This window comes from Oncorhynchus mykiss, chromosome 9, assembly GCF_057628025.1.
Source record: "Oncorhynchus mykiss isolate SJ-2025 chromosome 9, ASM5762802v1, whole genome shotgun sequence".
Taxonomy (NCBI): Eukaryota; Metazoa; Chordata; class Actinopteri; order Salmoniformes; family Salmonidae; genus Oncorhynchus; species Oncorhynchus mykiss.
Genome location: NC_143030.1, coordinates 16106054 through 16177608, shown reverse-complemented (window position 1 = coordinate 16177608; position 71555 = coordinate 16106054). Strand labels below are relative to the sequence as shown.

The 71555-nt window shown below is 42.0% G+C and overlaps 5 protein-coding genes across 7 annotated transcripts; 3 read left to right on the top strand and 2 right to left on the bottom strand.

Moving 5' to 3' along the window:
* Positions 1–16558: 16558 nt before the first annotated feature.
* On the top strand, positions 16559–20576 carry LOC149980783 (sterile alpha motif domain-containing protein 9-like). The gene has a single exon (XM_090183573.1). The coding sequence runs from the start codon at positions 16607–16609 to the stop codon at positions 19547–19549; it is 2943 nt and encodes a 980-aa protein (XP_090039699.1). The 5' UTR covers positions 16559–16606; the 3' UTR covers positions 19550–20576.
* A 1260-nt stretch (positions 20577–21836) lies between these two features.
* On the top strand, positions 21837–26138 carry LOC149980782 (NACHT, LRR and PYD domains-containing protein 1 homolog; the record flags this gene model as incomplete). Its single annotated transcript, XM_090183662.1, is given in 5 exon segments — positions 21837–21887; positions 24953–25014; positions 25331–25542; positions 25659–25852; positions 25855–26138. Coding segments are annotated over 5 exon segments (723 nt in total), but the record flags the coding sequence as incomplete, so codon positions are not given.
* A 9876-nt stretch (positions 26139–36014) lies between these two features.
* Positions 36015–44634, bottom strand: LOC110531503 (uncharacterized). 2 transcript variants are annotated; one of them, XM_036989196.2, is made up of 9 exons: positions 44466–44634; positions 42833–43148; positions 42092–42277; positions 41596–41814; positions 40615–40710; positions 38824–39057; positions 38544–38566; positions 38206–38351; positions 36015–38038 (listed from the first exon to the last, which is right to left on the bottom strand). In XM_036989196.2, exons 2-9 carry the CDS (start codon positions 43088–43090, stop codon positions 37809–37811), a joined length of 1392 nt encoding a protein of 463 aa, XP_036845091.2. In that variant the 5' UTR covers positions 43091–43148; positions 44466–44634; the 3' UTR covers positions 36015–37808. The 2 variants fall into 2 exon arrangements, with proteins under 2 accessions (XP_036845091.2, XP_036845090.2); XM_036989195.2 differs by having other exon boundaries at positions 42833–43113.
* A 32-nt stretch (positions 44635–44666) lies between these two features.
* LOC110531502 (uncharacterized) lies at positions 44667–62695 on the top strand. Of its 2 annotated transcripts, XM_036989186.2 has the most exons (5): positions 44676–44979; positions 46730–46824; positions 47074–47149; positions 49024–49854; positions 58797–62695. In XM_036989186.2, the coding sequence occupies exons 1-5, from the start codon at positions 44715–44717 to the stop codon at positions 59198–59200; spliced, it is 1671 nt and encodes a 556-aa protein (XP_036845081.2). In that variant the 5' UTR covers positions 44676–44714; the 3' UTR covers positions 59201–62695. The 2 variants fall into 2 exon arrangements, with proteins under 2 accessions (XP_036845082.2, XP_036845081.2); XM_036989187.2 differs by lacking the exon at positions 46730–46824 and having other exon boundaries at positions 44667–44979.
* Positions 60267–68822, bottom strand: LOC149980781 (sterile alpha motif domain-containing protein 9-like). The gene is made up of 2 exons (XM_090183591.1): positions 68769–68822; positions 60267–65931 (listed from the first exon to the last, which is right to left on the bottom strand). The coding sequence occupies exon 2, from the start codon at positions 65825–65827 to the stop codon at positions 63491–63493; it is 2337 nt and encodes a 778-aa protein (XP_090039717.1). The 5' UTR covers positions 65828–65931; positions 68769–68822; the 3' UTR covers positions 60267–63490.
* Between the last annotated feature and the right edge of the window lie 2733 nt (positions 68823–71555).

The window sequence follows — 71555 nt, the reverse complement described above, 5'->3', positions numbered from 1 at the left end:
TAATTGTTTCCTGATCTTTCTTATATCTCTCAGATATGGGATAGAAACTTCAGAACAAAATCCCTTTATATTTTTTCAATCTGCTATTTAATGTGTTTCTATTGGGTAAGAGGATTAATGCCAAATTCAATGTGTCATCAAATATATATTTTGATACCTTAAAGCGTCTTAAAATTAAAAATCAAATAGCTAAATGATCCTTGGTATGACCGTCTTAAAAACAATTCCATATGTTAGCTTAGTAGTCCCCCCCCCCCCCGCCCCCCCATTTAATATGAATAAATGAAATAACCTTAGAAATATCACAGTGTATCGTCTGCTCTTGGAATATACCTGCTGTATTACAATGGATATTCACTCATTCATTACTGTATTTCAACTGATATTCACTCATTCATAAGTGCCAGGGTAGACCATAACTACTCTATTTCAACTGATATTTAGTAATTCATTAAGGCATTTTTTTTATAGCGAGTCATACTGAGACCAAGGTCTCTTTTAGAGATGAGCCCTGAATTACATCAAGTATAGAAAATACACACATCAAAATGTAAATACAAAATGTAAGCAGTGTGACGACCCTCCCACTCTGTCTGCCGTATTCTGTCTTTGTTCTTGTTTCCTTATTAGGACGCCGGTGGGCGGAGTTGAGAGGGTCGTCAGCTTCATGGGAAACACCTGGGCCAGGTGTCTCCCAGGATAAATAGACCTCTTCCACATTCATGGAGGAGACTCTCTCCATGCAGACACCTTTGTAGATTGTGTTGTGGTTCTTGGTGGCCTTTTGTTTGTTTGTTTGTTTGTTTGTTTGTTTTGTTTGTTTTGTTTGTTTTGTTTGTTTTGTTTGTTTTGTTTGTTTTGTTTGTTTTGTTTGTTTTGTTTGTTTTGTTTGTTTTGTTTGTTTTGTTTGTTTGTTTGTTTGCTTTGGCACCTTTCAACACCCTGCATTATCACATTCATGCATGCAAAACACTCACTTACGCTACTGATTACTGATTACACACATCATTGTATATTTTTCTTAGTTGCTTTAGTTAATAAAATATGTATTTTGTTACTCCTTATCTCCACGTTGTCTCCCTTTTTTACAGGCTTTGAGCCGGTTTGTGACAAGTGGGGGCTCATCCGGGATCTTTGAACTATTGGTTTGGGAGACCGTGGAGGTACGTGTTTGGTTTGCATATTGTGTTTGAGTTTGATAGGCCCAGTATTGGTTGCCTTTGTTGTTTGGTTTGTGTGCTGCGTTGGAGGGATATAATGGTTAGTTTCCAGGCCCTGCCTAGCCTGGAAACTCTCTTGTTCTACTTTCTGTTGGGAAGACAGTCTGAGGAGGTGAGTAAATCGGCTGTGTACCTCGGTAGGAGATTTGTGTAGGGTAGTGGAACTTGCTACCCGGAGCTATAGCCTTTTTCCCCTGATAGGCTTAGTGACTTGTTTCAATTTTGGACATGTTGGGCATGGTTAAATGTTTGTTATTTTTTTGTGGTGTCTGTGGACTGAGCAGTTGTCTCGGGGCACATCCGTGGCTTGGTGGAATTTGCCAGCATGCTGGGGAATTCTATTTCCTTGCCAGCGGGCAACAGTGCGTAAATACCCACCGCAAATCTGCACGAAGACTAGGGTTGAGTCATTGTAGGTTTTGGGGAAGCTATGTATCATCTCTCTTCTGTGGTGCTCAGGGTGATTGCCATTTCTCTGGTTGTGGTCTGATGTGCTCAGCAGAGGGGTTGAGCAAGATTATTTACTTATGACTATGGTGTCTCATGTAGACAAGTTCATTTGCTTTCCATCAGAGGAACTGTTAGAATTATGTACTAAAGAACAGCTGTTGAAGAACGCTGAACACTACAAGGTTAAATGATTGAAATTCTGTTTCATTCGAAGTGACTATGAATCGTTCGAAGTGACTATGAATCGTTCGAAGTGACTATGAATCGTTGGGAGTTGTAAAAATTAAGGACCCTGATGTTCTTTTTGTTGGAGTTTTTTGCTGTTGGTCTTTTGTGCCATGTTCCTGAATGTTTACGTGACTGACCATTGTTTTGGGTTGTCATGTTCTATCTTTCCTGTCTGTTCCCTCCTGGTCTTGTGTTCTTTCCTCTTAAATATTGCTTCCTATGCGCAAAGGTTGCTGAGGTCTGGGGAGGAGGTTGGTTGGTGGAGGTGTGAACACATAGCCTCCGCGTCCCAAATTGATGAGGGGTTGTGTCGTTGTTCCGGGGTCCTTGTTGGTCCCCGGTTTTATGGGGGGGAATGTGACGACCCTCCCACTCTGTCTGCCGTATTCTGTCTTTGTTCTTGTTTCCTTATTAGGACGCCGGTGGGCGGAGTTGAGAGGGTCGTCAGCTTCATGGGAAACACCTGGGCCAGGTGTCTCCCAGGATAAAAATAACTCTTCCACGTTCATGGAGGAGACTCTCTCCATGCAGACACATTTGTAGATTGTGTTGTGGTTCTTGGTGGCCGTTTGTTTGCTTTTCTTTAATTGCTTTAGTTAATAAATATATATTTTGTTACTCCTTATCTCCACGTTGTCTCCTTTTGTTACGGGCTTTGAGCCGGTTCGTGACAGCAGAAAGAAAAACAGGGTCATAAAAAAAAAAAACACATTTGTGAGTAATAAGGTCCTCAATCAGCTTTCTGAATATCCCAGAGGCACCAAAACATCAAATGTAAGAACATTTCAAAGACTGTTCCACAAATATGGTTCAAGAAAACGAATAGCTGATTTACCTAGCTAACTCATTAGAGACCAAAGGAATTTCCAGAGTTAATCATCCCTGTGGTAACTCCTGTCTAAAGTTTAGCAAAGAGGTTAGTAGCCTACAGTGGGACTTTTTGTTAAAAGGCTTTATAAATGAAAACATAGCAATGTATCAACCTATATGACATCAAAGGCCAACAACTTTCTTGTAGAGAATACAATGATGACTAATACAATTCTTGCCCATAATGTTAAAATGTGCGCTTAACATTCCTATTACATCATAATGACTTTGATTTATAAGTTTCCACTATTGCGGAAGTGATGATTAAGAGAGGTGGGTTGGGAATGCGAACTTGGCACATACTGCAGTGTTCTGTCACACCAATTCCTGGAAAAGTAACATGTACATCTGCCACAAGATAAGTAGTCAAATTAGATGGCTAACCCACTGATCCTGCTTTGTTGTAAACCCCTCAGGTCTAAAATGTGTATGTATGTGTAGTTTATCCAACAGAATAATTTGTTTGCTTTGAATATGTCACAGTGGGGGATAAGTCCCCGGAAAAACATAAATACAGTATTATAACAAATTGATCAGGGAACCATATTTTCTACCCTTGATGTGGCTCCAGTAAGCTATACAGTCAGGAACTTTCATATTTTCGTTGGAAATACATGTATACCTTCATGCATCTCCTGTGATACTGCTGTACAGAAACAAAGCACCATTTACAACCATCCAACTCGGTTTCATTTACAGTGAAATGCAACTACAGTCATCAATGACATTTAATCCTCACTGGCATCTAATTTGTCCAGGTCATCCAGTTTACCTTGGAAACTTGGCACAGACTGATGCATAGAGACCAACTACACAGGGGGAAACATCAACCTGAACCGGTTTGAATGTGGGTGGCTCAACTCAAATTTGACTATAAAAGGACACATCATCCAGGGTCAGTCATCGCATTTCAAGAGCCAAGACAGGTAATAACTTAGCAACCTACGAGTATTAACCAGAAAATGCATGCAATACAAAGGTCGTACCTTTAGATTATCCTTATTTCAGAAAAAAAGTCATTGATTCTCTGAAGTTTTACAGATAATGTAACTGTGATATCATGCGTTCCTTTGCAGATTCGGCTGTGATTCCCACAAAAAGATAGAACCGTCTTCAAACAAACAAAGGTAACGACAATGCCAATATTTTCCATTTTGTATTGGTATACATTTGTATTGCTGAAGTTCAGCGCTATAGAGCACTTGAAATATAAAGGTAATTTGTGGTTGAGCCGACTCATGCAGCCTTTACAGTTAATGTAGTCTCCACGAACACGGGAACATTGCCTTTAAATTCAAATCATGCTGTAACACAGAACTTCAGCATTACGGATTGAATTGAGCCATTAGTCGACAACATGAAGAATTATAAAATGATTGAACTTTACACTTGAGGGAATTGGCCTATATGGACAGGGCCAAATTTCTAACAGAATCAATGTATTTATTTATTTGACATGGACAATGCAATTAACCCCTACAAGTCTAAGGGGGGTTCTGCTAAGCTTAACATATGGAATTGTTTTAAGATGGTCATTCCATGGATCATTTTGCAATTTGATTTAGAATTCTAGGACCCCTGTAGGGAAGGGGAAAAAAACAATATATAAACAACAATTATTTGATTAAATATTGAATTTGGCCTCAGTCCATAGAAACGCATTGAATAACATGTTCATAGATGACAAATTATACTAAACAAAAATTGAAACGCAATATGCAACAATTTCAACAATTTTACAGTTTGTATAACGAAATCAGTCAATTGAAAGGACTTTCAGAATGAGTTTTCCCCCACAAAAGGGCTTTATTTCTGTCTGTAAAGGGCTTTACAGACAGAAATACTCCTCAGTTTCATCAGTTGTCAGGCGGTCCTGCCGGTGAAGAAGCCGGATGTGGAGGTCCTGGGCTGTCCTGGTTACACATGCTCTGTGGTTGTGAGGCCTGTTGGACGTATTGCTAATTTCTCTAAATTGATGTTGGAGTCAGTCTGTGTTAGATAAATAAACATTAATTCTCTGCTGGACTTTCCTGCAGTCAGCATGCCAATTGCACACTCCCTCAAAACTTCAGACATCTGTGGCATTGTGTTGTGTGACAAAACAGCCAGCAGCATACCACCCTGCATACCACTGCTGGCTTGCTTCTGAAGCTAAGCAGGGCTGGTCCTGGTCAGTTCCTGGATTGGAGACCAGATGCTGCTGGAAGTGGTGTTGGAGGGCCAGTAGGAGGCACTCTTTCCTCTGGTCTAAAAAAATATCCCAATGCCCCAGGACACTGCCCTGTGTAGGGTGCCGTCTTTCGGGTGTGATGTTAAACGGGTGTCCTGAGTCTCTGAGGTCCTTAAAGATCCCATGGCACTTATCGTAAGAGTAGGGGTGTTAACCACGGTGTCCTGGCTAAATTCCCAATCTGGCCCTCATACCATCACGGTCACCTAATAAGCCCCAGTTTACAATTGTCTCATTCATCCCCCTCCTCTCCCCTGTAACTATTCCCCAGGTCATTGCTGCAAATGAGAACGTGTTCTCAGTCAACTTACCTGGTAAAATAACGGATAAATAAATAACTGCACATTTAGAGTGGTCTTTTCGTGTCCCCAGCACAAGGTGCACCTGTGTAATGATCGTGCTGTTTCATCCGCTTCTTGATATGCCACACCTGTCAGGTGGATGTAATATCTTGGCAAAGAAGAAATGCTCACTAACAAGGATGTAAACGAATTTGTTCACAAAATTTGAGAGCAATGCACTTTTTCTGCATATGGAACATTTTCTGGGATTTTGTATTTAATCTCATGAAACATGGGACAAACACTTTACATGTTGTGTTTATATATTTGTTCAGTGTATTTAGGCCTAATTACCATTAAAATTCCATGAAAACGATAGAATGACAAACGTGATATACTGTATATGTGGGCTTTGGCAGCCTAAAGGTAGGTAGCCTAAATCGTGGTTTCTTCCCTGTATTCTTTGTCTATGGCGCTGGTCTGAATGATTTACTGTAGGCGTGTGTGCAGAGGCCCCTCCATTGGAGGCGTGACCAGATAGTCAAAAAACAAACAGGAAATGTGTTTTGAAGTGTCTGAGTGATACAAGAAAGATCAGAAAACATTTTGTGACCCATATTTAATCATTTTTTGGGCACTAAACTACATACTACATATATAGAGCGCATTTGGAAAGTATTCAGACCCCTTGACTTTTTCCACATTTTGTTAGGTTGCAGCCTTGTTCTAAAATGGATTCAATTGTTTTTTCCCCTCCTCAATCTACACACATTACCCCATAATGGCAAAGCATAAATATTTTTGGGGGGACTGAGGAGTCCAATCTAGTTGTAGAAACATCTCAAGGATGATCAATGGAAACAGGATGCACCTGAGCTCATTTTCGTGTCTCATGGCAAAGGGTCTTAATACTTATGTAAATAAGGTATTTCAGTTTTATTTTTAATCAATTTGCAAATATTTCTTAAAACTGTTTTCACTTTGTCATTATGGGGTATTGTGTGTCGATTGATGAGGAACTTTATTTATTTAATCCATTTTAGAATAAGGCTGTAATGTAGCAAAGTGTGGAAAACGTTAAGTGGTCTGAATACTTTCCGAAGGCAATGTACTGGTACCGGGCTACTTTCAGACAAGTCTTATGAGGCTTTAGGGCATCCTAGAGGAAAACAACTGACGTACGTGTTCATGAGAGTCTCACCTTTCGATGGTGTGGTCATATTATTATCAAACTATTCGGACACTACAGATTATTTCGAAGAACGATTTTCAGATGTCTCCTGGTCTGACAAACACTGCTGTAGCTCTGTCACCTTCCACTGCTGGAACAATTAGCAAATAAATTCATAAAAAATCCTACAATGTGGTTTTCTGGATTTATTTTTCGCATTTTGTCTGTCATAGTTGAAGTGTACCTATGATGAAAATTACAGGCCTCTCTCATCTTTTTAAGTGGGAGAACTTGCACAATTGGTGGCTGACTAAATACTTTTTTGCCCCACTGTATATATCGTCTTTGTGTATATTTCATATAGACTTTTTATATTTTTAATTTCAATTTCCATCTACGGACTGAACATAGTCTCCTGCAACCCACCTCACCCAATGTGGCACGGATCTGCTATTTTTTTTTACACTTTAGAACCGGAACCCCCATCATGAGCTAGCCAGCTAACTAGCTACTAGCTAGTAGTCAGTTAGCCACTGCGAGCGGTCATCACGTTAACTCGGACATCAGCTAGCCTCAGCCCGGTCAATTCCTGACAGTTGCACAGCTCGATATCAACCCAGAGCATATTGGACTGCTTTTTCTCTACCACATCTCCGGATTCCTACCGCAAGCAATGAACCTTTACACCGGATTGTCGCAGCTGGCTAGCTGCTAATTCAAGTGGCTACTTCTGGCTAACGTCTCTGTCCAAAGCAAGTACTAGTTAGCCTGGAGCTAGCCTAGAGCTAGGCCCATCTCCAGCCAATTATTGGACTACAAAACCTATTTTGCCAATTGGCCTGGACCCTTTTACTGCCGACACGGATCCCTGCCGACCAATCACGACTGGTCTACCGACGTAACCGTCCGAGTGGGTCTCAACAGGCTATTCTGTTACGATGTCACCGAAGAACCACCTACTATCAGCGGCCCGCTAGCTTTTCTGAACGCTGTGTTCCCTGCTCGCCTAGCTTAGTAGTGACTACCAAACAGCACCCTGACTCACCTATTGCTACTTTTTCGACCCTATGATCACTCGGCTACACAGCTGATGCCCCCTGTTTCAATAACACAGCACCTCATTTTGTTTACCTGTCGGCCCCAGCCTTGAACTCAGGTCAAGTACGTACCTAACTAACCTGCTCTGCCCATTCATCGCCATTTACCCGTTGTTGTCTTAGCTCTCCTGATCCACACCTGTGTTTGCTTTATGCCTCTCTCTAATGTCAATATGCCTTGTCTAATAAAGTTCTAATTGTTTTATTTCACTGTAGAGCCCTCAGTCCCACTCAAAATGCCTTAGATAGCTCTTTTGTCCCACCCCACACACATGCGGAGACCTCACCTGGCTTAACTGGTGCCTCCAGAGACGAAACCTCTCTCATCGTCACTCAATGCCTAGGTTTACCTCCACTGTACTCACATCCTACCATACCATTGTCTGTACATTATGCCCTGAATCTACTCTACCATGCCCAGAAATCTCATATTTTTATTCTCTGATCTTTTTATAGCCTTTAGCCCTACCCTTATCCTACTCCTACTCTGTTCCTCTGGTGATGTAGAGGTTAACCCAGGCCATGTAGCCCCCAGTTCCACTCCTATTCCCCAGGTGCTATCTTTTGTTGACTTCTGTAACCGTAAAAGCCTTGGTTTCATGCATGTTAACATCAGAAGCCTCCTCCCTAAGTTTGTTTTATTCACTGCTTTAGCACACTCCGCAAACCCTGATGTCCTAGCCATGTCTGAATCCTGGCTTAGGAAGGCCACCAAATATTCTGAGATTTCCATCCCCAACTACAACATTTTCCACCAAGATAGAACTGCCAAATGGGGTGGAGTTGCAATCTACTGCAGAGAGAGCCTGTCATGTTATCCAGATCTGTGCCCAAACAGTTCAAGCTTCAACCTTTAAAAATCCACCTTTCCAGAAATAAATCTCTTGCTGTTGCCACTTGTTATAGACCCCCTCAGCCCCCAGCTGTGCCCTGGACACCATATGTGGATTAATTACCCCCCATTTATCTTCAGAGTTTATACTGTTAGGTAACCTAAACTAGGATATGCTTAACACCCCAGCTGTCCTACAATCTAAGCTAGATGCCCTCAATCTCACACAAATTATCAAGGAACCTACCAGGTACAACCCTAAATCCATAAACACATGCACCCTCACAGATATCATCCTGACCATCCTGCCCTCCAAATACACCTCTGCTGTTTTCAACCAAGATCTCAGCGATTACTGCATCATTGCATGTGTCCGTAATGGGTCCGCGGTCAAACAACCACCCCGTATCACTGTCAAATGCTTCCTAAAACACTTCAGCGAGCAGGCCTTTCTAATCGACCTGGCCGGGGTATCCTGGAAGGATATGGACCTCATCCCGTCAGTAGAGGATGCCTGGTTATTCTTTAAAAGTGTTTCCGTCACCATCTTAAATGAACATGCCTGTTAAAATTTTTTAGAACTAAGAACAGATACCTGTATAGCCCTTGGTTCACTCCAGACCTGACTGCCCTTGACCAGCACAAAAACATCCTGTGGCATACTGCATTAGCATCGAATAGCCCCCGCGATATGCAACTCTTTAGGGAAGTTAGGAACCAATATACACAGGCAGTTAGGAAAGTAAAGGCTAGCTTTTTCAAAAAGAAATTTGCATCCTGTAGCACAAACTCCAAAACACTCTTGGACACGGTAAAGTCCATGGAGAATAAGAGCAACTCCTCCCAGCTGCCTCACTGCACTGAGGCTAGGAAACACTGTCACCACGATAAATCTACGATAATCGAGAATTTCCTTAAGCATTTTTCCACGACTGGCCATGCTTTCCACCTTGCTACTCATACCCCAGTCAACAGCTCTGCACCCCCCACAGAAACTTGCCCAAGCCTCCCTCATTTCTCCTTCACCCCAATACAGCTGATGTTCTGAAAGAGTTGCAAAATCTGGACCCCTACAAATCAGCTGGGCTAGACAATCTGGACCCCTACAAATCAGCTGGGCTAGACAATCTGGATCCTCTATTTCTAAAATTATCCGCTGCAATTGTTCCAAACCCTATTACTAGCCTGTTCACCCTCTCAGAGATCCCCAAAGATTGGAAAGCTACTACCGTCCTCCCTCTCTTCAAAGGGGGAGACTTTCTAGACCCAAACTGTTACAGATCTATATATATCCTACCCTGCCTTTCTGAAGTCTTCGGAAGCCAAGATAACAAACAGATGACTGATCATTTCGAATCCCACCGTACCTTCTCCGCTATGAAATCTGGTTTCCGAGCGGGTCATGGGTCCACCTCGACCACGCTCAAGGTCCTAAACGATATCATAACTTCCATCGATAAAAGACAATACTGTGCAGCCGTCTTCATCGACCTGGCAAAGGCTTTTGACTCTGTCAATCACCGCATTCTCACCGGCAGACTCAACAGCCTTGGTTTCTCAAATGACTGCCTCGCCTGGTTCACCAACTACTTCTCAGATCGCGTTCAGTGTGTCAAATCGGAGGGCCTGTTTTCCAGATCTCTGGCTGTCTATGGGGTTGCCACAGGGTTCAATTCTCGGGCTGACTCTTTTCTCTGTATACATCAATGATGTCGCTCTTGCTGCTGGTGATTCCCTGATCCACCTCTACGCAGACAACACCATTCTGTATACTTCTGGCCTTTCATTGGACACCGTCTTAACTAACCTCCAGACGAGCTTCAATGCCATACAGCACTCCCGTGGCCTCCAACTGCTGTTAAATGCATACTCTTCAACTGCACCCGCTCGCCCGACTAGCATCACTACTCTGGACAGTTCTGACTTAGAATATGTGGACAACTACAAATACCTAGGTGTCTAGTTAGACTGTAAACTTTCCTTCCAGACTCACATTAAGCATCTCCAATCCAAATTTAAATCTAGAATCGGCTTCCTATTTCACAACAAAGCATCCTTCACTCACGCTGCCAGACATCCTACCGATCCTTGACTTCGGCAATATCATTTACAAAATAGCCTCCAATACCCTAATCAGCAAATTGGATGCAGTCTATCACAGTGCCACCAAAGCCCCATATAGTACCCACCACTGTGACCTGTGTGCTCTTGTTGGCTGGCCCTCGATTCATATTCGTTGCCAAACCCACTGGCTCCAGGTCATCTATAAGTCTTTGCTAGGTAAAGACCCGCCAAATCTCAGCTCACTAGTCAGCATAGCAGCACCCACCCATAGCACGCACTCCAGCAGGTATATTTCACTGGTCACCCCCAAAGCCAATTCCTCCTTTGGCTGCCTTCCCTTGTATTTCTCTGCTCAAAAACTGAAAAATTGGGCGTGCAAAATGATTCAGCCCCCTTAAGTTAATACTTTGTAGCGCCACCTTTTGCTGCGATTCCAGCTGTAAGTCGCTTGGGGTATGTCTCTATCAGTTTTGCACATCGAGAGACTGAAATTTTTTCCCATTCCTCCTTGCAAAACAGCTCGAGCTCAGTGAGGTTGGATGGAGAGCATTTGTGAACAGCAGTTTTCAGTTCTTTCCACAGATTCTCGATTGGATTCAGGTCTGGACTTTGACTTGGCCATTCTAACACCTGGATATGTTTAGGTCTTACCAGCGTGTTTTCCTGTCTCCTTGCTGTTCTGTTTCCTAGTTTCTCCGGTTCTGACCATTCTGCCTGCCCTGACCTCGAGCCTGCCTGCCGTACTGTACCTGCCTGACTCTGACCCGTTTATGAACCTCTGCCTGTCCTGTTTTTTAAATTAATGAGTAAAGAATAATACATTGCCAGATAAAATTAAAAGGGCCTATTTATATAATGAATATGAATTCGGGGGGGCAGAAATTATTAAAGCATTAGACCTCTCACTTAAGGCATCAGTCATACAAAAGTTATACTTAAATCCGAACTGCTTCTCTGGCAAATTAGTTACAATGTATCAAGATGCAAGGCGAGACCCAAATGCAGACACAGGAGGCAGATGGTTGGAGTCTTGCAATGTTTAATAATCCAAAGGAGTAGGCAAGAGAATGGTCATTGACAGGGCTAAAGGTCAAAACCAGATCAGAGTCCAGGAGGTACAGAGTGGCAGACAGGCTTGTGGTCATGGCAGGCAGAATGGTCAGGCAGACAGGTACAGAGTCCAGAAACAGGTAAGGGTCAAAACCGGGAGAACTAGAAAAAGGAGAATAGCAAAAGGAGTACGGGAAAACCACGCTGGTTGACTTGACTAAACATACAAGACGAACTGGCACAGAGAGACAGGAAACACAGGGATAAATTCACCAGGGATAATAAGCGACACCTGGAGGGGGTGGAGACAATCACAGGAACAGGTGAAACAGATCAGGGCGTTATTTTTTAAACACGCCATAGAAAGTTGTTTTCAATTTCAGTTTAATCCACCAGAAAAGACAGAACAAATAATACAACAAATATGGTGGTTAAACTCAAATATACTAATTGATTAAAAAAAACTTTATTTTTCGATAACATTTTTATTACAAAGTGTAATCTTTGTAAATTATATCATAAATAGAACTGGTGGAGTTATGTCACACATGCATCTAACACACATATATGGAAATGTCTGCTCTACCCGAAATTACAACGAACTAATTGCAGCATTACTGCAAAAATGGAAGAGGCAAGTGGAAGGAGGAAAAGTGAGGAACTTATCTGTCGGCCCTGAATTAACGACCAAAATTGGTTGTGATAAATATACCAGTTTCATTTAAGAACCAAAAAATGGACAGCTGTGCCAGATAGATTGCAAAATAGTTGGGAAGATATTTTCGATGTACCGATTACATGACACATGATTTATGAACTGACACGAAAAAGGATGCCGGATTCAAAACTTAGAATTGTTCAATTTAAATTATACAAAATTCTTGCAACCAAGACATTGTTATACACCTTTTTGCTAAAAGTATTATATCTTTATTAATTTACAATCTGTAGAAACTATGAGAATAGAAAGGTTCAGAACATTTGTGAAGTATCAGAGCAAGTTGAAAAAATATATGGCAAATATGGATGGTGTTAAGAGATAGATGGGAGGGGTTGAATTGAGCTGAAGGGTCGGACTAATAACAACAAGATAACAAATGTAAGATATACCGTGTCTGTAAAATGTATATAGGTTCAGAGCTTTTGTGAAATAGCAAATATATGGCAAATAGAAATCAAACTGGATGGACATTAGCAATAGATGGGAAAGGTGGAAGTTAGGAAGGACAGGACTAAAAACAAACAAAATATAACTATTGTAAAATACATTGTTCAAAAGTTTGGGGTCACTTAGAAATGTCCTTGTTTTTGAAAGAAAAGCACATTCTTGGTCCATAAAATAACATAAAATTGATCAGAAATATGTAAAGTAGTGAGTGTACAGCTTGTATAACAGTGTAAATTTGCTGTCCCCTCAAAATAACACACAGCCATTAATGTCTAAACCGCTGGCAACAGAAGTGAAAATGTCCAAATTGGGCCCAAAGTGTCAATATTTTGTGGCCACCATCATTTTCCAGCACTGCCTTAACCCTCTTGGGCATGGAGTTCACCAGAGCTTCACAGGATGCCACTTGAGTCCTCTTCCACTCCTCCATGACGACATCACGGAGCTGGTGGATGTTAGAGACCTTGCACTCCTCCACCTTCCGATTGAGGATGCCCCACAGATGCTCAATAGGTGTAGGTCTGGAGTCATGCTTGGCCAGTCCATCACCTTTACCCTCAGCTTCTTTAGCAAGGCAGTGGTCGTCTTGGAGGTGTGTTTGGGGTCGTTATCATGTTGGAATACTGCCCTGCGGCCCAGTCTCCGAAAGGAGGGCATCATGCTCTGCTTCAGTATGTCACAGTACATGTTGGCATTCATGGTTCCCTCAATGAACTGTAGCTCCCCAGTGCCGGCAGCACTCATGCAGCCCCAGACCATGACACTCCCACCATCATGCTTGACTGTAGGCAAGACACACTTGTCTTTGTACTCCTCACCTGGTTGCCGCCAAACACGCTTGACACCATCTGAACCAAATAAGTTTATCTTGGTCTCATCAGACCACAGGGCATGGTTCCAGTAATCCATGTCCTTAGTCTGCTTGTCTTCAGCAAACTGTTTGCGGGCTTTCTTGTGCATCATCTTTAGAAGAGGCTTCCTTCTGGGACGACAGCCATGCAGACCAATTTGATGCAGTGTACGGCGTATGGTCTGAGCACTGACAGGCTGACCCCCCACCCCTTCAACCTCTGCAGCAATGCTGGCAGCACTCATACATCTATTTCCCAAAGACAAACTCTGGATATGACGCTGAGCACGTGCACTCAACTTCTTTGGTCGACCATGGCGAGGCCTGTTCTGAGTGGAACCTGTCCAGTTAAACTGCTGTATGGTCTTGGCCACCGTGCTGCAGCTCAGTTTCAGGGTCTTGGCAATCTTCTTGTAGCCCAGGCCATCTTTATGTTGAGCAACAATTATTTTTTTCAGATCCTCAGAGAATTCTTTGCCATGAGGTGCCTGGTTGAACTTCCAGTGACCAGTCAGTATGAGGGTGTGTGAGAGCAATGACACCAAATGTAACACACCTGCTCCCCATTCACACCTGAGACCTTGTAACACTAACGAGTCACATGACACCGGGGAGGAAAAATGGCTAATTGGGCCCAATTTGGACATTTTTACTTAGGGGTGTACTCACTTTTGTTGCCAGCGGTTTAGACATTAATGGCTGTGTGTTGAGTTATTTTGAGGGGACAGCAAATTTACACTGTTATACAAGCTGTACACTCACTACTTTACATTGTAGCAAAGTGTCATTTCTTCAGTGTTGTCACATGAAAAGATATACTCAAATATTTACAAAAATGTGAGGGGAGGACTCACTTTTGTGATATACTGTATATATATTTACCAAAAAAAGATATAGGGGATTGGAAATGATGCAGACAATTACATTGATGGAATTTACAATCTATCTGCAATTTTAAAGCTGATCTACACCCTAGTTTTGATCTGACCATCTAAGTCACAACTATTGACGCACACAGTGTGCTAAAACTAATAACACACAAATGATTGTATTCCTCTTGTCTATTTTGAATACATCATTTAAAAGTTCACAGTGTAGGTTGGAAACCCCAAGGCTAATGACTTCTCCAAAACCTAATTGGAGTCAGGAGTCAGCTAACCTGGAGTCCAATCAATGGGATGAGATTGGAGATGTTGGTTAGAGTTGCCCTGCTCTTTACAAAACACTCACAAAATTTGAGTTTGCTTTTCACAAGAAGCATTGTCTGATGTGAACCATACCTCAAACAAAAACGATCGCAGAAGACCTAAGATTAAGAATTGTTGACTTGCATAAAGCTGGAATTGGTTACAAAAGTATCTCTAAAAGCCTTGATGTTCATCAGTCCACTGTAAAACAATTGTCTATAAATGGAGAGAGTTCCGCACTGTTGCTACTCTCCCTAGGACTGGCCGTCCTGCAAAGATGACTGCAAGTGCACAGCTCAGAATGCTCAATGAGGTAAAGAAGAATCCTAGAGTATCAGCTAAAGACTTACAGAAATCTCTGGAACATGCTAACATCTCTGTCGACGAGTCTACGATACGTAAAACACCAAACAAGAATGGTGTTCATGGGAGGACACCACGGAAGAAGCCACTGCTGTCCAAAAAAAACAATGCTACACGTCTGATGTTCGCAAAAGAGCACCTAGATGTTCCAAAATATTCTGTGGACAGATTAAACTAAAGTTGAGTTGTTTGGAAGGAAGGAACACATAACACTATGTGTGGAGAGAAAAAGGCACAGCACACCAACATCAAAACCTCATCCCAACTGTAAAGTATGGTGGGAGGGAGCATCATGATTTGGGTCTGCTTTGCTACAACAGGGCCTGAACAGTTTATGGGCCCAAGTTTATCAAGACTTTTGGCAGGAGAATGTAAGGCTACCTGTCTGCCAGTTGAAGGTCAACAGAAGTTGGGTGTTGCAACAGGACAACAACCCAAAACAAAAATACACCTTCTGGAGTGGCCCAGTCAGAGTCCTGACCTCAACAGGTTTTAAGATGGAGTGACATGACCTCAAGAGAGAGGTTCACACCAGACATCACAAGAATATTGCTGAACTGAAACAGTTTTGTAAAGTGTAATGGTCCAAATTTACTCCTGATCGTTGTGCAGGTCTGATCCACAACAACAGAAAATGTTTGGTTGAGGTTATTGCTTCCAAAGGAAGGTCAAACAGCTATTAAATCCAAAGGTTCGCATACTTTTTTCCACCCTGCACTGTGAATGTTTACATGTTGTGTTCTATAAAGACATGAAAACTTAAAATTGTTTGTGTGCTATTAGTTTAAGCAGACTGTGTGTGTCTATTGTTGTGACTTAGATGAAGGTCAGATCAAATTGTATGACCAATTTATGCAGAAATCCTGGTAATTCCAAATAGTTCACATACTTTTTCTTGCCACTGTATGACACGGAGCTCAAGGAGTGGAACTTCCGCACAAAACATGTCTGGATTTCCGGACAGTCGCATGATTGTCAACCCAGCCATCGTTAGATGTCGGTTTAAGTTCACAACACTTCCCCGTTCCTTGGGAGAGTGTGTCCCCATGCTTCCCTATACCACGTCCCTCATGTGTACACGCCCCTCCGATGGCCTCAGGTGCCATCCAACTTCTGACACCAATGCACCGAATTCAGGGGTAGCCCTGCCTGGGACATGACTCCGGGTCCCACGACTTTCAACCCAACACCTTAGCCATTACATGAGGAGATCCAAACCTCTTCACAAGGTCGCTAGGTGTTGGGTTGCTACAATAGATGCCTATTTATTAGAGGGTAGCAACAAGAAGCAAAACACAGTCTGTATTTGTCAGCTCCATGCAGTGTCAGTAGATAAATCAAACCAATGTCCAACTCATCAGCTATATAAATGAAACTCCAAAAAAGTCAAAAATATACTGTAATCAGCCTTTTGTTTATAACCATTAATGACCTTCAACATTCTTACTGAAGCATTATTGTCTCCTTTCTCAGAGTCCATACCACCACATGAAGTACAACTAATATTCAGAACACTGGTTAAGCTTGGGACCGGAGACAACAAAGATGGCACACAACAAGGGCTCATCCCTATCCAATGCCCGTGGTCGTGAAATTTATGTTGGAAGTCAAATCAGGGATTCCATTTCACTTCTGGATGTTTTGTACGCAAATGAATTTGAAGAAGAGGACATAGACTCCGCAGTAGCTAAGAAGACTGAGGTAGATTTTTACAGAGGAGCCCCACCTCAATGGCTTAACTTCTACTGGGCTGAAAGGGCAACGTCAGCTGATAAAATAACCCCCTTTATCAAAAGAGACGGGTTCACGGAGCTGATCGAAAATATTAAGAAACGGCGTAAGGGCGACCTGACACCTACCATGAATCTGCTGCATCAGCCAGGCAGCGGAGGAACCACTCTGGCCAAGCAGGTGCTCTGGGATATGAGGAAAACATTCAGATGTGCTGTTCTAACAGGTGCTACCTCAGACATCACAGCTATCGCCAAGCAGGTGATTCTCCTTTTCACTGCAGGCGGTCAAGGCCAGCAGAACACTGTGCTCTTACTGCTGGAAGATGAGCGTATTCTGGAGAATCTGCAGGATGCCATCATCAAAGAGATTACAGACCGAAACATTACAACCCACAGGCCTGTGGTCATCATTTTAAACTGTGTGCGTAAGGAAGTTATCAAACAAGAGGACCATAACAAATCAAGACATGTTATTCTCAGGATGGAACTTTCTGAAGCAGAGAAACAACAGTTTGAGGAGAAACAGATTGAGATCAGTCGAAGCTACAGTAATGAACACAAACAGTTTCATGGCTTTAACATAATGCGAGAAAATTTCAGTGGAGATTATGTTAAAGAAACGTGTGCCCTTTCAGGAGATGTCAGGAAAAATAGAAGACCTAAAAATGACCAGCTTCTTGCATTCTTATCACTGGTGAATGCCTACGTTCCTGGCTCCCACCTTCTGCAGTCTCAATGTCAGGCATTCCTGGGGCCTCCAGATCCCATTTATGGAGGTCCTTCCTTTGAGCAGCGAATGGAGCCTTTCACTCATCTGATAGTGACATTCCCTTCACAACAGGGACAAGACAAACACGTCCGCATGGCTCACCCACTGATTGCACAGCAGTGTGTTAAGGTATTGGCTATGGCAGGTGTGCCCAGGAGTGATACAGCAAGGAACTTTCTGACAGACTTTTGTAGAGAAGAGGTGCAGCAACATTTGATGCCTATCATCAAAGACATGCTAACTAAGAGGGAAATCACAGTGGACCATCAGCAGAAGACAGGACTTGTATGTGTTTTACAAAACAAGCCAACAAAAAGGGAAATGGGAGAAGAGAGGAAAGACACGTTTTCCAGGTTGATTCACGATATTGAAGCCAATGAATCCAAAAGCAATTGTGTATCTGTTTTGCGATTAGCTTCAGAGAAAATCACGCAAAACCCATTTTTTCCTCAAGCTCTTGCTCGTTTCTTTTACCTTAGGATGGGGGAATATGGTGAATCAGAGCAGTGGGCAAAAATAGCAAAAGACAGAGATCCTAAGAATTCTTTTGTTGCTGACACTCTGGGGCAAGTATACAAGAACCATTTAAATAGCAGGGTCCATGTTCCTTCCATCGCTGCACAAGACATCTTGCAACTGGCAGTAAAGGCCTTTGAGGCTTTCAAAGATGTGGAATGGGCTGCTGAAAATGAGCAAGGAGCAGACATGCAAGATGATGGTATGACAAAAGTCTCACACATCTTTAACAACAGAGGACTATTTGGATATCTAGAGGTTGCCAACATCGTTTTTGACTCACTTGTCTCTCTTGATAGAAACTGGCAAAAGGTCCTTACCATGGAAATATCTGCTGACTCCTTTTTCATATCAATCAGACAGAAAAAGCTCTTCAAGTACAAGCCACTCATCATCAGCCTCAGGGATGAGGTGGAGAGGAAATGTGAGTTTTTTGATGGTTACCTGACGTACTCCAAGCCCAGCATGAAAAGAAATGAACCACATTACTTTCAGACTGATGTCAAGAACTGTTACTGCAAATACGTGGGGACATGCACACCTATACACTCAGAGTCTGCAATAGATGTACCCCTCCAGAAGCTCAAAGAAGCAATGGCCACTGCCTTCCCTGGACTGCTTTGCTGTCTTGATAAGGGCTATGATGAATCTAACTTGAGCCGAATAACAAAATTGTGGGAGGAAATACAAGAATGTGAAAAAAATAAAGACGGTGGTGGTGAGAATCAAGCTTCCCAAAACTTCATCCTTGCCAACATCATCTTAAGCAAAGTTGAAGCAGCATCTCCAATGCTTACCCCTTTGCCAATCCTAAGAAGAACTCTGGAGAGACATCTATTGGCCAATTACGGTAACCAAACCCCAGAGTTTTACCTCTTAGTCCTTTTGCTGTTTTGGCCCGAGGAGCATAAGAAAATAGGATTCAATATTGACCTCAATAAACGTATTATTGAGATGCAAGACTCCTACAACGACACATACAAGAAGCATCTTCGCTCAAGGTACCTTCGCCCCCTTATTTTCCTGGGAAAGGGTGAGGGTTTGAGCAGATTGGTTCATAGATCAAAAATAGACAACCTATTCGTAGAGGAGAATCAAATGGCACGGCCAGAGGCAAGGACAGACACTATAGATCAAAAGTGGAGCAGTGGTGAGGTGTGGAGAGAACCCAGTGTCCAGGACCTTCTTCTTCCAGTCAATGGAGTGGTTAGACAGCACAGGGTGTTTGCGTGTGTTGATGGCAAGGAGATTGAAGTCTGTGCCGACCAACAAAGCAAAGTTTGGAAGTCTGGAGACGTCTGCTTCTACCTTGGCTTCACCATTAGAGGTCCTGTGGCCTATGGCATACAGTACCCATCCCATCACGGACATTTCTTCCATTCAGATAGGATGACAGGGGAGGTACCTCGTAAAATGTTGGAAGTACCTGACATCAAATCGATCAAAGACGGTAAGGCAGTTACTGTATAGTCATATATTTCTCATTTTCATTTACGTTTTTGACACGAGTGACACAAGAGACTTCCAAACCCACTGACGATTAGTAAAGCTCAAACCAAGTTTAATCACCCAAAGGATAAGACATCTTCACACAGTCACTGGTATTTAACCCTTCCTCCTATGCTCCTACCCTTACACCTCTGAACATCCAATACGCCTCTGTTGCTAGACAGAATTTTTGTGATATCTGTTCTTCCTCACTTCATCTGACCTAACCTTACCTCTGCTCAAATTCCTCACTTCTCCTCAAGTCACAACTGTCATGTTGACATGTACCAGACTGTGGCCATTCTTCTTCCCATAGGATCCCTCATGTCTAACAATAACATATTCTGACAGAATGTAAACGTTCTACATTCCCCTCTCTCCCTCAGTGAAATGAATACAGATACTTCATATTTTCAAGTTTAGAACTCAGAACCCATCACCACCAATCTACACGGGGGAAACAGTGACGCTGGGAGTATTTGTGACTCATCTCATGGAGATTATAGTTAGCACTAAATATAATTCTTATGATATTTGTCATATCATTGATTTTACATTGCTTTGAGTACCAGGAAATTAAGACTGTACAGTCGTTGCCAAAAGATTTGAGAATGACACAAATAGTCATTTACACAAAGTTTGCTGCTTCAGTGTCTTTAGATAGTTTTGTCAGATGTTACTATGGAATACTGAAGTATAATTACAAGCATTTCATAAGTGTCAAAGGCTTTTATTGACAATTACATGAAGTTGATGCAAAGAGTCAATATTTGCAGTGTTGACTCTTATTTTTCAAGACCTCTGCAATCCGCCCAAGCATGCTGTCAATTAACTTCTGGGCCACATCCTGACTGATGGCAGCCCATTCTTGCATAATCAATGCTTGGAGTTTGTCAGAAGTTGTGGGTTTTTGTTTGTCCACCCGCCTCTTGAGGATTGACCACAAGTTCTCAATGGGATTAAGGTCTGGGGAGTTTCCTGGCCATGGACCCAAAATATCGATGTTTTGTTCCCCGAGCCACTTAGTTATCACTTTTGCCTTATGGCAAGGTGCTCCATCATGTTGGGAAAGGCATTGTTCATCACCAAACGGTTCCTGGATGGTTAGGAGAAGTTTCTCTAGGGGGATGTGGTGGTACCGTTCTTTATTCATGGCTGTGTTCTCAGGCAAAATTGTGAGTGAGCCCACTCCCTTGGCTGAGAAGCATCCCCACACATGAATGGTCTCAGGATACTTTACTGTTGGCATGACACAGGACTAATGGTAGCGTTCACCTTGCCTTCTCCCGGATGCCCCAAACAATCGGAAAGGGGATTCATCAGAGAAAATGACTTTAACCCAGTCCTCAGCAGTCCAATCCCTGTACCTTTTGCAGAATATCAGTCTGTTCACCAGGCTCACTGTTCATTAACTCTTGGAAGTGCTTGCACAAAGGATAGTAACATCTCATCCTGTGTTCTTGGAATCTGTTCCTGATGTTTTTCCTGGAGAGAAGTGGCTTCTTTGCTGCCCTTCTTGACACCAGGCCATCCTCCAAAAGTCTTTGCCTCACTGTGTCGGCAGATATACTCACACCTGCCTGCTGCCATTCCTGAGCAAGCTCTGTACTGGTGATGCCCCGATCCCGCAGCTGAATCAACTTTAGGAGATGGTACTGGCGCTTGCTGGACTTTCTTGGGCGCCCTGAAGCCTTCTTCACAACATTTGAACCACTCTCCTTGACGTTCTTGATGGTCCGATAAATGGTTGATTTAGGTGCAATCTTACTGGCACCAATATCCTTGCCTGTGAAGCCCTTTTAGTGCAAAGCAATGATGACGGCACGTGTTTCCTTGCAGGTAACCATGGCTGACAGAGGAAGAACAATGATTCCAAGCACCACCCTCCTTTTGAAGCTTCCAGTCTGTTATTCGAACTCAATCAGCATGACAGAGTGATTTCCAGCCTTGTCATCATCAACACTCACACCTGTGTTAACGAGAGAATCACTGACGTGATGTCAGCTGGTCCTTTTGTGGCAGGGCTGAAATGCAGTGGAAATCTTTTTGGGGGATTCAGTTCATTTGCATGGCAAAGAGGGACTTTGCAATTAATTGCAATTCATCTCATCACTCTTCATAACATTCTGGAGTATATGTAAATTGCCATCATACAAACTGAGGCAGCAGACTTTGTGAAAATTTATATTTGTGTCATTCTCAAAACTTTTGGCCACGACTGTATTAACACCGTGGTTAGTACTTTGTGTACTTGATTTTCTGATTGATATGTCTGTCCCCAGAGCCCGTGAGAAGCTGCACAACATGTGCCAATGTCATGGTGAGTACAATAGTAGTAGATAAGTGTTTGACAAATCCAAATTCTTTACCACCACCTATGTTGACTGTGCTCGGAATTCATGAATGTAAATTGTTTTCAGGAAAAATAAGAAAATATCCAAAACATTTAGCTCCATTTTCAGATGGAATTACCCAATTGACAGCAGGATTATAAAAGAGTTATTTGTGGAGGGGTACGGTTCTACCAACAATCCTTGTCATCTGAAGAACCCTTTTTGGGAGACAATGGATATTTGTAAGGCAAAGGGTTCTACGTAAAACCATTAACATGCAAAGAACCATTTTTGGAAGAAAAGTATATTTAGATTTTTGTTAAGGCAAGAAGGTTTCTTTGGAAGGCAAGAAACCTTCTACACATAACTCCTTCTGAATCTGAATGAGTTTATTTATTGTACATTTTTATTTGTGTTTAAACTTTAACTTCAGGAGTTTAAAAAGATAGGTGTGAGTAAACCTATATGGGAATATTTGTGCATATATCTGGTATTCCCTTTTATCATTTGACATGTGACTGACATAGTGGTGTAAAATAACCCCAGTGTTGATATTAATAACCAGTTGAGTGGTTGTCATTTTTCCTCTATGTAGAGTATAACATTAAAAACCACACCCATCAATATCATACACTGCTCAAAAAAATAAAGGGAACATTTAAACAACACAATGTAACTCCAAGTCAATCACACTTCTGTGAAATCAAACTGTCCACTTAGGAAGCAACACTGATTGACAATAAATGTCACATGCTGTTGTGCAAATGGAATCGACAACAGGTGGAAATTATAGGCAATTAGCAAGACACCCCCAATAAAGGAGTGGTTCTGCAGGTGATAACCACAGACCACTTCTCAGTTTCTATGCTTCTTGGCTGATGTTTTGGTCACTTTTGAATGCTGGCGGTGCTTTCACTCTTGTGGTAGCATGAGACGGAGTCTACAACCCACACAAGTGGCTCAGGTAGTGCAGCTCATCCAGGATGGCACATCAATGCGAGCTGTGGCAAGAAGGTTTGCTGTGTCTGTCAGCGTAGTGTCCAGAGCATGGAGGCGCTACCAGGAGACAGGCCAGTACATCAAGAGACGTGGAGGAGGCCGTAGGAGGGCAACAACCCAGCAGCAGGACCGCTACCTCCGCCTTTGTGCAAGGAGGAGCACTGCCAGAGCCCTGCAAAATGACCTCCAGCAGGCCACAAATGTGCATGTGTCTGCTCAAACTGTCAGAAACAGACTCCATGAGGGTGGTATGAGGGCCCGGCGTACACAGGTGGGGGTTGTGCTTACAGCCCAACACCGTGCAGGACGTTTGGCATTTGCCAGAGAACACCAAGATTGGCAAATTCGCCACTGGCGCCCTGTGCTCTTCACAGATGAAATCAGGTTCACACTGAGCACATGTGACAGTCTGGAGACGCCGTGGAGAACGTTCTGCAACATCCTCCAGCATGACCGGTTTGGCGGTGGATCAGTCATGGTGTGGGGTGGCATTTCTGCCAGCCAGAGGTAGCCTGACTGCCATTAGGTACCGAGATGAGATCCTCAGACCCCTTGTGAGACCATATGCTGGTGTGGTTGGCCCTGGGTTCCTCCTAATGCAAGGCAATGCTAGACCTTATGTGGCTGGAGTGTGTCAGCAGTTCCTGCAAGAGGAAGGCATTGATGCTATGGACTGGTCTGGACATCTGGGACATCATGTCTCGCTCCATCCACCAACGTCACGTTGCACCACAGACTGTCCAGGAGTTGGCGGATGCTTTAGTCCAGGTCTTGGAGGAGATCCCTCAGGAGACCATCCGCCACCTCATCAGGAGCATGCCCAGGCGTTGTAGGGAGGTCATACAGGCACGCGGAGGCCACACACACTACTGAGCCTCATTTTGACTTGTTTTAAGGACATTACATCAAAGTTGGATCAGCCTGTAGTGTGGTTTTCCACTTTAATTTTGAGTGTGACTCCAAATCCAGGCCTCCATGGGTTGATAAATTTGATTTCCATTGATAATTTTTGTGTGATTTTGTTGTCAGCACATTCAACTATGTAAAGAAAAAAGTATTTAATAAGATTATTTCATTCATTCAGATCTAGGATGTGTTATTTTAGTGTTCCCTTTATTTTTTTGAGCAGTGTATTTCCCAGCATATTCTATTGCCGGTTGATTTTAAGAATTGTTTGTTTCAAAACCTGTGTTATTGCATGTACATTGACTGGTTGATTAATCTTGTGCTACAAAAAGATAAATAACATACATTTTCCTAAACTAATACAGTCTGTTAGTCCTTGGACTTATTGCACCCGTTACTGGGATGGTTGTTCAAGTTTAGATTTAGTCTCATTTATCAATATTCCCTACCCTGACAGTTATTCTGAATGCAGGTTGTGAGTGATACAAATTTGTGAATAAAAAATTGTTGGATATCCTCACTCTGGCTGGATTCCAATTAGAATTCCAATTAGAATTACACATCACTTTGCAAGTGAGCATAATGTGACTTGCAGGCCTGCTGTGGCCTGTAAACCAGGAGTTTCCTACCACCACTGTGTTATTGTATAATTATGCATTCAAAGAAAGGCCTTATGATATGTTATGTATTGTCATAAAAAGTTTCATTGGTTAAGGTTGGTGGAACCATTCATAGAGGGTTCTAAGGAAGAACCCTTCAAAAATAAACAGGTTCTAAGTAGATCCATTCATAGAGGGTTCTAGGTAGAACCATTTACAGGGGGTTCTATGACGAACCCTACATAGAGGGTTCTAGGTAGAAACCTCTGCAAAGGGTTCTACCTAGCACAAAAAAGGGTTCCCCTATGGGGACCAACCAAAGAACCCTATATTGTTTAATTTAACTACTTTTTTTCTAAGAGTGTATTGTTCAAATCAGAAACCATTCTTCATTCAAGTAAAAAATAAATGTATAGAATAAGGTTTACAAAAGTGAAGGAAAAGAAACCATTCAAAGTACATATTTAACACTGCAATGTTTTAAAAATGATGTTGTAAATACAGTTTGATCATCTGTGATAATCAGAGATCAATGTTCTCTTATTCAGGAGTCTACCAACTGGGTTCAGGTTGAACCTGTGGTCATCACTGAAGAAGCCCCAATGTTCAGGTACACTCCTGGAATGTATTAGTCCCTCACCATATACAGAATGATAAAAGCTTTCAGTTTTGCTATCCAACAATTCTGTTTTAAGATAACAGTAACTAGATGGAATAAACCTCCTATCCATTATTTAAAGAAAGTCTGACTTTATAGCATTTGTTGAACTACTTGTAAAAACGTAAGAAATACAAGTATGTGAGGATCTACAGAAAAGTTTAACAAAGTAAAGTAACTATTATTATGTTTGTCAACTGCTGATAAACAATTAAATACATGACTTACTTACTAAATCCATTCTGTCTTCTTTTCATGCCGTACCTAGCATGTCTCCCCCGGGGCGCTACGAGTGCAGAGTATCAGGGCTCCGATGGGTGTGTAAAGACCACGTCAGTCTGCAGTATCAATTCAGCTCCTGGGAACCTCACAGTGCAATGATGAAAAGCTTGGGGTACAAGCAAGGAGGCCCCCTATTGGACGTCACAATCATTGCAGGAGAACTGGAAGAAGTGCATCTGCCACATTTTGCCTGTTTCGGTATGGGCGTAGATTTTTTTAAACTAAAATATAACTGATGCAAACTACTTTTAAAAAGCCTTGTTGTTGATGTCAACCTGATGCTTATGCAAATGTACCTGTTTTTATCTCTGCAGGCGATGATCCCTCCTTCAAAGAGAAAGTGAGAGTTCTACATGTAGAAGACTGTGGTGTGTCCGTAGAACAAGTGGATGAAGTCACCCGCTTCCACGTCAAGATCCTCCATCCAACCTTCTCTGCAAAAGGAGTTCTCGTGAGATCTGGCTTTCCACTGAAAGTACACTGTGACTTGCTGCTCTACCAGGCCAAGGCCCCATCTTGGACAGACTCCTGAAGAGAGGAGTCATCACTGACAATGGCTACAGTGACGTGAGATCTGAAAGAACCAAACAGAAGAAGATGAGGGAGCTCTTTGATGGGCCCCTGACAGGATGTGGCCCCAAAGGCAAAGATATTTTCTTAGAGATCCTGAAAGAGCAGGAGCCATTTCTAATCAGAGAATTGAAAGGTGAATGAGAAGCTGTATACATTTGAAGTTTAATTTTAGGGGAAAGGACACGGATGACAAGACTCCTAGACAGGGGTTATCGCTGACGAGAGCTATGATAAGTTGATGGCTAAATGCACCACCCAGGACCAGATGAGGACGCTCTACTCAGGACCAACAACGTTAAGTGGCACCAAAGACACCTTCTATGTCATCCTGGAGGAGCTTGTATCATCCCTGATCGATGAACTATTCATTGACAAACCACCTATAATCATTGATAGGTGAATGAAGGAGTGGTGAAATGTTTCTTAAAAAAAGGGCAGAAATCTGATGGCAGTTGCACTTTGTTTCTTTGTGTGTTAATGACTTTGTGAAAATAATCACAAATGTTTAAAAGAAAACACTTTTTTTATGGAGGGTTGGAGTTTGATTAGAATTGTATTTATTTATTTAGAGACAAGAAAATATATAAAGGAAAGATTTTAAAGAAAAATGTAATGACTTAATTTAGGCAACTATGTGAATGACAAGTCAGTGATGGTAAGGAATATCAGCATGTCAATCAAAATACAAATATATAACATTGTAAAGCTTTATTCAACAGCTTATAACAGCTGTTTATATCATCTGTACTGGGCAGGCGTGTCCTCCCAAGCATCAATATGACAAACTCTTACGAGTGGCTTTGTTTGTGTCTTGTAAAGTATTGCATTAAAGCAAACCCTCTGCCACACCTGCTGCATACAAACTTCATTTATTTCTGATGCGTTTTCTGATGTCCTTTAATGTTACCTAGCTGGGCGAAATATTTCCTGCATATGTCACAATGGTATGGCTTCTCCCCTGTGTGGATTCTCGGATGGACTTCCAGCTCCACTTCAAAAAAATAAAAGGACTTCCAACACTCGTCACAGTAGTGAAGCTTCACCCGTGTCTCTTCTCGTGGGTTCTGAGTGACAATTTGTCCACGGATCTGCAATCACACGTTCAACACGCAAACGATTTCTCTTCCGTGTGTGTCGGAACATGTCTTCCCAAACTCAACTCTTGACTGAACTGTTAACTAACTGCGGTCAGGGAAACTGCAAGCGTACGGCTTCTCCTTGATGTGTGTTTTCTGATGTGTTTTCATGTTACTTAGCTGGGCGAAATCTTTCCCGCATATGTCACAATGGTATGGCTTCTCCCCTGTGTGGATTATCTGATGGATATTAAGCTCATATGGTAATAAAAAGGACTTCCCACACTCATCACAGTAGTAAGGTTTCACCCCAGTGTGTCTCTTCTCGTGGGTTCTGAGCGACGATTTGTCCGCGGCTCTGTAATCACATGTGGAACAAGCAAATGGTTTCTCTCCTGTATGAGTACGAACATGTATTTGCAAACTCAACGCATGACTGAACCGTTTACCACAGTCGGGTAAACTGCAAGTGTATGGTTTCTCCTTGGTGTGAGTTCGCTGGTGCGTCTTCAAGGTGGCCAGACATCGGAACCTCAGCCCGCATTGCGAGCATTCCTGCAGTTTGTTGCCCGTGTGGATCTGTTTGTGTCTGGACCAGGTGGTGTAGTTGGAGAACTTGCTGCCACATACATTGCAGGAGAAGGGTTTGGCGCCTGTGTGAACCCGTTGGTGATCTTTCAGATGTGATTGAAGTCGGAAGCTTTTCCCGCACTCGGAGCAGCAGTGTGGTTTCAGTCCGGAATGAAGGAGCTTAACGGGGGGCCCGACTCTCCCCACCCTGCGGAAAAATTTGATTTGTTCCCCCCATATATATCACTGTTAACATAACTATTTCATTTCAATACTATTAATAATACGCAATGAAAGCACTTGTGCTGATTATAGACACTTAATAGCGCGTTTTTACGTTTCACAAATTGCGACCCCCGCCCTTTGCCTCACAATGGTTGGATCCAAGATCAGCATGCAGCTGTAGTGCTTCTAAATCCCTGTGATAAGGTTAGCGATAAACTGAACATAACTACACTCTCTTCTACCATTGTCTTAAATGTCTTTAAATGGTCTCGTTGCAAAAGCTAAATTGTCACTGGGGGACTTTGAAGCACCTGTGTGCCGATCTTGGAGTAAACCGAAGATAGCAAAGATTATAACAAACACCACAGAAACGGAATTGGTGCTCGCTAGCTCTGCAAATGCAGCTATTGTGGGAAGCCAGCAAATATAAAATGACAACATAAACTATATTAAAATTACAAAATGTTGCAGCTTACGTTGTGTAAATGGTGAACTCATACATACAGCTGTCAACCCTTGTCACTGCAATCCGTTCACATTTGCTAGCTGACCAGCTAGCTTCCTTGTAGATCGAAGCCCATTATAGAATGATAGAAGCTAATAGATGATAGAAGCCCATCTCCTACTGTAAATAACCTACACACTATGTGTGTATCCAGCCAGCCAGCCAGGTAGAAAAATGACAGTAAAAAGACGGACATCAGAGCATTTTTCAGTACACCAAAACGCAAGGTAAGAACCCTAGTAGCCTAATATCACAAAGACTAGTTGATAAAATGTTTATTTATTTTTTTATTTCACCTTTATTTAACCAGGTAAGCTAGTTGAGAACAAGTTCTCATTTGCAACTGCGACCTGGCCAAGATAAAGCGTAGCAGTTTGACACATACAACAACACAGAGTTACACATGGAATGAACAAAACATACAGTCGATAATACAGTAGAAAAAAAGTCTATATACAGTGAGTGCAAATAAGGTCAAATAAGGGAGTTAAGGCAATAAATAGGCCATGGTGGCGAAGTAATTACAATATGGCAATTAAACACTGAAATGGTAGATGTGCAAAAGATGGATGTGCAAGTAGAGATACTGTGGTGCAAAAGGAGCTAAATAAATAAATACAGTATGGGAATGAGGTAGATAGATGGGCTTTATACAGATGGGCTATGAACAGGTGCAGTGATCTGTGAGCTGCTCTGACAGCTGGTTCTTAAAGCTAGTGAGGGAGATGGGAATCTCTAGCTTCAGTGATTTTTGCAGTTCGTTCCAGTCAGTGGTAGCAGAGAACTGGAAGGAAAGGCGACCAAAGGAGGAATTGGCTTTGGGGGTGACCAGTGAGATATACCTGCTGGAGGGTGTGCTATGAGTGTGTGCTGCTATGGTGACCAGCGAGCTGAGATAGGGCGGGGCTTTACCTAGCAGAGACTTGTAGATAACCTGTAGCCAGTGGGTTTGGCGACGAGTATGAAGCGAGGGCCAGCCAACGAGAGCGTACAGGTCGCAGTGGTGGGTAGTATATGGGGCTTTGGTGACAAAACGGATGGCACTGCGATAGACTACATCCAGTTTGCTGAGTAGAGTGTTTGAGGCTATTTTATAGATGACATCGCCGAAGTAGAGGATCGGTAGGATGGTCAGTTTTACGAGGGTATGTTTGGCAGCATGAGTGAAGGAAGCTTTGTTGCGAAATAGGTAGATAGATTAGATTTAATTTTTGATTGGAGATGCTTAATGTGAGTCTGGGAGGAGAGTTTACAGTCTAGCCATAATAAGAAGTGAAATGATAATGGAAATGTTTCACAATGATGTCATTAGGCAGAGCAGGCAACAGAGCTGGGCACAGACTGGCAGAGACAGACTGGCAGGCACAGACTGGCAGGCACAGACTGGCAGAGACAGACTGGCAGAGACAGGGAGTCTCAGGTAAGTTTGTTGAGTCTTTGTTTGGCAACATAATGAAAGGTTCTCTCTTTTTTAGACCTGTAAAATAGGGACATAATTGGAAAATACCATGGATACCCCCACTCAACTTAAACTGGTGACTGAACTAAGATTTGTTTAAGGCAATGGTATTGCTATTGTGATTAATTGTGTAGTTTTGGATATATGTTGTTAGGAGTATGGCAAACACATTTTTTATTTTCTAGGAGACAGACTGTGAGGCAATGAGGATGGTGAAAGAGCCAGTGAGAGAGACTTCAGAGGACAGTGTCACAGCCACGGCAGAACCAGGTGTCAACCTTGTTGCCAGCAGCACCAGTATATGGAACAGTGGCACAGCATTGTCCAGTTACCTCAGTTATGGCACAAAACCATATCAATTTATAGAACCGCAAACTCTTGCCAACAGAGTGTTGATGTTTCAATAGAAATGGTTTTACATTATAATCTACATTATAATCCATCAATAAAATGAGTGTTGTGTTTTCCCTGTAGCCAATTGTTTTCAAGCCAGCCATCTTTTGGCCAAAGAGATGATGCTGCTTTCATTAGTGCAGGATTTAGGAACTGGAGAAAAGCCATTTGTAAAATTCATAGCACATCAAAACTGACCAACCCACCGCCACTTTGTAACTGTATCAGCACACCAGCTAAATCCAATCAGTGTCCAGTTATCCAGCGCGTGGGGTAAACAGCAGGAGGACGCAAGGCATTGCTTGATGAAAATTGTTAGTTCGGTGTGTCATAGAAATATTTGCTTAATAATATTTCTCAGATACCGGAACTTGTGAATTCAAATAGACTTTATTACAAAGTAACAAGCCGAGCTGGTCCATGGATCAACTGTCTTCCAAGCTTCGGCACACACTTTTTATACAGTTCTCATCCTTACATCACACACATTATGTCCTCTTTATGTTAATAATTCATCACCTCTGGTACTGGCCACCATTATCTTTTTGACTTGCACTCATTTTAGCTTAGTTTCCTCATTCTTATTGGCACAGACATTAGGGCATAGATTCTATTCGTGGCGTAACCATAGCAATGACAGAAATAAACAGACATGCACACTCCTAATGCTGGTGCATGTCTAATGGTGCTTAAGCAATAAAACCCATGCTCTTCATGCACGTACATGTCTTATGGTGCTTGTAAATTATTAACTAATGTGTATGTACAATGGCCTGCACAAGACCAGGCATGACCCAGAATCGTTAGGCCTGTGTTGATACAGCTTTGCACATTCACATGGATTCTGCTTACGCATGTCTAATGGTTAACCCTTATATTGATTCTGCGTACCAGCTTTGCACATTCACATGGATTCTGCTTACCCTAAGATGCATAACATGTACTGGAGCATCTCCAATAGGTGTGGCATGTAGTAAGACAGGGACAAGCCTTTAGAGGCCACATGGATGACAGTAGGAATTTATACCAGCTTTTGAAACTTAGGGCAGAAGAGGATGATCCCATTTTACTGAAGTGGTTAACAGAGCATACCACAATGTACACAGGCCCCAAAGCACAGAATAAAGTTCTGTACATCATGGCCAATACAGTCATTCGAGGCATTGCAGCTGAGATTAGGTATCTTCCGATTGTACAATTTTCAGTAATTGTTGATGGTACTGAAGATGTTTCTGGTGCTGAACAGGAGAGTGTCTGCCTGCATTATGTTGACCATGACCGTGTCCCTAACGAGGAGTTTATTGGGCTATACAAGGTGTCGGAGACAACAGGCGAGGGCATTGCGAAAGTGGCAAATTATGTGTTGTTGAAGCTCAATTTGCCCATGTCTGACTTACGTGGGCAGAGTAACGATAGTGCTTCAAACATGGCAGGAACATACAGAGGTGCACAGGCAATTGTGAGGAGGCAGCAGCCATTAGCGCTGTGTGTGCATTGTGGAGCACACTGTGTTAATCTGATTACACAGGCTGTCTGCTCAGCCTCCCCACTGATCCGGGATTCCCTTTCTTGGGTCCATCAGTTAGGTGTCCTCTATGGCCAGTCAGGAAAGTTTAAGAGCATGTTGGAATCAATTGCCACGTCCAAAGATACAGTGCCTTGCGAAAGTATTCGGCCCCCTTGAACTTTGCGACCTTTTGCCACATTTCAGGCTTCAAACATAAAGATATAAAACTGTATTTTTTTGTGAAGAATCAACAACAAGTGGGACACAATCATGAAGTGGAACGACATTTATTGGATATTTCAAACTTTTTTAACAAATCAAAAACTGAAAAATTGGGCGTGCAAAATTATTCAGCCCCCTTAAGTTAATACTTTGTAGCGCCACCTTTTGCTGCGATTACAGCTGTAAGTCGCTTGGGGTATGTCTCTATCAGTTTTGCACATCGAGAGACTGACATTTTTTCCCATTCCTCCTTGCAAAACAGCTCGAGCTCAGTGAGGTTGGATGGAGAGCATTTGTGAACAGCAGTTTTCAGTTCTTTCCACAGATTCTCGATTGGATTCAGGTCTGGACTTTGACTTGGCCATTCTAACACCTGGATATGTTTCTTTTTGAACCATTCCATTGTAGATTTTGCTTTATGTTTTGGATCATTGTCTTGTTGGAAGACAAATCTCCGTCCCAGTCTCAGGTCTTTTGCAGACTCCATCAGATATCATTCTTCCAGAATGGTCCTGTATTTGGCTCCATCCATCTTCCCATAATTGTTTTAAGTGTTTGTTGGATGCTATGGAGGTACAGTTTTCGGACGTTTTGACCAGGACAGTCTAAACGTCCTGCACAAGTTGGAAAGAGCACTTCTCACGGGGGAGTTGGATGTGTCTCTAGATCAGTACCCTGAGCTGAACATAGATTCTCTTTCAGTGCAGTTGCCTCTATTTCACAACAAATACCCCTGTAGCAGCAGTGGAGAGGCAGCGGAGGTCCTCAGGAAGCTTCCAGTGGAGGTGCGGGGGTTGTTTGACCAAGTTGAGGTGCTGATCAGGATTTTGTTTGTGGTGCCAGTGTCTTCATGTGAGGCTTAGAGGAGTTTCAGTGCACTCCGTAGGTTAAAGACTTGGCTACGGGCTAGCATGGGCGAAAAGAGACGGAACAGCGTAGTTGTCTGTAATGTACATAAAGACATGCTGTAGGGAATATATCTGCCAGCAATTTGTTGGATCCATTGAAACCCACAAACATGCTTGGTTCTTATGTTCAGTACTATGTATATATAAAGTTACTGGAAACCTTGTGGTGCTGAATATGTTCTTTACAGTTTTTTATTTCACGGTCCCCTTGAAATTACACCAGGGACCCCTAGGGGTCCACTGACCCCTGTTTGAGAACCCCTGGTGTATAGTATGATATTTGTTATTTTGTTTAGTAGTTTTCAGTTTTTACTACATGACAGTACACTTACTAATTATTTATTTTGTTATTTTATTTAAAATTACATACTTTGTGTGACATACTTGTCCATAGTTGTTGTTTGAAGAGTTGAGACACTGACTGAACAATAAATAAGTATTTTTGAAGGATATTTTGGTTGATTTATTTTGGTTATTCATTGAAGTATTCTTTCACTTTTAGAACTACTTATTTTGAGCTTTTTGCTCTTGTAAAAATATTGTAGTAGACATATTTAATGACTATATAAGACTATATAAATATCAGAAAAGGTTAAATTAAAAGGCCAACTTTGTGATGGTTCTCAATGGAGATTCTATTAGATGAGATCACAACATGTTCATTGTATTTACAAAAACTGCACCCATACAGTGTACAGTACTATTGCCACCTACTGGCCTTTTTTCATATTGCTGGTTGTAAATACAAATACCTGCATACATGCTGGACTGATAAGGAACACTGCTATAACTATTATCCAGTCTTATAATAATTTAAACATTTGAACAAGTTGGGACAACCCTTCAGTTAACTGCGGTACCTATCAATTATCCAGTAGTAGTAATTATGGTTCCTCAATACACATTTAACATATTACAACGTAGGCTATGTGTTACAGCACTACTTTTGGTGTGTCCCTCAGGAATTGCTCTTGAGAAAAATTTCCTGTAATTGTCCCCTCGAAATTTGATATCAGATTTTCACCCCTGATCTAAACGTGAATCCATTATCAAATGCGGTACGGTTCTGGAAACAGAAATCACTACACTTTCACATCACATCAAAAATAATTTCACAAACGCAACAATTACTGTAGGCTACACTGTTTTAACCGGTTTTAACAGTTGCAGCTAACAGTAAATCAAAATCAAATCAAATGTATTTATATAGCCCGTCGTACATCAGCTAATATCTCAAAGTGCTGTACAGAAACCCAGCCTAAAACCCCAAACAGAAAGCAATGCAGGTGTAGAAGCACGGTGGCTAGGAAAAACTCCCTAGAAAGGCCAAAACTTAGGAAGAAACCTAGAGAGGAACCAGGCTATGTGGGGTGGCCAGTCCTCTTCTGGCTGTGCCGGGTGGAGATTATAACAGAACATGGCCAAGATGTTCAAATGTTCATAAATGACCAGCATGGTTAAATAATAATAATCACAGGCAGAACAGTTGAAACTGGAGCAGCAGCACGGCCAGGTGGACTGGGGACAGCAAGGAGTCATCATGCCAGGTAGTCCTGAGGCATGGTCCTAGGGCTCAGGTCCTCCGAGAGAGAGAAATATAGAGAGAAAGAGAGAATTAGAGAGAGCATACTTAAATTCACACAGGACACCGGATAGGACAGGAGAAGTACTCCAGATATAACAAACTGACCCTAGTCCCCCGACACATAAACTACTGCAGCATAAATACTGGAGGCTGAGACAGGAAGGGTCAGGAGACACTGTGGCCCTGTCCGATGATACCCCCAGACAGGGACAAATAGGAAGGATATAACCCCACCCACTTTGCCAAAGCACAGCCGCCTCACCACTAGAGGGATATCTTCAACCACCAACTTACCATCCTGAGACAAGGCCAAGTATAGCCCACAAAGATCTCCGCCACGGCACAACCCAGGGTGACTCAACCCACTCAAGTGACGCACCCCTCCTAGGGATGGCATGAAAGAGCACCAGTAAGCCAGTGACTCAGCCCCTGTAATAGGGTTAGAGGCAGAGAATCCCAGTGGAAAGAGGGGAACCGGCCAGGCAGAGACAGCAAGGGCGGTTTGTTGCTCCAGAGCCTTTCCGTTCACCTTCACACTCCTGGGCCAGACTACACTCAATCATATGACCCACTGAAGAGATGAGTCTTCAGTAAAGACTTAAAGGTTGAGACCGAGTTTGCGTCTCTCACATGGGTAGGCAGACCATTCCATAAAAATTTAGCTCTATAGGAGAAAGCCCTGCCTCCAGCTGTTGCATTAGCTGGGTTAAGTTTAGGGTTCAATTTAGGAGTTAGGGTTAGCTAACATGCTAAGTAGTTGCAATGTTGCTAAAATTGTCTGTGATGTGATTCGAACATTCACTTTATACACCCACCCATACTCCCAGGCCAACCTCCCTCCTTTTGTTTTTGGCTTAATGGTCGAATGCAGCAAATTGAGAAAAAAAAGGGTCAGAACCTTAAGATGTTTTAAGTAACCTTCTGTCTTATGTAACCATACCAAACATATCATACAAATAGACTACCACAGTATGAGTCATAATACCCAGCGGTCAAACAGGGAGATTGTTCCAATCGTATTTCCACCATTCATTTTTCCCATTGGGCATTTTAGAAACACTTAAACAAGGGCTGTGTTTCATGTAGGCTTAGCCTGGTGTGATGTTTTGATAACCATGTAAATCTCTCTAGGACAAGGTGATGTTTATTTTCTGTATTCACCCCCCCCCCCCCCAAAAAAAAACCGAAACGCTAATTAGCTGCTAATGTGGCTATCATAAAGAACTACAAATGCCATGATGATCTGGAAGAGCCTATTTGAGGCAAAAGTAAGAATCTCTGGATTAACTATCTAATGTTAGTTAAATGTAGTAATGGATCATTTGGCTACATTTCTTTAATGGACAATTCTGTGAACTGTCTTGTGCAAGTTTTAAATTGACACAATGCCTGTTAGCAAAGGTGTCAGCTAGAGATGACATGCAGGAGCTTGCAGGGATTTGTTGTTTTACATGAAGTCTACTCCGGTGTGAATTAGCATTTTCGAATCTGAGAGTAAATAGAGCCAAACATATTGATAAAATTAATCTGGTCCTCAAAAGATTTACATTGTTATCAAAACGTTACACCAAGGTAAGCCTACATGAAATACAGCCCTTATTGTGTTTCTAAAATCCCTTATGGGAAAAAAGGACGGTGGAAAAACTGTTTCCCTGTTTAACCGCTAGGTTTAATGGGTATTATTTTTTTATTTAACCTTTGTGTCACAGATTTGCAGTTACTATGTTACATCTTTGAGGTCAGGCTGACATATTATACATTTCTTGGAATTACAGTTTCAAGTGTTCATAAAAGTGAAAGGAAGAAAATAATTAACAATCCAAATGCAATTTGACAGTCTAATGTAAAAGAATGTGGGGGTCTGAAAGAAGCCAATGAAATATAAATATCAATGCAATGTGCTATTATAATAACATTCATGCTGAGTTTATTAGCTGGATAGAATGACAATTTTACCACATTCAAAATCACCAGTATGAAAATCCCCCCAAAATATTATCGATTTTTCAGATCACATTTTTTAAATCCCTTGCAGGACAAAAAAGCAATTTTCACTATGTTCTTTGCAGAACTGTGCAAATTGATAACGATACAAAACATGTCTAAAGTAACAAGTTATCGATTGCTACAACCACTAGAAGTAGGCCTTCAAATATTTCTCAGAACTACAAGTCATGAGATATGGGTTGTGTTCATTAGTGCACACCTTTTCCAAACGGAAAAGGACAACAAGGGCTACTTATTGGACCAGTGCTGGTAGAGCTCTCTCTGTTTCAGTCTGTCCCCCCCCATTTGGTGCCTAATGAATACAACCCAGGTATGCAACTAATGAAACATAATACCATAAGAACAATTCATTATTAAATGATAGACTGATAAACATATAGCTCACCAAACTTTTACATAACTTTCAAACAGCTTTTGAAAAACACACCCACGCTTCACACACTCATCCACAAGTCTTCTATCATCTAACTTTCATTGGTATAAAATTCACATCAATCAGAATTCAGTCAGGACATGCACTCACATTTGTCTGGTTACACATGAACACCTAAATGCTAGCCTGGTCCCAGATCTATTTCTGCTGTCTTGCCAACTCTGATGGTCATTCATATTGGAGCTGGCAAGACAGCACAAACAGATCTGGTACCATGCTAACTAAATGCACTAATGGTGTATAATTAGTCAGGTAGCCCATTGTAGTTTATGAAGACATACATTTCTGCAAGTGGTCAGTGCAATACCTTTCAATTATTTATATTATGTATAATTATTTATCAAAGTGCCATCAAATAATAAACACCTTGTAATACATCTTCCTGAGAATCAAAAAAAATACTTAAGATGTGGCTTTCACTGGATGTATAATACAGCCCGCACCTGGGTTCAAATACTAGGTGAAATTATTACAAATACTTCTAGCAGTGCTTGATCAAGCTTGCCTGGCTTAATGGAAGCAATAGAATAGATCCAAAACTATATTACATTACAAAGCAAACGCAGAATAGTATTCGAAAAAATAAATAAATAATAATATCAAATACTATTTGAACCCAGGTCTACAAAAGAGAGGTTGGGCACAAAGTGCTTTAGTCAAAAAAAGAACGTATGAGGTTAGAATGAGAAGCCCAGTTTCAAGTGTTCAGTTATTACAGTATAATCTTGAAAAAAAAAAAAGTCTCTGTTTTAAATGACACCCTATTGCCTATATAGGGCCCTGGTCGAAAGTAGTGCCCTATATAAGAAATAGGGTGCCATTTGGGATGCACTCAAACAGCTCATCTTCTAAAGAGTGATGTATAATATTTAAAAGGTTTCCCAAAATGGTTATTTTGGTAATTTATGGAAAAATCCAAAGTAGCCTTTTCACACATTCTCCCACTGACATCAATGCATGACTTTCTGACTGAAAATCAGACTTAAATGGAAGTCATTTCATCAGTCTGAATGAATCTCCTCTTCTTCCTCCTCCTCTTCCTCCTCGTCTTCTTCCTGCCCTTCGGGACTGTAAAGTTCGTCTGCTGACTCACTCTGGTCGTGTACAGCCTCCTCTTCCTCACTCCTCATCTCCTCCTCAGCTTCTTCTTGCTCATCGCCATCACTGCTGTCGTCATTATCTTCATCCTCCTCCTCTCCTCCGCTGTCCTCCTCTTCCCGGACTACGGGACCTGGTAGAAGACAAAACTGTTAAAGGTAGAATCCACATTTGGTGAAACTGTGCCACTGTTCGCCTCAGCGCCTTTTGTTATTGGTTTTGTTGATGAAACAGAGAAGAGGAGCGTGTGACAGCGTTGTTCCCTCTACCCTTTCACACACACACCAGTCTGTTACTTACAGAGCTCGTTGATGAGGTGAGAGACGTGAGAGTGTACTTCAGTGAGGAAGTCTTCCTGTTTAGCCTCCATAGACTCGGCCAGGCCGTCTGAGTCCACGCAAGCGCATTCTGGGTGGAACAGAGGCTTCTTCAACTGCCTGCAGAAACTAGGACAAACACACACAAACACACTCGCATTAGCAATGGCATGTCACCCATAGACAGGTGGAGAGAGAAAGACATGCATTACAAATGAAATGTCACCCATAGACATAGCTCACACACACACACACGCACAAACACACTGCAAATGGCGCAACACCCATAGACAGTTGGAGACATACACACAACCCACTTACTTTTTGCTTGATGACTTGTATGCCTAAACAGCAAATCAGAGAAGCAAAGAATAACATCATTCATTATTTTTTTTTGGGGGGGGGGGTAGATCAGCTTTACTATTGCAGGGATTGTGGCTTCCATCAATGTAATTGTCTGCATCTTTTCCAATCCCCATCAAAAAAATAACAACATTTAGTTAATGAAAATAAAACAATAAAGCTACTTAGGAACAGCAGGACGGTTTTAAAAAGAATGTTAAAGGCACGTCCATGTATATCAATTAATCCGCACACTGACCTCTAGGAAGCGGAAGGGGTCGTTCTCCTGGGCGAGGGTCTGGATGCCACTGTGGACATCCTGCAGACGGGACTGGTCCTGGACCGCCTTGGCTATGTTCCGCTGGATGCTGGGGCCACACTCGACCCCGTGGGAGCAGGAACAGTCCCTGAGGGAGGTGAGGAAGCCCTCCAGGTGGACCTGTAACACCTCTCCCAAGGCTGTGACCCCCTGGTCTGAGTCCTCCAGGAACCTCTGCACAGAGAGAGGGAGAGGGTTGAGAGGTAGGTGTGTGTTTAACCAAAAACAAACTAATCAGTGATCAAAAGTTTCCCCATCTTCAGACATGAAAATAGATGAAATATATATATATATATATATATATTTTAATACAACAAATTTTAAGGTGCGAACACCTGTCCATAATCTTGTTCATTACAATCTTAAATGCAAAACTGATCCTAGATAGGTCTGTTGCGGTGAGCATATTACCGCCACACGGGTGGTCACAAGTCATGATGGCAGTCAAATTTCATGTGACAGTTTAGTCACTGTAATTAGGCTTCTCCAAACTCTGTTGTTGCTGATGGTCATTAGTAGCCTACCAAACTTGCCAACAGCCTGATACTCAGCACTCTACTGTCCTTCTAATCACTCTGACATCAATGCAAATGTAATCAAAAATCTAATCAAACACACTGGCTGGCATGAAAATGAACCACGTGAAAAGAGTCTTCCATTTGCTATGATGCTAGATGACATGTATTTTTTCCCGCTGCCCCTGTTTCGAGACAGGTGCATGATAATGGTCCATTCTAAATCAAAACTAATTTCATACTTATATGATTTAGTATATGTAAAGACAAGATTAAATCAAGAATCGTATGCCAAAAAGTAAATGTGGAAAGTTATTCTAATGTCTTCAATAAGCACCTAGCCTGTGAGAAAGACCCGATCACGTGACGAGCATTGGCCAATAAGAATTGAGTAATCTGAGAGAGCCATGTGAGGGAGGTGCTTTGGAGCATGAAGCCGGGAGAAGGGAATTATAAATATTATATGCAGCACAAGGGCACAACGGCCAAAAAATGCATGGGGGGCATTACATTTTTTTAGGGGGCATTACGGCCACACAAAGTAGATGCGGCCGGGAAATTCGGGGCATTATCAAGTGCTTGTTAAATTGTGAATGAGAGACTGATTAAGTGTGTACAGCCCGAGCAATAAACAAAGCAGAGCTCATGCCTTTGATGCGACTTAGAATATATAAAAAATCAAAACATATAGCCCAACATTTGTAGAACAACTAAAGTTGCATAAATAACTCTAAATGAAGCATATAGGAGGAACGGTTTCTTTGTTAACCGCTCAAAACAGAATGGGACCATGTGCGCACTCCTATTTTATTCAGCTATGTTCAGCTGTATTTTTCACACTATAAAATAATGCCACGGAATTCTAAACAAATCTCGTCTGCTAAATGAACTAGTGTAGCCCACAGCCATAGCCAGATCACGGCCTAACATAAAGAACACTCAGATTATGCTCTTCTGTTCTTCTGAAATAAGACTTCATTTTCTTCATATCATTTTTCTTTAGACTAAAATAAATAATGGATTTATTGTGATGGTGTAGGCTATATTAACTTTTTATGTAGATGTTCCAAAGTTATGCATCATTGGCTTATAGGCTATGCGTGGAAGCCAAGAGATGGGAAATGTGTTTATGTTAATTAACGGTCAATTACCGTGAGACCGGCAGTTATTTGCGTGACAATCACCGGCTGCCCTCAGCTTAGATCAGCAATATCACCTTGTTCAGTCGTTCTTGTTCCTTTTGCTCCTGGAGATTTTTCTCTGCTTTGTTCAGCTTCCTGTCCACCTTCTGTAGCTGGTTCTCCAGAGAACCCTGAGAACAGAGAGGGAGTTTGGGAGAGAGAGAAACAGAGGGAGAGAGTGGGTTTGAGGGAGGGGAGAGAGATTACATTCACTATGACAACAATACTATAGTGAGGGTAAATGGTGAACTCAACTGGAAATGTCTCCCTTTTTCACATTGGTTCAGACAAGTCACTTCAGGAAGCAGCTTGAACAATTCATTCAAACAGTGAGATCACATTATGTTTTGTCATAGTCCCGAATGGCACCCTATTCCTGTTATAGTGCATTGCTTTTGACCAGAGCCCTATGGGATCGCGCTCTTCCCACTATTTAGGTTTCGGGTGACATTTGGGACTCACTCATTGTCTCTCATTCGCTCAACCATGTCAGACAACAGCAGTGACAATAACATTCACCTGTGTTCTAGACTCATCAATTGCCATTCTGTGGAGGCCTCGTCTAGAGTATAGAGGTGTGTTCTTTGTGTGTGTACCTTTTGTTTGATCGAAAGTGATAGGGAGTACATACTTATTGTGTGCGAGTGTGTTCTAAGTGAGGGTCTTTCATTTTTAGAGTGCTTCATTTAGTCCTGTACATCCCCCTCCTGACCAGTAGACCAACAAACAGAGACCTCTTAACTCTACCACTCCTCCATAACGATATGTAACCTAAACCAGGGGTGCAATTTTGGTTTTAGAAGTGGGGGTATCCAGTCAGATAAACACTCCAACACGCTCAGAGGCGTCCGCATGGTCCTAAAGCACACATTTGCCTCGGACAAAAATGCAATTTCAGAATGTGTGGGGTGGGGGCATGTCACCCCTGTCCCCTGTGAAAGTTGTGCCCGTGACTTAAACACACAGTGATTAACCTATTCACTGTTTTAGAGGTTTTATAACTTTAGACCTGTTACCTTCAGATCCTTCATAGTGTTCTTCAGGGTCTTGATGGTGTGTCCCGCGTGGCCCCCCTCGATGGTACAGGCGTTGCAGACACACACCCGGTCGTCCATGCAGTAGTAACGGTACATCTCATCGTGTTCAGGACACTTCCTCTTCCTCAGGTCCCCCAGGGGTTCAGTCAGGGGGTGCTCCCTAAACGCAGGCAGCTCCAGGTGGGGCTTCACGTGCTCCTGAAATGGACAAAATGAAGAAAAAGTTCATGTTTGTCTTGACTTACCTGCTGATTGAAAATGTAAAATAAAACAAAGCTTTAAGAAAAAAAAGAAGAAAAAAAAAGTGTTATGCACATCCAACACTTGAATGTGTTGAGAATACTGGTGCTGTGCAAAAAAAGAGTGCTTAGATAACAGAATAAGAATATTGGAATATTTCTGCTTCACAGTGCTTTACCATGGGTGAATTTGGAATTATGGATGCTAAAATGATGGATGCCTCTCAGATCTTTACCTGACACATGGACACCTCGCATTTCAGACACGTCTTGACCGCTACCTCTACCACCACTCCAGCCCCAGGTTCCCCTTTCCCCGCCTCGCTAGTGTCCCCTGGAGAGCAGTAGTCACACGGCACGGACACGGGGGTCTTGGCTGTTGTCGGGCTGCCGTCTGGTTGTTGTTGTCTTGACGATACTGCCTGGACATCATAGAGAAAGGAAGAGAAAGGAAGAGGAAGAGAGGTAGCGTGTTTGTTGGGTGGGGCCTATAGGCTATGAATCAGTAGAGCAGGCTATTGTAAAGGAGTGGCAGGGTAGCCTAGTGGTTAGAGCGTTGGACTAGTAACCTGAAGGTTGCAAGTTCAAATCCCCGAGCTGACAAGGTACAAATCTGTCGTTCTGCCCCTGAACAGGCAGTTAACCAACTAGGCCGTCATTGAAAATAAGATTTTGTTCTTAACTGACTTGCCTAGTTAAATAAAGGTAAAAACAAAAAACAAAACAAAAAGATGAATACTCCTTAAACTAAGGTCATCAGAGTGATAGGCCTTAAAATTCATGTAAACTTTTCGTTGGTGTTTTTAGCTACCGCTCCACAGCTAATGTGACCAGGGACCGTGTGTATCAAGCATATCAGAGTAGGAGTGCTGATCTCGGATCAGGGCCCTCCTGTCCATGTAAAAGGCTAAACGTATCCTAAATCAGTACTCCTCCACTGAGACACTTCATGAATACAGCCCCCAGACAGCACATACCCGTCCCCTGTAGCGGAAGTCGTCTGCGATGTTGGCGAGCTTAAAGTTCTTCTGGGAGGCCGTGGAGCAGCGGTGGCTCTCTCGGCACTCGGGGCAACGGAAGCGGCCTCGCTCCGCTTGGCGTTTGAGCCGGCGGACGCACAGCAGGCAGAAATTGTGGCCGCAGGGCAGCAGGTGGGGGTCCCGGAACAGGTCCAAGCACACGGGACAGGTGAGCTCGTCTTCTAGAAGAGTGGACTGGTCCATAGAGGTAGCCATGATGGGAAGGGGGAAGGGGAGAGCTGATGATGGGAAGGGGGAAGGGGGAAGGGGAAAGCTGATGTTGGAGGGGGGGATATATATGCAGAGTAGTAAAACAATGACACACCTAAAAGCCTAAATAATAAGGTAATCATCTAAGAAGTAACCAATGTGGCAGTTTAAAACAAAACTATTTTTAAACTTTTCACTTCCCCTTTCCTATCAACAATGTTGATGTTGGACCAGCTCTGAACTTGCTGACGTAAACCTAGTTCAAAAGGTAATGTGTGGCCATAGTTGCATGACTGCTAATAGGACCATTTAAATTTCAATAGTAGCCTCATAAATCACCAGTAGGGGAAAAAAGTACCAAATGGTCATACTTGGGTAAAAGTAAAGATACCTTATTAGAAAATGACTCAATTAAAAGTGAAAGTCACCCAGTAAAATACTACTTGAGTAAAAGTCTAAGAGTTTAAATAAGCTTAAGTATCCACATTAAATGTAAGTGCTAAAATATACTTAAGTATCAAAGGTAAAAGTATAAATAATTTCAAATTCCTTATATTAAGCAAACATTTATAGATAGCCAGGGGCACCTCCGCCAATGATCCCCCAGATCAGAGACAGTAGGGATGACCAGTGATGTTCTCTTGATAAGTGTGAATTAGACCATTTTCTGGTCCTGCTAAGCATTCAAATGTAACGAGTACTTTTGGATGTCAGGGGAAATGTATCGAGTATTTTCTTTAGGAATGTAGTGAAGTAAAAGTAGTCAAAAATATAAATAGTAAAGTACAGATACCCCCAAAAATGCAGTATATTTACACCAATGTAAATCACCATAATAACCAATATATATATATATATATATATATATATATATATATATATATATATATATATATATATATATATATATATATATATATTTCAAGACACTGCAAATATAGCCGTGGGTTTAGGGTATGTAATAACCGTAGTTGAATTGAAACGTATTTATATTTTAAATAGATTACGCTGACCTACATGGATGGCATGTTCCAGTTTAGAGGGCTGAGAATCGAATTAATTAACTAGCTGCTCTAGTTTAGAAGGTGGGATAAGGTCATGGCTAGACGGGATCCATCTTTTGTCAAATTGAATTCAAAAGTTATTTTTTTTGCATTTTAGCTAACGCCAACCCTTTTCCTAACCTTAACATAATTATGCTAACCTGCTGCGTAAACTATTCTAACCTACTATGAAATGTAAAGTCTGACGTTAACTTGACAAAAGCTGGATCCCTTCTAGCCAAGTCTGTGGCATAATAGCAGCCCGAGCGCACCTTGTGGAGCTAACTAGCTACAGTTGACAACTAACGGTAACTTATTTACAAATATTGGTCGCTTACCTAGATCTCAGAAGACACCGTATTTTACAACTTCTTATTTAGTCTCTCGTTCCTGGTCAGCGAAATCTCAGGCGAACACGATTCAGGCACTAACAATTGTTGTTTGACCATTCCTGCCGGGGAACAGCAGGTGGGCTCAATCCGTAACCTCGTGACACCTGGGGCACGTGACACCTGTGACGACGTCAATGAAATGCGCGCGCAGAATTTCTTCCCATTTGTAATCCAAACTCCACTAACTGGTCAGTTATGGAGGAACGCGAAGACTTCGTGAACACTTTTAAAACACAGGTTAAAATGGTTTTGGATATTCTGTTAAATGTCGCCGTATCGGAGATAACGCATGTTTTCCAAGGCACTTCGGGTAACGCAACTATCCAGAATACAGTATTACCCGTTGCTCTTCGCGCCGGAGACCACACCATAGAGGCCGTGCAGGCATGCAGACTGAAGAATGCATTGGAAATGGCAATATGCACATACACACTGGAAACCACTGAAGTGACACCACGTGGTGAGTAACTTTAACATACGTTATTTTAAAGTAGGCCTAATGTAACATTGCCAGGAAGTCTCAGCGTTAGTTGAATTAATGGGCTGTAGAATAAGGCTGCACATGGTACAGACCATATACGTCTTTTTGTGTGGTTTCCAAACGGTAGGCTTAACCGGTGTTGCCAATTTAGCGACATTGTCGCTATATTTAGCGAGTATTCAGACCCCTCTAGCGAAAAATGTTTTAAAAAGCGACTAGCGACAAATCTAGGGACTTTTTCTGGTGTTATTGGAGACTTTGAGACTCTGACGTGAACGCACGTATCGTTCTTACTCTTCTCAACGAGCAGCTGGTGCTGTTGTGGACCGCACCCCCGTCCCAAAGCACTCACCGGCGGCCCAGTCAAAACAGGAGATATTCACTCCTCCACGTCCAGACTGCAAATGAATGCGGGGAAACAGCCCCTGGTTTATCCCGCCCTGGTTTACGTTTTAAAAAAGAGAATTGTTTTTATCCTGAATTAGGGCCAGACAAGTTACCATAATTTTCTCACATTGCCATTTACTTTTTTCTATTTTCTCTTTTTAATCTATTTAGATTGTTAATGTAGTTTCTATACAAAAACAAAATGCATGTTTTATTGTGAGTTGTTGTAGGCTCCTAAGTGGACCATAAGGTTAAAATTAATTAAATAAAATAAAAAACGAAGTAACTGACTGTTGTTTCCCTTGCTCTGCATGGGTAACGCTGCTTCGAGGGTGGCTGTGTTCCTGGTTCGAGCCCAGGGAGGAGTGAGGAGGGGAACGGAAGCTATATTAAATCAATACTAAAGTGCCAATAGTCAAAGGTTAATGAAATACAAATGGTATATGGGGAAATAGTCCTATAATTCCTATAATAACTACAACCTAAAACCTCTTACCTGGGAATATTGAAGACTCATGTTAATTAAAAGGAACCACCCGCTTTCATGTTCTCATGTTCTGAGCAAGGAACTGAAATGTTAGCTTTCTTACATAGCACATATTGCACTTTTACTTCTCCAACACTTTGTTTTTGCATTATTTAAACCAAGTTGAACACGTTTCATTATTTACTTGAGTCTACATTGGTTTTTATTGCTATATTATATTAAGTTAAATTAAGTGTTCATTCAGTATTGTTGTAATTGTCATTATTATAAATTAATAAAAGTTGTCCGATTTAATCGGTATCTGCTTTTTTGGTCCTCCAATAATCGGTATCGGCGTTGAAAAAAATCATAATCGGTCGACCTCTAGTCCTTACTGGGGAGTTGGCAACACTGGGCTTAACACATAGATGGGCGTTCATAAAATGCAATTTCAAGTAACACTTTGACACACTTTCATTAAGAACCAAGAACCAAAAATGAGCCTGATTGCAACATCCTGGAAAATGCCACTCAGAACCTAAATTTAACATAACGTTAATGTCCGGGGAATATGTTTTTTTAAGTGTCTTTTCAACGTAATTTTGCTTACTGGGACTATGCTAGTTTCGCATTTTTTGGGGGGTCTCAGCTAGGGTGGCAGAACAGCAAGGACTGGCCCTGCAGCTACAACAGGTGTTACATCTCTAGCTAGTTCGAACTTCTGCTCCCTTTGTATTCCAGAATGTAGACTAATTATTTGTTGCCTCCTTAGTATTCCAGACCTTTCTTTAACGGAAAAGTATGTTTTTTTTGTAAAAAAAATAAAAAATAAATCTCTATGTATGTGTGGTTCATCCTCTGTTGTGTTGACCCTAGCAACTCGACATGATAGTGGTGAGGTCCCCAGTGGCTCTGTTGCTATGCCAAGGCGTGATGATGGTGAAGACATGCACGTTAATCTTAAATATGAGGTGAGATGGTTAAAATAAAAGAGAGAATGAATGAAACGGAACAGCATCATTGACATGAATGGGGAATCCCGTTCTGCACATTCTAGTTCTGTGTTAAGAATGCTCTGGATTGTGTGTGAAACACAGCCTCTCTTTTAGTGGACCATTTGACTTAATGGCCCCTATAATGTTCAGTGTCAGTTGTTTCCTTCTGTAGCAGTATCTAAATGCTAATGTAAGTAAACAGTATATTCATTGTTATGCCTGTAGAGATTGGACATGGACTGGGAGGTGGTGAAGGTTGGTGTCTTCGAGGAGGGTGACAGTATTGGGAAAAGCATGCAAAGTAAGTGGACCAGACAAGTGGATTGCTTGCTATTTGGGGGTTTAGGCTTGTTAACCGTAAAGCACTTTGTGACAACTGCTCAAATGCGTTGGATTTGAGTTATTGAAATGACGGAGTAGTGGATGGAAAGAGAATTTAAGTCATGCCTTTATTGTCCCTGTAGTAGAGATGCATAAAGATGATGGCCCTCATGCACTTACCACAAATGACTCGTTTGGCTAAGTTTGCCCTAGTATACATCACACTCCTTATAATTTATTTGTATGTTCATTAGCACATGATCCCAATTCTATCTTGAGGTTTTTTCCTAATTGCCGCAAAAGGTAGATTATTCAGATATTTATCGAACCATGTCACGCAACGTAGTTTACCAACTCACTGGATAGTGCTAAAACGATGACGACATATCTGAATTCTTCCATCTTTATGCATGTTTGCCATTGGGACATTCATAGTGCAGTCAGTGTGAAACAACAATCATCTACAGTGCATTCGGAAAGAATTCAGACCCCTTTCCCCACATTTTGTTACGTTACAGCCTTTTTCTAAAATGTATTAAATTAATATTTTTCCTCAATCTATTTCTCATAAATGAAAAACCTTATTTACATAAGTATCCTGATCCTTTGCTATGAGACTTGAAATTGCGCTCCAGTGCATCCTGTTTCCATTCCTCATCCTCGAGCTGTTTCTACAACTCGATCGCAGTCCACCTGTGGTAAATTCAATTGACTGGACATGATTTGGAAAGGCACACACCTGTCTATATAAGGTCCCACAGTTGACATTGCATGTCAGAGCAAAAACCAAGCCATGGGGATGAAGGAATCGTCTGAGACAGGATTGTGTCGAGGCACAGATCTGGGGAAGGGTGCCCAAGAACGCAGTGGCCCCCACCATTTTTAAATGGAAGAAGTTTGGAACCACCAAGACTATTCCTAGAGCTGGCCAATCGGGGGGGGGGGGAGAGAGAAGGGCCTTGGCCAGGAAGGTGACCAATAACCTGATGGTCACTCTGACAGAGCTCCAGAGTTCTGGGAGAATCTTCCAGAAGGACAACAACCTCTGCACCACTCCACCAATCAGTCCTTTATAATAGTGGCCAGACTGAAGCCACTCCTCAGTAAAATGCATATGACAGCCTGCTTGGAGTTACAGGACTGTCAGACCATGAGAAACAAGATTCTCAGGTCTGAAGCCAAGATTGAATTATTTTTCCTGAATGACAAGCAGTACGTCTGGAGGAACCCTCCCACCATCCCTACGGTAAAGCTTTGGTGGTGGCAGCATCATGCCCTTTTCTTTTTTAAGTGGCAGAGACTGGGAGAACAGCCAGGATCTAGGGAAAGATGAATGGAGCAAAGTACAGAGATCCTTGATGAATCTGCTCCAGAGCAGACTGGGGCAAAAGTTCACCTTCCAACAGGACAATGACCCTAACCACACAGCCAAGACAAAGCAGGAGTGGCTTCGGGACATGTCTCTGAATATCCTTGAGTGGCACAGCCAGAGCCCGGACTCAAACCCAATTGAACATGTACTGCAACTCACCTCGTCCAACCCGTCAGCTTGAGAGACCTGCAGAGAAGAATGGGAGAAACTTCCTAAATACAGGTGTGCCAAGCTTGTAGAGTCATACTTTTGTAAATGTAATCTTTTTTAATATATTTTTTTAATAAATGTAATTCATCTTGAAATAAGGCTGTAACGTAACAAAATGTGGGAAAAGTCAAGGGGTCTGAATACTTTCTGAATGCACTGTATAGGTTTCTGTATTAAGTGCATTTGGAGGGCAATATTTGTGCTTTGTTTCTCACTGATATGAAAAAGATGAATGTTACGAGGCCAACAGTATGTTTCTTTGTTTGTTCCAGAGAGTCAAGAGTATGAATGTCTTGTCTCTGAATTGACATTTGAACCATCGACATCCTCAGAGGTCTCGGACCCCCACTGCATACACACTGAAAACAGTGCCACCACCACCCTGTCACTGTGTTCAAATGACACCGTATTGTTTAACTCCCCGACAGACAGACTGACTGAACAGGAGGTGCAGGTGGGTTCTTCCCAGGCCCCACATCCAGTGCCCCTGAAATGGCTTCTATTTCCTCTTCCTATCTCAGTCAGCCCAGAAAAAAAAGTGGAATTAGAAAGGGGGAAACTGGAGCCTGTTCCCATTGCCATCAGCACGCCGGTGGATTCGGAACAACAGCCAGCCAACACCCTTAGGATTATAGATACAGAACCCATGCTTAGAACACCTGTGGGACACCTGGAAGCACTCACTGACTATGACATCAGTGGTGCTGCTCTCAAAGAAGAGCCACTAGGAAGCTTGGGACAACCGGAAGTCAAGGAGGAGATTGAGCTGGTCCGGCATACTGCACAACCAAGTACACAACGGTACAATGACATTACAGCAACAACACAACTAAGCATGCTACAAGAGCCGATTCTCACCCATGTAAACCCCAATGTACATGTGGCCACACAAGCAAGCATTATACTAAACCCAGCAGCAAAGGAAGAGCAGCGAGACCGAGGGGGACCAGTGTTGAGCGGGACCAGAAGCAGAAAAGGCTGTGACACCACTTCCACAGCACTTCAAGCCACCTCCTCCATATCACCTCACCGCTCTCCCCTCCCCCCCTCCACTCCCCCACCACTACCCCATGAGCTGGAGAAGCAGATGAGAACCTGTTCAGGTATTTACCCATGCTGTAACTCTCAATTCCTTGAATCTAATCTCCTCGCCTCCTCAACCATATTGGAGGAGGAAGTCCAAGCCTCCTCTGACCTTTTCCAATGCGTTTTGAGAAGGCGGTGAGGATGCAAAGAATTGAGAAGGAAACTCCTTTCTCATTTGTGCAATATACACTGAGTATACCAAACGTTAAACACAATCCTAATATTGAGTTGCACCCCCTTTTGCCCTCAAAACAGCCTCAATTTGTTGGGGCATGGACTCTACAAGGTGTCGAAAGCAGTCCACAGGGATGCTGACCCATGTTGATTCTTGTTTCCCACAGTTGTCAAGTTGTCTGGATGTTTTTTGGATGGTGGACCATTCTTGATACACACAGGAAACTGAGCATGAACGCTACTGTGTTTGCAGTTTTTGAAAAAGAAACAGAGCTGTACATTCTAGGAGCCTAGATGCAATAATGTAATAACCAACGTTTCAACAGAAGCTGTCTTCATCAGGGTATCATGACAAACGCTGTGGGTCACTAGTTTGAAGTGTCAAAGTGCACAATGCAAATAGTCCGGGTAGCCATTTGATTACCTGTTCAGGAGTCTTATTGTTTGGGGGTAAAAACTGTTGAGAATACTTTTTTTCCTAGACTTGGCACTCTGGTACTGCTTGCCATGCGGTAGTAGAGAGAACAGTCTATGGTTGGGGTCTTTGACAATTTTTAGGGACTTCCTCCTGGTGTAGAGGTCCTTTATGGCAGGCAGCTTAGCCTGGGCCGTACGCACTACCCTCTGTAGTGCCTAGCGGTCGGAGGCCGAGCAATTGCCGTACCAGGCAGTAACGCAACCGGTCAGGTTGCTCTCGATGGTGCAGCTGTTGAACCTTTTGAGGATCTCAGGACCCATGCAAAATCTTTTTAGTTTCCTAAGGGGGAATACTCTTTGTCGTGCCCTCTTCACGACTGTCTTGTTGTGTTTGGATCATTCTAGTTTGTTGATGTGGACACCAAGGAATTTGAAGCTCTCAACCTGCTTCACTACAGCCCTTTTGATGAGAATGGCGGTGTGCGCTGTCCTCCTTTTCCTGTAGTCCACAATCATCTCCTTAAGTCTTGGTTACGTTAAGGGATAGGTTGTTATTCTGGCACCACCTGGTCAGGTATCTGACCTCCTTCCCTATAGGCTGTCCCTTGGGAGCTCCAGTGTTGAGGATCAGCATGGCAGATGTGTTGCTACCTACCCTCACCACCTGCGATGAGCTTTGAGGGTACTATGGTGTTGAACGCTGAGCTGGAGTCAATGAATAGCATTCTCGCATAAGTGTCCCTTTTGTCCAGGTGGGAAAGGGCAGTGGAGTGCAACAGATTGCATCATCTGTGGATCTGTTGGGTGGTATGCAAATTGGAGTGGGTCTAGGGTTTCTGGGATAATGGTGTTGATGTAAGCCATTACCAACCTTTCAAAGCACTTCATGGCTAAGGACTTGAGTGCTACGGATCTGTGGTAATTTAGGCAGGTTGCCTTTGTGTTCTTGGGCACAGGGACTAGGGTGGTCTGCTTGAAACATGTTGGTATTACAGACTCAATCAGGGACATGTTGAAAATGTCAGTGAAGACACTTGCCAGTTGGTCAGCACATGCCTGGAGCACGTCCTGGTCATCCGTCTGGTCCCACAGCCCTGTGTATGTTGACCTATTTAAAGGTCTTTCTCACGTCTGCTACGGAGAGCGTGATCAGTCGTCCGGATCAGCTGACGCTCTCATGCATGCCACAGTGTTGCTTGCCTCGAAGCAAACATAGAAGTGATTTAGCTAGTCTGTTAGGCTCGTGTCACTGGGCAGCTCGTGGCTGTGCTTCCCTTTTTGTATTCTGTAATAGTTAGTGAGCCCTGCCACAAGACGAGTGTCGGAGCCAGTGTAGTATGATTCAATCTTAGCCCTGTATTGACGCTTTGCCTGTTTGACGGTTCGTCACAGGGCATAGCAGTATTTCTTGTAAGCTTCCGGGTTAGTCCAGCACCTTGAAAGCAGTAGCTCTACCCTTTAGCTCAGTGTGAGTGTTGCCTGTAATCCATGGCTTCTGGTTGGGGTATGTACGTACAGTCACTGTGGGGATGATGTCCTCGGTGCCCTTATTGATAAAGCCAGTGACTGATGTGGTGCAGCTTTCCCACTCGCCTTCTGCGGGTCCTGACGAGGCATCCGGCTCTTTGTCCTCTGTACCTGCGTCGTTTCCTCTTGCAAATAACGGGGATGTCGACCCTGCCGGGTGTTTGGAGAATGTCCTGTGCGTCTTGGTTGTTGTAGAAGAATCTTTGTCTAATCTGAGGTGAGTGATCGCTGTCCTGATATCCAGAAGCTCTTTTCTGCCGTAAGAGACGGTTGCAGAAGCATTATGTACAAAAATACTGCCTTAGTGGTGCACATAACACCTTTCATTGGGATCTATTTTCCTGTTTGGGTGTTTGCAGGATCTACATTTGCAAGTGCCATTGCATTGAGTGCAGCTATTACACTTTTAGTTTCCATCTGGTAGAGGTGCAAATAGATGTTGCGAAGGGATATTTTGGGGGTGGTCAATCAGTTTACCAATTGATCTGAGATTTCTGCCCTGTGAGATTCCAACCAATGGAGGGTCCAAAAACACATTACGGATACTGTCATCGGATCTTAGAATGTGCCAATGTTTGAACAATTCCCTTAATTTGTTCAGAGCACACATTGAATAGTAGTAGGTAGTTAGAATGCTTATTTTTGCGATACTATCCTTGAAAGATGTCTCCTTGTTTAGAATAACGTTTTTTGTACCCCCTCTCCTTGAGTGTTCTTTGCGTCTCGGCCATATTTCTGTCTCAATCTGACAGTTCTATTGCAAATTCTTTTGATTCGACAATTGGCTATAGGTCAAACTTTTTTTCAAGGGAAGCGGGTGACAACGATCAGCCCTCAACAAACTGTTACGGTCAGTAGGTTTCCTGTAAAGATCAGTGTATGGAACATTATCACACAATCATAAGATCAAGGAAATTGATTTCACGTGTGTCAGGTTGCATAGTAAATATCAGGTGCTCAGAACAAGAGATGAGAAGCATGGAATGCCTGGCTCTATTTTGCATCACCCCTCCATAGAACAAAAAGTGTTCTAATTTCTAACATTATTATTTGGAAATGGTACGTTGACATTTTTGAAGGGATTGAAAATGGACTGTTTCCATGTAACCCACAGACAAATTAGCGTAGTTAGGAGCCATATGGGGTCCCATAGCAGTACCCTTCGTCTGAATAAAGAAATCCTTTAGAAACGTGTGTGAGTACTATTTCAGCCAATGTTACAGTGCATTCACTGGAAGGTATTTCATTAGGGTCACGTTGTAGAAGAACATTCAAAATTCATCGCTTCAATACCGCCCTCGTGTGGAATATTTGTGTATAACGACCCCACATCAAAAAGTAACTACTAACAAAGTGTTATCATAGAGAGGATCAAGAGATTCAATAATATAGATCATACTACTAGTGTCCTTTACAAAGGGGGGGAGCTGTTCTGCGAGTGGTCTATAAAATAAAGTTGATAAGGGAGCCGTTACTGCATCAAAGCCTGTACAATAGGGCGCCCTGGAGGTTTTTGTAACATTCTTGTGTAATTTTGACAAAGTATAGAAAGTGGCAATTTTAGGATGTTGAATGGACAAAAGGTTGTTCTTATTTTGGTGATTTGACCAGAACTTGCCTATCTAGGACAGTGGTAGATCATGTTCTGGAATTGGGAAGTGGGGTCACTTCTGCGTTTCTTGTAAAAGGTGTTGTCAAGCAGTTGTCTATGACAGTAATTTACATAAGATGTCCAGTCCATGAGTACAACTGACCCACCCTTATCAGCAGGATGAATAAGGACTTGAGGTATCAGATTGTAAAGCAAAGATTATTCATCCTAAGGTAAATTATGGAAGGACATGTTAAGGAGATTACCAACATCTTTTTTAACCAGTCTGCAATGTCTCAATAGTGCTTGTGATTGGCTGGAGGTACAAAGTAATTCTTGCTTCTAAAAGGAGTCAGAGAATGTACAGGTGAGCAGCTTACACATTCAGTAGAAATTAGGGGAGCTAGGGTATTCCCTTAAATACTTGACTCAAGATATTTCAGCTTGTCTTTTGGAGTTCACTTTGACTTTATTTTTTAATCTATTTAATAAAATTCATGCTATAACAAAATGTGGAATAAGTGAATGGGTGTGAATACTTTTATGGCACGGAGCATACAAACCATTAAACAACTGCTCTTTCCATGACAGACTAACCAGGGGAATACTATGATCCCTTATTGATGTCATTTGTTAAATCCACTTAAAGTCAGTGTAGATAAAGGGGAGGAGAGGTCTAGACACTTTAAAATAATTAGTTAACATGTATTGTGCATGTGTGTCATTCAGAGGGTGAATGGGCAAGACGAGACTTCAGTGTGTTTGAACAGGATATGGTAGTAGGTGCACAGGTTTGTGTCAAGAACTGCAAACCTTGAATACATGTTCTATTGGTTTAATAACAAATTGTTGACCAGCTGGAAAATGATTTTATTGAAATGGATAAAACAATTGAAGAGAAACGCACAACTCTGCTAGGAGCTGTTAATAACCTGTTATGGCTATATCCCTTTGTTCTCAATTTCCGCCTGAAGACATACCCAAATCTAACTGCCTGTAGCTCAGCCCCAGAGGCAAGGATATACATATTCTTGGTATCATTTGAATGGAAACATTCTGAAGTTTGTGGAAATGTTAATTGAATGTAGGAGAATATAACACAGTAGATCTGGTGGAAGAAAAGAGAAAGAAAGAGCATACGTTTTCTGTTTTTTATTGTTGTAGTATCATCTTTCACATGTACATAGAATAGCCACACAGTCAGGATGCTGGAGATCATTTTGATGGATAACACAAGAGGCAACTGTAGGTGTGCAAAGTTTCAGACTGATAACTTCAGGAATGGGTGAGCTACATGACATTTAGCATGAAGTCACCCAGGTGTCCCACACAAGTTGCCCAAATGTACCCAAGTGGCCAAATTGGTGAAATGACCTATAACTATATACAACAGTGCAAATAACTATATACAACATATCAAAAAGCAATTCTAACACACACACAAATGTTTTACTTTTTTTATTTTTTTAAAACAGTACACCCTTTGAAAGTCCTCGTCACAGTATTTTGCTGCCTGTGCCATGTCCCATAGCAGTCTCTTTCTGATGTAAAGCGCAGAGAAACTGAACAAGTGGTGCAGTTCATGCGACACAGAACACAATGATGCCTCTGCTGTGCTCTTTTGGCCCTGAGGCACAGTCATGCCTGCTGTAATGAACTGTGGCATATGAACACCACTGGGGGCACAGGTAGAGCGGGCAGCTTGGCACCGGGGGCTCCCAGTCGGAGTCGCTATCACTGTGAAAGAAAACATTTTAAAAAAAATATTGTATGAGCCTTTTATCATCACATAAAATAAACATATGTATTGTATAGAGCAGAGGGAACAGTCACTAAGGTGAAGTGCTGTTCCATTCAACGCCGGCCAATGTTGTGGTCCTGCCCTCCCCTGAACAGCAGCCAATGGATATTTCATATGGAAATGGAGAGGAGTAGCAGGCGCAGTGGCCATGTGTGTGTTTGCTGTTCTACTCCATTCCATTTGAATAAAAAAAATAAATGTAATCTGACATGAAAAACATATATACTGCTCAAAAAAATAAAGGGAACACTTAAACAATGTAACACCAAGTCAATCACACTTCTGTGAAATCAAACTGTCCACTTAGGAAGCAAAACACTGATTGACAATACATTTCACATGCTGTTGTGCAAATGGAATAGACAACAGGTGGAAATTATAGGCAATTAGCAAGACACCCCCAATAAAGGAGTGGTTATGCAGGTGGTGACCACAGACCACTTCTCAGTTCCTATGCTTCCTGGCTGATGTTTTGGTCACTTTTGAATGCTGCTTTCACTCTAGTGGTAGCATGAGACGGAGTCTACAACCCACACAAGTGGCTCAGGTAGTGCAGCTCATCCAGGATGGAAGATCAATGCGAGCTGTGGCAAGAAGGTTTGCTGTGTCTGTCAGCGTAGTGTCCAGAGCATGGAGGCGCTACCAGGAGACTGGCCAGTACATCAGGAGACGTGGAGGAGGCCGTAGGAGGGCAACAACCCAGCAGCAGGACCGCTACCTCCGCCTTTGTGCAAGGAGGAGCACTGCCAGAGCCCTGCAAAATGACCTCCAGCAGGCCACAAATGTGCATGTGTCTGCTCAAACGGTCAGAAACAGACTCCATGAGGGTGGTATGAGGGCCCGACGTCCACAGGTAGGGGTTGTGCTTACAGCCCAACACCGTGCAGGACGCTTGGCATTTGCCAGAAAACACAAAGATTGGCAAATTCGCCACTGGCGTCCTGTGCTCTTTACAGATGAAAGCAGGTTCACACTGAGCACATGTGACAGAGTCTGGAGACGCCGTGGAGAACGTTCTGCTGCCTGCAACATCCTCCAGCATGACTGGTTTGGCGGTGGGTCAGTCATGGTGTGGGGTGGCATTTCTTTGGGGGGCCGCACAGCCCTCCATGTGCTCGCCAGAGGTAGCCTGACTGCCATTAGGTACCGAGATGAGATCCTCAGACCCCTTGTGAGACCATATGCTGGTGCGGTTGGCCCTGGGTTCCTCCTAATGCAAGACAATGCTAGACCGTATGTGGCTGGAGTGTGTCAGCAGTTCCTACAAGAGGAAGGCATTGATGCTAGCCTGCACGTTCCCCAGACCTGAATCCAATTGAGCACATCTGGGACATCATGTCTCGCTCCATCCACCAACGCCACGTTGCACCACAGACTGTCCAGGAGTTTTGCAGAAACGGCTCTTCCAGTTCCTGTTTGAATCATAACACTCAGATTCCTCAAACAAAAAATCTCTCACTTTCACTTTAGACTTTAACTTCGCTTTTCCTGATTTATTCGCCGTGATATCTTCAATGAAATCGTTGAAAATACAACTTTCTGAAATACAGCTGCGCGTAACAAACCTCACAGCAACTCCTCTGATCGTCAAGGCGAGAATGGAGTTCGTTACGCGTGCGATTGCAAACAAGGAATGGTGGTCCAACCCAAAACTATTACATACTGGCGTTTACCTCAGCTCATTGGCTGTCTGCCCAGCTAGGTTTCAAGAAGATCAGTGGTCATTGGGCGGAAATATAGTCAATCAATGAAGTTTAGCTAAAATTATTGGTGCGCAAGGTAGTAATTGCTCGTTGTCTTCAAATCAGTTCACTTCGGTCAATACTCCCCGCAAAAAACAATGACGTTTGGCTGTGTTGCAAACATCCAGAGGAATGCACTGAAACCAACCATGACTAGATAAATGATTGTTTACGGTGTGTAATTACATCTAATGCTCCGTAAAAAATGTATAGATGGAATTCACGGCACAAACGGTTCACAAAATGTTTCGATTTAGACTAAAAATTGATTTTATCAAAGGAAACGGCACTTTATTTGATCACTGGGACCCTCAGGAAGAGAAATAAGAGCAAGATATCAGAATGTAAGTCATAATTTTACCTTCAGATGCGAATGTGTAGTTTAGTAGTTTGATTACCAATATTCTAATCTTTTGAAGGGTGTAAGACACTTACTTGCATTTTCAAGAATGTCTAATGTTACGATGTATTTTTAGTTGTCACTCTGAAATTTCCCCTGATGATGATCCCTGTACGGGGATCGCAGCCATAACAGGTTAAAACCAAGTTGAATAGTTTGGATATGAGAACTGAGGATGGATCAACAACATTGTAGTTACTACACAATACTAATCTATTTGACAGAGTGAAAAGGAAGCCTGTACAGAACAAAAATGTTTCAAAAGATGCATCCTGTTTGCAACAAGGCAAATACTTGGGTGTGCCTGTAATTTAAGTACTTGGGCTTGTTTCATGATGACTGCTTGTGTTGGGTCAATCTTTCCTCAACGCTAGGACAAATGTAGCCTACATTTTTCCGGTTAGGTTGATTGTGTTATGCTATATTTACTTCTGTGAATATCTGAACAATGCATCCAAAAATAAACTGCTGACACTCTGGACATAACTTTGTAAAGACTTTGTTTGTGTAAATAGTTTCTGAAAAAAGTGTGGCCAGCTCAAACGCTGATGGTTGCCTCATTCGAAACTGCCGTTCTAAAGGAGCATTCTAAATGAGTGTTCTAATCACACGGGTGTGATCGTACGCTTCAGGGACCACTGTAGAACGATCACACCCTTGTGATGCTACGTGTGAAAGGGTTAAAATAATAAATGTAATAGCGCTAAGCACAGACAAAAGACTAGAGGGAAAAACTGGTTGTTAGCTTTACACCAGACAACAGGAGATGAGTTAATCTTTCAGCACGATAACCTTAAACACAAGGCCAAATCTTCACTGGAGCTGCTTACCATTAACACAGTGAATGTTCCTGAGTGACCGAGATACAGTTTTGACTTAATCTAATGAAGACTGAAACACAACAAAATGGGATATAAATACTTTCTGAAGGACCTGTATGTATAGTTTTTATTTTATTTAGCTAGGCAAGTCAGTTAGGAACAAATTCTTATTTACAATGACACCTACCCGGGGAACAGTGGGTTAATTGCCTTGTTCAGGGGCAGAATGACACATTTTTTTTACCTTGTTAGCTTGGGGATTCGAATCAGCAAACCTTACTGGCCCTACGCTCTAACCACAAAGCTACCTGCCGCCCCAGTTTTACCCCAGTGGATAGTTTGTCCTGTTTTATCTTATCCAGGGGCGCAAAATTCTGGTAACTTTCCCAAATTTGCCAGGTTTCCCACTTTTCCCACTTTTCTGGGAGTTGTGCGAAATTACTGGAGTCTTGCATTCATTATCCTATTTTATCTCATTCTCCCCAGTGAAGCTTGAGGACTTGCGGCTGGTGGGACACTGCCACCGTCGCCTGCGCATCTGCTGGGACTGTGGCAAGATCTTCTACCGGAAACGGAAGCTGAGGTGGCACCGCCGTTTAATCCACACCGGAGAGAAACCGTACTGCTGCTCCCAGTGTCACCGGGCGTTCTCGCTCCGGAAGAATCTGAAGCACCACCAGAGGGCCCACACGGGGGAGAAACCGTACCACTGTAAAGACTGCGGGAAGCAGTTCCGGTGCAACAGGAAACTGACGACCCACATGAGGTTTCACACAGGGGAGAAACCCTTCGGCTGCACCCTCTGTAGGAAAAAATACAGGGTGCTAAAGAACTTAAAGACACACATGGCCACCGCACACCCACACCCTGGCCGATGTCTTAACCGTTAGAACAAGTCCAATTCCCTTTTGTAGTACACTACTTTTGTCTTATATTGCTCCCTCTGGGAGCAAGGGGCGGAAGAACTTGACACATGATATCCAGACATAAAGACATTGAGGTGAAAGACCACCCCAATATAGTGAAAGACTGAAATAGTAGAAGATTCTGGATAGAATACTTGAGTGGGATGCAGTGTAGGCGGCCTTCATGTTATCTAGAGATCTACAACTACGGTTGAAGTCGGAAGTTTACATACACCTTAACCAAATGAATTTCAACTCAGTTTTTCACAATTCCTGAGATTGAATCCTAGTAAAAAAAAGTCCCTGTCTTAGGTCAGTTAGGATCACCACTTTATTTTAAGAATGTGAAATGTCAATAATAGTAGAGTGATATATTTCAGCTGTTTATTTCATCACAATCCCAGTGGGTCAGAAGTTTAAATACACTCAATTAGTATTTGGTAGCTTTGCCTTTTTAAATTGGTTAACTTGGGTCAAACGTTTCGGGTAGCCTTCCACTAGCTTCCCACAATAAATTGGGTGAATTTTGGCCCATTCCTCTTGAAAGAGCTGGTGTAACTGAGTCAGGTTTGGAGGCCTCCTTGCTCATACACGCATTTTCAGTTCTGCCCACACACTTTCTATAGGATTGAGGTCAGGGCTTTGTGATGGCCACTCCAATACCTTGACTTTATCTTAAGCCATTTTGCCTCAACTTTGTAAGTATGCTTGGGGTCACTGTCCATTTGGAAGACCCATTTGCAGCCGAGCTTTAACTTCCTGACTGTCTTGCTGTTGCTTCAATATATCCACATACTGTTCCTGCCTCATGATGCTATCTATTTTGTGAAGTGCACCAGTCCCTGCTGCTGCAAAGCACCCCCTCAACATGATGCTGTCACCCCCCTGTGCTTCGCGGTTGGAATGGTGCTCTTCGGCTTGCCAGCCTCCCTTTTTCCTCCAAACATAACAATGGTCATTATGTTCAAACAGTTCTATTTTTGTTTCATCAGACCAGAGGACATTTCTCCAAAGTGTACGATCTTTGTCACCATGTGCAGTTGCAAACCGTAGTCTGGCTTTTTTACATGGCGGTTTTGGAGCAGTGACTTTTTCCTTCCTGAACGGCCTTTCAGGTTATGTCAATATAGGACTCGTTTTACTGTGAATATAGATGCTTTTGCACCGGTTTCCTCCAGCATCTTCACAGGGTCCTTTGCTGTTGTTCTGGGATTGATTTGCACTTTTTTCAACAAAGCACGTTCATCTCTAGGAGACAGAAAGCATCTCCTTCCTGAGCGGTATGATGGCTGCATGGTCCTATGGTGTTTATACTTGCGTACTATTGTTTGTACAGATAAACGTGGTACCGTCAGGCGTTTGGAAATTGCTCCCAAGAATGAACCAGACTTGTGAAGATCTAAAAAAAAAAAAAAATGTCCTGAGGTCTTGGCCGATTTTCTTTTGAATTTCCCATGATGTCAAGCAAAGAGGCCCTGAGTTGTTTGAAGGTAGGCCTTGAAATACATCCACAGGTGCACCTCCAATTGACTCAAATGGTGTCAATTAGCCTAGCAGAAGCTTCTAAAGCCATAATGTCATTTTCTTGAATTTTCCAAGCTTTTTAAATGCACAGTCAACTTAGTGTATGTTAACTTCTGACCCACTGGAATTGTGATACAGTGAATTATATGTTTGTAAACAATTGTTGGAAAAATTACTTGCACAAAAGTAGATGTCCTAACTAACTTGCCAAAGCTAGTTTGTTAACAAGAAATTTGTGGAGTGGTTTAAAAACAAGTTTTAATGATTCCAACCTAAGTGTATGTAAACTTCCGACTTCAACTGTAAAGCTATGACCATGTGTAAAGTCCTTCAATATGTTGTAGATCCATCCTTCAAAACATGTTAGATCCATTTAGATGTTTCATATTGTACACAGGAAAACAACTTGCTGACAGACTTTGAAAACAAAGTGTGTATGTGAGAGAAAGGTTAGAGCGGGATGCTGTTGACACAGTGAATGATGAGCCAGGATGTTGAGAAAAGGTCTTTCCTGCCTGGCTGTTGCATACTCCAAGCCTTATGCCGATTGGGAGATCGGAAATGTCAGACATCAGTGCGTTCAAGACAACTGGGAAATTGTGATCAAAACAAATTTTCCATGTCAGTTTTTTTTTTTACGGTATTCCAAGTCGGGATCCCGGTGTTCTTTTTAGAACCGACCTTTAAGATCACTGATGTCATGATTTCACCTTGTTCCCAGTTGTCTTGAATTAGAAACTAGTGTTTTGCATGCATCTTCCTAAGATGGCTGACCTATAACTATGAACACTATGGTCCTTACAACAATGGATAACACACCTCGTTGTACTCACACTGGTAATGTTATAGAACACCATGTGAGATTCTCAATTCCATTGGTTGAGAAAGCCAGAGGTCCCTCCACTCTGACCTTCTCCTACAATTGGTTTTGTTACAGAGTACTCGGAGTATGACATTTATATTCCCCTAGGTACTGTGGCAGTTTCCCCTGACCAGGAAAACATTCTGGGCCCTAGATGTCCAGAGGGCTATACTACAATACAGGCTCAAGGAGTAAACCTGCTAACTTGCCTAAATATTCTGAAATAACAAAACAAAAATTGAAAGATGAGCATGGTCTACTTAACTCGACAACCAAAAATGCATATCTAAGTTCTTTTATGAATGATAAAATAGTTATTTCTGGTTTTATCAAAGTTAGCTGGCTTTGATCCTACTTTGTAATATACTCCTCTGGTCAAACCACATGTTTGAAGCACTCCTGACCCTACCTAGGCAGATCATATTATATTGTACTTATTGTACTATGCTGTAGTGTAGTTACTAGCTAGCATACTAAATGTCTCTTTCAGACAAATACACTAACACCATCTGCGGATGCCAATGTTTTCTGTTGAAGTGATTGAACCCAAATACATGTTCATGTGTACTCTTTGGTGGAAGGAAGTTCTTGGAGTAATATTTAATTGTTCTGTCAGGAGGATGTTTGGACACTGACTGTCTTTACTTTCATTTGATCATAATTATTCTGTTATCATTTGCTATATTTTTGTTTCTCCCACAGATTCATGCATGATGCAGTGCCGTGCAAAAGTATTCAGACCCCTTTGATTTCATCACATTGTGTTACAAAGTGGACTTAAAATAGATTTGTCTTTTTTTATTTTTTTAGTCAACAATCTGTCGGTGTAAAAAAAAAAAGGTAAAATACATTGATAAAATATTAACATTAAAATGTGTCAATCCAAGTGGTCTGAATACTTTGCAATGCACTGTATATGGACTTGTAATTGTGTTGTTTTGTTGCACCATGGACATCAGATATTGGAGTAAAGTATGCAAAATAACTGGTTTATTTAATTGAAGTACTTTTATTGGTAATATTATGAGTGTCACGTCAGCTGTTCATATCAAACCGTACATTGTTCTTTTACACATTAAATGAAATGGTGGGTCTATGCTGTGATTGATTACACATACAATGCAACTTTATTGTTCGTGTTACAGTGAACATTTGTCCTCTGATTGCTCAACTCCCTCAGATAGGACACATCTCATACACACAGTTGCAGTGCAGCGTTTCTACGTAGAAAGCATGTAGTGGGGTTAGGGCCTTGCTCAAGGACCCAACAGTAGGGAATTGTTGTCAGGATCTGAACACCGCAGCCCTTCAGATAGCTGGGCTACCTACTGGCCCTTTTCTTTTTTACAATGCAGTGCTTTAATGTGCTGTAGTTATCACATTTCAAGATCACATAATACAGTATAAACACATTCATGTCAACATTTCAAAGATATTACAATAACATGTTCACAACTTCCCCTTACATGTCACTTTAATTATTTTGTCTTGCCGAAATATATACAGTGGGTTAGACTCTACTGTTTGGATGTCTAACATGGAAGACTGACTTTGAGATTTTTCTCAGATGTTAATGTTTCACTTGGCCTCATACTTGATGTTGAAGGCCACGGGTCCTCCGATGTTGAAGCCAAGGTAGAACGAAACTGGTCCAGGATTCCGAATGCTGGCCAATTGATCCGGGAAAATCTTGATTCTGTTGTCTGCAATGTTCAGGAATATTTCATACTGTTCGACCACGCCCCTGATCCTAAGTAAACGATCCTTGATTGCTTCAAGTTCCCATATCTTTCCACTGCTCCACAGTTTACCCAGTTTTCTGTTCTTCTGCTTTGGGGAACGGTTATTCATGATCAGAATGTCCACTCTTGATTTGTGGACCAGTCTGCTTAAACCCTGACCCTTTCCGAGTAGGAACAATGGAACAGGTACCTGGAGCGGAAGTACATACTGAGGTCCCACACAAAGGACCCTCTCAGGAGATCAATTGTTTGTTCATAGGGAAAGTTGTGGGTGGCCCTACCCTCAGGCCAAAACAACATCAAAGCCAAGAGATGAAATTCAGTGGGTTGGTCAATCTGTTCACTGACATATTTCTTTAGCATGTCTTGTAAGGTTTGTAGAGGTATGGTTCTCGTTTGACGTCTTACTCCCCTTTGGCTCAGAAGGATGTTGACAAGAATGTAGTTTTGAGTAGCTTGGGCATCTGACCTTTTTTCACCATTGATTGTTCTGTAGTGCTGTTCCATCCACTGCAGGTTAGGATCAATTCTCTTTTGATCAAGACATGAGAGCAGTCCAGGAAAGCTGATTGGCATCATTCCAGTGTATTTCTGGTAGCAACCGATAACATCATCATGGAAGTACCCTGGTTCCTCTTTTCCTATTTTGGGCTTTGAGTAAGTCAGGTACTTTTCAAAGAACTCATACCTTTTCTTCACTCCGTCTTTGAGTTGTGCAATGAGAGGCAAATACTCATTGAGTTTTCCTCTGGGGAAATCATCAGCTATGTAGGGAGTTTGCTTTTTCCCTGTGAGAATGTCTTTCCACCTATTATCACACGTTGTGAGTGCCTCAAAAAGATAGTTAGCCACTTGTAGATAGCCAAAGCTTCCCCTGTTATTGAAACTATTTGATTCTAGTTCCACTTCTTTTTCTGCAGCCTTCTCCTCTTCTTTGAAAGCGATTATAGCCTTTCCTGCTATTTCCAAAATCTCACATGCAGGTGGACACGGTGTGTGTCCTATTTTCTTTCTTAAATTGCCCTTGTGAACTTGCCCAAGAGTATCTGCGATGAAGGAATTGTTGGGAGCCCTCTCTTTAGCCTTTAAAGCACAATATTCAGCTTTTTCGTAGTTTTGAATTTCAATGTAGTAGAGGCGTGCTAGAGCTTGAGGGAAAAAAGGATTTGCCCCAAACTTATCCACTGCTTCTTTCAGAATGTGTTCACACATGCCTAATCCTTCATACTTCTTTATATCTTGAATCAGTTTGGAAAAGGAATCCTGTGTTTCCTCTTCTGCGTTCTGCTGTTCGTCCACTAGTGCTTTTGCTTCTGTGATTTCCCTCTTTGTTAGCATGTCTTTGATGACGGGCACCAAATGTTGCGGCACCTCTGCCTTACAAAAGTACTTCAAGAAGTTTCTTGTTGTGTCACCCCTGGTCACACGGGACATAGCCAGTAACTTGACACACTGATCAGCTATCATTGGATGCTTCATCCGGACACGTTTATCGTCTTCCTCTTGTCCGGAGAAAGTGACTATGAGGTCATTGAAAGGGTGCATTCTACTTTCAAAGTCTTGAGACCTTGCATCAGGGAATTCCGCACATTCAGACTCTAGAAGGTAGGATCCAGGGACGTAGAAATTTAGCAATGACAAAAATGGAAGGAGCAGGTTTTGGGGCTTCACCAAATGTTTATTAACACAAGCCTTAACACTATCCTGGATGTATGTTTTACTGAAATTTCCACACATTATGTTGAAACCATGGAACTTGGTATGCTGGTCTGCATAGCGCTTACGGATCACATCTAGCTTATTTCTGAATTTGTCTTTCTCTTCTTCAGAGAGCTGTCTTCTAAGGATCACTGAAATTCTGGTTGTTGGATCGTCATGTTCCGCGATAAAAGACTTACGCACACAGTTTAACATGATGAGTACAGGAACTTTCGACGTAATCTTTCTCTCTGCAATTTCTCTCATCAGGCAATCCGCCATGTTCTCATCCTCAAGCAAGAGGAGCACAGTGTTTTGTGAATCTCCTGCCTTGAAAAGGTTTATTACTTGGTCGGCGATAGCGGTGCTGTTTGCCCCCGTTGATTCTTTTAAGACTGCACACCTATGCTTTTTCCTCATGTCCCAGAGCACCTGCATGGCTAGGGTGGACCCCCCACTGCTTGGCTCGTGCAAAAGCTTGAAAATGGCAATGCTGCGAGGACTTTTTCGCTTACTTTGAATCAGCTTTTTTAAATTACTGTATCCATCCCTCTTTATGAAGGTTGAATCCACAGCTGCTTCTCGTTCAGCCATGTAGAAATTCAGCCATTGAGGTGGCGCTCCCTTGTAAAAGTTGACCTGTGCCATGGCTGCATCTGTTTGGTTGATTGTGTCCCCCTCAAACTCATTCTCACACAAGACATCCAAAAGTGATAGGGAGTCACATTGGTATGGAATATTACCACCATAGGCATTAGGCAGGGTTGGTGTTCTATCGGTTGCCATGAGGATGTTTGTTTATCCCAGCTTGAAATGTGAATACGGGTTTTTCTTCTATGCCAGTTTTGTGTAGGTTCGGGAGTTGTAATAAAAGTGAATGCTGATAGATCCTGTAGGGAAGAGAAGGATTGCATTTTTTTTATTACGCTATTCAGCTATTCAAGAGCCCATTAGTAATGACTTAATATTGCATTCATCTATGCTGAAATGTCTGATTGACATCATATACATTTATAATGAAAATTAAGAGTTTGTTAGAAATGTATTTGATGTTTCATTAAAACTGTTGAGCTTTCATTCAAGATATTCAACATGGTCTTAGTTGGCTTTCAATGCAAATGGTAGGAAAGAATAGGAACATAGCCCAACAGGTTAATAGTACATATCTGTAAGTACTGATTTAGATACATAAACATGACCAGTATAAAGAACTACTGTTTATATTCCATCTGACCTTCATCTGCACAGTATAACTGATACAGTTGCTGACACATTGAGTACTACTACTAATTAACCCTTTACACTCAAATGAGATCAAAATGGCAGATTTGGTTACTGATAAGCACTAAATCGGAAAGCAGGGGATGAACTGTAACATAGTATACAAGTTCTGGGATTCCGCTTTACAATTATTAATGGGATATAATTGTCAGAAGTTTTATGCAGGAGCACCCCAGCAACAAGAAGATGCCCCTATTCTTCCAGCCATTTGGGTTACTTTTGCACATTTGGTGTCTGAGTGAGAGGAATTATGTAAATCAATAGGATGCAATGTGTTCTGAAACATTCATTAAGGGAGTTTGCTATACCCCTTGTTCAAGAAAAAGGTCAAAAGTATACCGCTTGCTAGATTTTGAAATGGAAAAATCAATCCCGTTTATATAAAGCGACCTATAACGATGCATAACTCTGAAAGGCCTTTACATTTACATGTTAGTCATTTAGCAGACGCTCTTATCCAGAGTGACTTACAGTAGTGATTGCATAAATGTTCATACTGGTCCCCCGTGGGAAACGCTTTAGCTAGAAACAAGCTGTAAATGAGAGCTGGGATTTTAATGCATATAATTTTTACATGAAATTGATGAGGCAATCCTTCGATGCACTTACCACTCTATATTTTGGTTTGTCTCCATGACATTCAGAAGCTGAGTTCTGACCTTAATTCAAGAATACTTCTTCTTAAAACTAAGATTGGGAAGTAATCTAATCGGTGACTCTATCAACTGAGCTAATCACTTTCTGAGAAATATGTTTATCTAAATTGATACTTGATGATACATGCAGGAACCAACCCTATGAACCCGTAAATGTAAACTGCACAAAGTCAAAAGTGTAAAGTTTGGATTCAGGTAATCTGTTGTGTCCTCATATTTGTTCTGATAATTTCCCCATAATCCCAAAAGTGTTCCCTTTCAAATGTTACCATGGTAATGCATACAGGATGTTCTGTGGTTGATAACTTGTTAGAGCTGTTGATGAGTCATTGATGATAATCTGAACATTGTATTGCTATTACATTAAGATATAACAGGGGACAGTATATCACAAAAGTGAGTACACCCTCACATTTTTGTAAATATTTGAGTATATCTTTTCATTTGACAACACTGAAGAAATGACACTTTGCTACAATGTAAAGTAGTGAGTGTACAGCTTGTATAACAGTGTAAATTTGCTGTCCCCTCAAAATAACTCAACACACAGCCATTAATGTCTAAACCACTGGCAACAAAAGTGAGTACACCCCTAAGTGAAAATGTCCAAATTGGGCCCAAAGTGTCAATATTTTATGTGGCCACCATCATTTTCCAGCACTGCCTTAACCCTCTTGGGCATGGAGTTCACCAGAGTAATTTCTTCAGTGTTGTCACATGAAAAGATATACTCAAACATTTACAAAAATGTGAGGGGTATACTCAATTTTGTGATATATTGTAGATACATTTAATAAAATTCACAAGCTTATTTAAAACTTTAAACACTTTCTCATGATCGCTGTCTTGACGGATTTGTAAAGGATCGTGTGACTCTACTTTAATTTCCTTCCAGTAATCGCTGTGTTTGTCGTTACATCATATATTAAGAATTGAACAATTAAAGGGACAACCTTCAGTTTGAACAATAACAAAGTGTTCACCTTTCTGCTGTTTTGGTAAACTGCTGAGGGATGGGACTGGAGAAATGCAGCTAGACATGAGTCTACAACTGAGCACATAGATAAGCGGTCCGATAGGTTATTCTGCAAGACACAACGCTATATCCCTTTCCATTATTCAGGATATTTAGTATGACATGTTATTTGCAGCAGGGTTGTAGATACTTGTTAACTTTCTGGCTGGTTTGTTGTTTTTTCTATTAGGTTTTCTTGTAATTTCTTTTTCACGTGTAATTTAACTTTTGTAACAAGGAGTTTTAATATGACATTGGCGGAGCATGGCCGGACGAACCGTGTCTTAGGGCCCAGGCAAGGAACATTTGCCTCTTACCATTGGAGAGAAAATTTTGCCGTTTTCTAGCTAATTTCCTGCCATTCTACACATTTTGTCATGGGGCAGAGAAATGTTCTTAAATATGTTATATTCTTGCTATCTGTCCACGGACCCTACTTTGAGAACCTATGATCTGTTATGTGAAATGTTTAGGGAGCTTTTTTAAATGTTTTATATATATATATCTCCCCAGGGACTACAGCTGAAAACTAGCCAGCTGACAAAATCTGACACATTTACAGAAAAGTTAATTGATGTGCATTGTCCATCTCAAATAAATAAATACATTGATTCGGTTAGAAATTTGGCCCTGTCCATATAGGCCAATTCCCTTGAGTGTAAAGTTAGTCAATCATAGTCAACAACACACAGAATTGATTGACTAACTTCAATGAGTACATTTGATATTCCCTACCAAGATAAAATATTCCATGGAAAATAGACATTACTCTTACCTTTGTCTGTTTGAAGAAGGTTCTATATTTTTGTGGGAATCACGGCCGAGTCTGGAAAGAAACATATCACATTTACACTTCAGAGAAACAATCAATTTTAATCTGAAATCCGGTTCATCTAAAAGTACAGCCTTTGTATTGTATACATTAAATGGTTTATAAAAGTAGGTTGCAAAATTATTACCTGTCTTGGTTCTTGTAATACAATGGATGACCCTTGATGTGTCCTTTTATAGTCAAATTTGAGTTGAGCCACCCACATTCAAACCGGTTCAGGTTGATGTTTATTTCCCCTGTGTATTTAGTCTCTATGCATCAGTCCGTGCCAGGTTCCCAGGGTAAACTGGATGAACTGGACAGATTAGATGCCAGTGATGAAGATGTCATTGTTAACTTAAGTTACATTTCACTGTAAATGAAAATAAGTTGGGGGACCGCCCCGGTGGGGTGGTTTAATTAAATGGTGCTTTGTTTGTTTTTCCTGTAACCTGTGCAGCAGTATCACAGGAAATGTAGACTGTCCAGCAGTATCACAGGAAATGTAGACTGTCCAGCAGTATCACAGGAAATGTAGACTGTCCAGCAGTATCACAGGAAATGTAGACTGTCCAGCAGTATCACAGGAAATGTAGACTGTCCAGCAGTATCACAGGAAATGTAGACTGTCCAGCAGTATCACAGGAAATGTAGATTGTCCAGCAGTATCACAGGAAATGTAGACTGTCTAGCAGTATCACAGGAAATGTAGACTGTCCAGCAGTATCACAGGAAATGTAGACTGTCCAGCAGTATCACAGGAAATGTTGACTATCCAGCAGTATCACAGGAAATGTAGACTGTGTAGCAGTATCACAGGAAATGTAGACTGTCCAGCAGTATCACAGGAAATGTAGACTGTGCAGCAGTACCACATGAAATGTAGACTGTGCAGCAGTATCACAGGAAATGTAGACTGTGCAGCAGTATCACAGGAAATGTAGACTATCCAGCAGTATCACAGGAAATGTAGACTGTGTAGCAGTATCACAGGAAATGTAGACTGTCCAGCAGTATCAAAGGAAATGTAGACTGTGCAGCAGTATCACAGGAAATGTAGACTGTCCAGCAGTGCCACAGGAAATGTAGACTGTGTAGCAGTATGACAGGAAATGTAGACTGTCCAGCAGTATCACAGGAAATGAAGACTGTCCAGCAGTATCACAGGAAATGTAGACTGTGTAGCAGTATCACAGGAAATGTAGACTATCCAGCAGTATCACAGGAAATGTAGACTGTGTAGCAGTATCACAGGAAATGTAGACTGTGTAGCAGTATCACAGGAAATGTAGACTGTCCAGCAGTATCACAGGAAATGTAGACTGTGTAGCAGTATCGCATGAAATGTAGACTGTGTAGCAGTATCACAGGAAATGTAGACTGTCCAGCAGTATCACAGGAAATGTAGACTGTGCAGCAGTATCACAGGAAATGTAGACTGTCCAGCAGTATCACAGGAAATGTAGACTGTGTAGCAGTATCACATGAAATGTAGACTGTCCAGCAGTATCACAGGAAATGTAGACTGTGCAGCAGTATCACAGGAAATGTAGACTGTCCAGCAGTGCCACAGGAAATGTAGACTGTGTAGCAGTATCACAGGAAATGTAGTCTGTCCAGCAGTATCACAGGATATGTAGACTGTCCAGCAGTATCACAGGAAATGAAGACTGTCCAGCAGTATCACAGGAAATGTAGACTGTGTAGCAGTATCACAGGAAATGTAGACTGTGTAGCAGTATCACAGGAAATGTAGACTATCCAGCAGTATCACAGGAAATGTAGACTGTGTAGCAGTATCACAGGAAATGTAGACTGTCCAGCAGTATCACAGGAAATGTAGACTGTGTAGCAGTATCACAGGAAATGTAGACTGTGCAGCAGTATCACAGGAAATGTAGACTGTGCAGCAGTATCACAGGAAATGTAGACTATCCAGCAGTATCACAGGAAGTGTAGACTGTGTAGCAGTATCACAGGAAATGTAGACTGTCCAACAGTATCACAGGAAATGTAGACTGTGCAGCAGTATCACAGGAAATGTAGACTGTCCAGCAGTGTCACAGGAAATGTAGACTGTGTAGCAGTATGACAGGAAATGTAGACTGTGTAGCAGTATCACAGGAAATGTAGACTGTGCAGCAGTATGACAGGAAATGTAGACTGTGGAGCAGTATCACAGGAAATGTAGACTGTGCAGCAGTATCACAGGAAATGTAGACTGTGCAGCAGTATGACAGGAAATGCATGAAGGTACATGTATGTCTAACAAGGAAATAATAGTTACTGACTGTATATCTTACTGGACTCTTCCACGGCCCTATCAAGGGTACAACATATAGTCATAGTCCTGATCAATTTGTTATAATATTGTATATTCTATGTTTTTATGGACTCTTCGAAGATTATCCCCCATTGTGACATATTTAAATAAATAAATAAAATGTATTTATATAGCCCTTCGTACATCAGCTGATATCTCAAAGTGCTGTACAGAAACCCAGGCTAAAACCCCAAACATCAAGCAATGCAGATGTAGAAGCACGGTGGCTAGGAAAAACTCCCTAGAAAGGCCAAAACCTAGGAAGAAACCTAGAGCAGAACCAGGCTATGAGGGGTGGCCAGTCCTCTTCTGGCTGTGCCAGGTGGAGATTATAACAGAACATGGCCAAGATGTTCAAATGTTCATAAATGACCAGCATGGTCAAATAATAATAATCACAGACAGAACAGTTGAAACTGGAGCAGCAG

What these genes read in the sequence shown, in the direction of transcription:
- LOC149980783 (XM_090183573.1), top strand. Translation starts at nt 16,607, where the DNA reads ATGGCACACAACAAGGGCTCATCCCTATCCAATGCCCGTGGTCGTGAA.
- LOC110531503 (XM_036989196.2), bottom strand. Translation starts at nt 43,090, where the DNA reads ATGGCTACCTCTATGGACCAGTCCACTCTTCTAGAAGACGAGCTCACC. An exon ending in GCGAGGTGTCCATGTGTCAG is followed by an intron (nt 41,815 to 42,091) that starts GTAAAGATCTGA and finishes TGTCCATTTCAG; the next exon opens with GAGCACGTGAAGCCCCACCT. An exon ending in ACACTATGAAGGATCTGAAG is followed by an intron (nt 40,711 to 41,595) that starts GTAACAGGTCTA and finishes CTCTGTTCTCAG; the next exon opens with GGTTCTCTGGAGAACCAGCT.
- LOC110531502 (XM_036989186.2), top strand. Translation starts at nt 44,715, where the DNA reads ATGGAGGAACGCGAAGACTTCGTGAACACTTTTAAAACACAGGTTAAA. An exon ending in CACTGAAGTGACACCACGTG is followed by an intron (nt 44,980 to 46,729) that starts GTGAGTAACTTT and finishes TGTTGACCCTAG; the next exon opens with CAACTCGACATGATAGTGGT. An exon ending in TATTGGGAAAAGCATGCAAA is followed by an intron (nt 47,150 to 49,023) that starts GTAAGTGGACCA and finishes TGTTTGTTCCAG; the next exon opens with AGAGTCAAGAGTATGAATGT.
- LOC149980781 (XM_090183591.1), bottom strand. Translation starts at nt 65,827, where the DNA reads ATGGCAACCGATAGAACACCAACCCTGCCTAATGCCTATGGTGGTAAT.